Consider the following 60,948-nt stretch of genomic DNA (forward strand, 5'->3'; position numbering starts at 1 on the left):
TGTCCAGGAGTGCAGCAGAGCGTGCGTTCCTGGGCATGCCTGCCAGGGATCCAGGGATACCCTACACGGCAGTCAAGCAAGCTGTGGGGGAGCCTATGTCAGATTTTGTAGATCGGGAAGGAATGATCCTAGAAGTGGTGCACATGAATGCCAACGCAATGTGCAAAAGAGTCATCATGTCAATGCCAGCCTCACCACCGCCAACCCTCAGCCAGATCATCGAGGAATGCACGCTGAAGGCGCACCTGATGGATGAGGAAGAGGCCCCAAAGAAAAAAGACAAGCAAGTCGCCTCGGCTGCTGCTCCTTCGAGGAACCCAGCACTGAAACTACTTCCATCCACACGCCGGTGTTACCATTGCCATCAGGAGAGACACTTCCAGGCTCAATGCCCAATTCTAGGAACTGCACCGCCCAGGGCTGCGGGAGTGGGGAGGGGGGATGGGGGATGGGAACCCCACGGTCCAAAAAAACTGACCCATGAACACACACTTGCTGCGCGTTCAGACAAAAATGAGGCAAGTCACGGTGCTGCAAGAGGAGCTGCAATGCACCATCTAGTACCATCAGTAAGCGGTTGCCTCTTGACTAGTGACAACCGGGAGCCTTATTAACTCTGACTCACTAACTCTGTTCATTTCTGTTCCCAGGACTGGCAGTTTTTCATAGCAGATGCAGAGCTTCTATCGCACATCTGCCGCTGTGAGACCAGGAAAAAGGAAGATCTCTTAAACTGTAGGTACCTCGTTGCTGGGGACACAAAGAGCACTCCACTGGAGATAGAAGTCCCTCTGGTAATATCCACCCTCAATCCAAGGCTCTTCTATCTCGCAGCACGCTGTGTCCACCCCCCCTCTTCCTGCCTAAGGGCCAGGTAATTGCACAGGCAATTCCCATTCCTCGTGCTCTGTGCAATGACCTGGAACTCTCAGTGTTTTATGCTGGGAAGTTGGGAGAGGAAAAACCCCTCGTATGGTGCAAACTCAAATATGAGGGGCAATCTGTACACCTACAGGGGATGTTGGACACAGGGGCAGACGTGACGGTCATCCCACCACACAAGTGGCCGTCACACTGGGAGCTGCAAAGCGTGGCCACACCAGTCTTAGGACTAGGCAGGCCACAGCCGGCAAGACAATCTAAAAACATTGTCCAAATTAAGGGTCCGAATGGGCTGCTGGCCTCAGTGCGTCTGTTCGTGATCAACTGCAAATTTACATTATGGGGGAGGGATACCATGTCGCAGTGGGGAACCAAATTGGAATTTCCAGTCCCCCAGCATTTTTAGGTGCAGCCACTGAAGAGTGCCCCACACAGAAAGTAACATGGTTCACAGATAAATCCATCTGGGTGGAGCAGTGGCCGCTGAGTAAGCAAAAGCTGCAGGCGCTCACAAAATTGGTTAATGAGGAGTTAGCAAAAGGACACCTTGTAGAAACAAACAGCCCCTGGAACTCTCCTGTGTTTGTAATAAAAAAACTGGGGAGAGACAAGTGGCGACTCCTCCACGATTTGAGAAAAATTAACAAGGCAGTGCAAGATATGGGCTCCCTCCAACCGGGTATGCCATCTCCATCTATGCTACCCCAGAATTACAATTTGGCTGTAATTGACATTAAAGATTGTTTCTTCCAAATCCCACTCCATCCAGATGATGCTCCCCGTTTCGCATTCTCTGTGCCTTCCATCAGCAGAGAAGCCCCAATGAAGCACTACCACTGGATGGTACTACCACAGGGTTTCAAATGTTCCCCTACTATATGCCAGTGGTATGTTGCTAGGGTTCCATCCCCAATGTGTGCCAAGTGGACATCCTGTATTTTCTGTCATTACACGGATGATGTGCTGATTTGTGCCCCTGACAGCGAGATCCTGCAAGTAGCGCTGGAGGACGCTGTTAGGGCCTTGTCGGTGGCTGGATTTGAGTTACAGAAAGAAAAGGTACAGTTGCTGCCACCCTGGAAGTATCTTGGCCTGGAAATTAACAACCGGTTGATCATGCCCCAACAGATACAGATAAATGATAACCCCAAGACGCTGAATGATCTCCAGCGCCTGTGCGGGTCATTAAATTGGATCAGGCCATGGCTGGGACTCACTACAGGGGAACTATCCCCCCTCTTTGATTTGTTAGCAGAAAGGGAGGGGGATGAGGGTTTAGGTTCCCCGAGAGTCCTGACCCGAGAGGCCAGAGCAGCACTCGAGAAGGTCCAGAAAGTCATCACAAGCAGGCAGGCCCACCGTTGCCAACCAGGGCTGCCTTTCCGGTTCATCATCTTGGTGAGTTGCCCCATTTTTATGGTGTGATATTTCAGTGGGACAAGGGTCAATGGGACCCCCTCTTAATAATAGAGTGGGTGTTCCTTGGCCACAGGCAGTCCAAGAGTATCACCAGGCCACAGGAGCTGATGGCGCAGCTCATAATACGGGCCAGGGCTTGTCTGCAAGTACTAGCTGGCTGTGACTTTACATGTATCCATCTCCCCATCAAAACATCCATGGGGAGGATGACCAAGGAGGCTTTTGAACACCTGCTAAGGCAGAATGAGAATTTACAGTTCGCTCTAGACAGATTCTCAGGCCAAATTAAGATCGGACATCCTGGCCATTATTTGTTCAATACTGAATTCAAATACCTAAAGAATTCAAATACCTAAAGAATTACAGAGCAGAAAACCCCTCCGAGCACTAACAGTATTCACGGACGGGTCAGGGAAGTCCCACAAGTCAGTGGTGACTTGGAGGGACCCAGAGACTCAGGTGTGGGAATCAGATATTAAGGTAGTAGAAGGCTCCCCACAGGTGGCTGAGTTAGATGCTGTAGTGAGAGCTTTTGAGACGTTTGAACAACTGTTTAATTTAGTAACAGATTCAGCATATGTAGCTGGAGCGGTGTCTAGAGCTGAACATGCAGTTGTAAAAGAGGTGCCAAATCAGGTCATCTTCGGGTTGCTCTCAAAATTAGTACACCTGGTTTCTAACTGTGAGCATCCCTTTTATGTGGTACATGTGAGATCACACACAGATCTCCCAGGCTTTATTGCCGAGGGAAACCGCAGAACAGACGCCTTGGCAGCTCCTGTACAACTAGGAGGCCAGGCAAGCATAGTCGAGCAGGCCAGGCTGAGCTATGACCAGTTCCATCAGAACGCCCCTGGGCTGGTACGCCAGTTTAATCTGCGGCATGACCAAGCCAGGGAAATTGTGGCCTCATGCCCCAGCTGTTAGAAGGCAGCTTTACCAACGCTGGGAGCAGGTGTAAATCCCAGAGGTCTCCGCAGTTGTGAGGTGTGGCAAATGGATGTCACCAAGGTCCCTGAGTTCAGTAAGCTCAAGAATGTCCATGTAACTGTGGACACCTTCTCGGGGGCAGTTTTTGCTTCAGCACACATAGGGGAAAGTGCCACAGACGTCAGGAAACATCTTGTCCAGGCCTTTGCCACCTTAGGGGTCCCAGCCACGATTAAAACAGACAATGGTCCAGCCTATACTTCCAAGGTGTTCCGCAGCTTCCTGCAAGACTGGGGGGTTCAACATAAGACTGGGATTCCCCACTCCCCCACCGGCCAGGCCATAATAGAGAGAACCCACCAGACGCTAAAGCAAGTCCACCAAAAACAGCAAAAGGATGTGCAAGTGCTGTCACCGCACGAGAGGCTCTGCAAGGCATTGTTTACCATCAATTTCCTGAACTGTTCTTTTGACAGACTGGAACCGCCAACCCTGAGACATTTCAAACAACATCAGGAGCTCCAGCCAGAGGAGCAGCCTCCAGTGTTAGTGAGGGATCTGGACTCTAAAGAAACCAGGGTCCATTTCCACTTTTGACTTGGGGACGGGGATATGCCTGTGTGTCCACGCCTTCAGGAGTCAGGTGGATCCCCAGGAGGCATGTTAAACCCTACACAGCAGAGCAGTCAGTGAGTCAGAGTGATACGGTGCCAGTGGATGCAACCTGTGATCCCACCAACCTAGGGGTTGCATCCAATCGCAGATGCCGCAAGGAAGGAAAAGATTCTACCTCTCCCTAACCAATACTTCCCTTACAACTACCTCAGCCCAATTATACCCCCAGTTCCTGTGTTTATAATAAAGTTGTTTCCCTAGTTTCCCTATCCCTGAACACCCTGAGAAGAACCAGCCCCAGTACCATCTCCAGGCCCTCTCCACCTGCATAGCAGTCACCACAGTTGCAGCAGCAGAAGAAGCTGGTAGAAGAGGCCAACGCTCGAGAGACTGAATCAACATCACTGCTTTCTTTTTATATTTTATTAAGCGGGGAGATGTTGCATCCTGGAGTTCAGGTTTAGATTAGGGTTTTTAATTTATGTTAAAATAAATCAAGTTCTGTAATCCTGCGCACCCCCTGTGTCTTTCCCCCCCCCCCCCCCCCGCGGTTTCTGGCCCCATGCTGCCTGCTGCCAGATCTTCCCCCTCTGCCGCTCCTGTAACCACGCCCCCGTCCGGCCCCGGGAAGCCCCGTGCCTGCCAACCCAATCCACACAATCCCACTCAGCCCGAGGCTCGGTGCCCGCCCCTGTGGGATTCTCTGGTTGGTCGCTGTTGCTGGCGTCACCGCCACGGCAGCTGCCCCCATTGGACGGCAGGCTGTGGATCCTCTCGCCCCACCCCTCCATAAAATCCTACCCAGCCGGCACCCAGGCGCCATTTTCTCCCATGTGAGTGCCGGAAGCGGTTGCGTCTTTCCATCAAACTGCGCCATGTGATCAATAAACCGTTCCTGCTAAGCACGGAGTAAATGGACAAATTCCTTACCTCTTTTCCGGATCCCTAGCACACGGTAGCAGAGGCTGGCCAGTCCACGCGCCCGAGACATGGAGCCATGTCCAGGAACCCGTGGCAGAAAACCCCGGCAGCACGTGGAAGCTACGCCACAGACGGGCTCCCAAGAGCTGCATGCAGCATGGGAGAGTGAAAGCTAACGCCGCAGGTTCCCTTGGGACTGTCAGGGCAGCACAGGTTTGAGGTGGGGGCAGCTTGGCTCTGCGACACATTCTCGATTGTGTGGATTTTTTTGAGGCGGCCGGCCACTCAGGGCCACAGGCTGCTAGAGACAAACACCGGCTTTTTTCCTGGGAAAGAAAAGTAGCCAGCCCAGGTTCCTGATGTCTGTTTGTAGGGTTCCCTTGGGACTGTCAGGGCAGCACAGGTTTGAGGTGGGTGACGCTTGGATCTGGGAAATATCCTTCATTGTTAGAATGTTTTGGAGGCAGGCGGCCACTCAGGGCCACAGGCCCCTGGAGTCAAATACCGGCCCTTTTCCCTGGGAAAGAGAAGTGGCCAGCCCAGGTTCCTGATGTCAGTTTGTAGGGTTCCCTTGGGACTGTCAGGGCAGCACAGGTTTGTGGTGGGGGCATCTTGGGTCTGGGAAATATCCTTCGTTGCTTCGATTTTTTGGAGGCGGGCAGCCTCTCAGGGCCAACAGGCCCCTGGAGACAAAGACTGGCCCTTTTCCCTGGGAAAGAAAAGTGGCTAGCCCAGGTTCCTGATGTCAGTTTGCTGCGGGTTTTTTTGCATTTCCCCACAACCGAAATTTTATTGTACTTCAGCTTTTGCCTGGGAGGTATGGGGTGCCCCCTCCTACCCTCATCTCCTCTCATCAGCCCTTTTCTGCTGTTTCCCCATCTCCACCCCTCACCCCTACTTCCAGCCCACACCTGGCCCACCCTCTTTCCACCCTTTTAACCTCCCCATCCTGCCCCTGCCCCATCCCTCACTCCTCCCACTGCCCAGGTGTTACTCCCTGCAGCAGCACATGGGCTCCTGAACTCGGGGGGACAGTGCAGCCCTTGCAGCAGGACAGCACCCAAATAAAACAGGCAGGGACAACGTCTGTGGGCTGCACGGTATCACAAAGGGACCCGGGGCTGAGGGGAGGGGGCTGGAGGATGACACAGAATGTGGGGGCATCTGAGAGGCAGAAGGTGTCTTTAGGAGTAAAAAGGGGGGCTCCAGGGATGCACAGAGACGCTGAGAGGCTGCAGTGGGAACTTGAGGGTGACACAAGGAGACTGAGAGGCAGGGGCTGCCTTGAGGGACAAAGTGGGGGTGCCTGAGGGTGACAGGTGAACCAGCCCTCACACCACCCTTAACTTCACCCTTAAAACCACCCCTACCCAGGTGGAGAGTGCACGGTGGAGGTCAGGGGGCCAAGGGACAGTGTCGGGGGGCTTGGGGTGACACACAGACATTGCGGGCTGAGGGGCAAAGAGAGGGGGACTTGACAGGTGGAGAGCTGACACTGAGGGTTAGGGGTACAAAGGACAGGACACAGGGTACCAGGAAGGGTTAGGGTGGTGCAGCAGCCCTCACCCCAACCCTAAGCTCACCCTAAACAGCACCCTTAGAACACCAGGTTTCCCCAAGAGCAGCTGCAGGCAGCAACCCTAATGCTGGGACAGCCCCAGAACCCTGCCAGCAGCTGCAGGCAGTGACCCTAATTAAAAAGAAGGGATGATGTTTCCTGGCTAGAGAGTGACTGCTAGAGGTTGGGGACTGAGCACTTTTTTAGGTTTTTTTTTGGTTTTTTTTTTTTTTTTTTTTTAAGGATTTTAAAGGGTATTTTAGGTTTTTGTTTTTTTTTTTTTTTTCCACAGGAGCTTTTTAGGAATTTTCTGGGAATATTTAGGATACTTTTAGGGCTTTTTCAGGGCTTTTAAAAGATTTTTTTTAGGGTATTTTAAGGGCTTTCTTAGTACTAATTAGAATTTTAGGGATGTTTTTCGGGTGTTCCTGGGGCTTTTTTAGGACTAAAAATTTTTAGGGCTGTTTTAGGACTATTGAGGGTATGTGGAGGACTCTTAGGACTAGGGTATTCTTAGATTTTCTGAGGGAACTTTTAGGGTTTTTTAGGGTCTTATTAGGGAATTTAAAGTATTTTTGGGGTATTTTTAGAGCTCTTTTAGGAATATTTTGGGATTTTTTAAAGGTTCTTCAGGGATATTTAGGGGTGTTTTAGGGTTTTTTAAAAAGTAGGGTGTTTTTAAGGGTATTCTGAGGCTATTTTTATGTTTTTGTGGGGCTTTTAGGACATTTTGAAGATGAGGGTTTTTTAGGGAATTTTTATGGGTTTTTAGGGTCTTCTCATGGCACGGCACATAGAGGCTGAGGGGCAGCTTGAGGGGCACTGTGGGGGCTTGAGGGTGACGGAGGCTGGGAGCTGAGGGAGGCACAGGGAGAGGGGACAGTGTGTGACACCGAGAGATGCTGAGGGGGGCACGGGCAGCTGGAGGGTGCCTCAGAGAAGCTGGGGGCTGAGGGGCAAAGGAGAGGGATTAAGGGTGACACACAGGAGCTGAGGGGCAGCTGAGAGGGAGCTTGAGGGGCAAAAGTGGGGCTCGAGGGTGACACACAGAGCCTGAGGGCTGGGGGGCAGAGGGAGGGGTTGGGGGTAAAGGGCAAGGGCTTGAGGGCTGGACAGTGCAGTGGAGATCAGGGCTACAGGGTACAGCTTAGGAGGCAAGTTAGGGTACAGGTGCACCACCTCTCCCCCAGCTCTACCCTCAGCCTAAGCAGCCCCCCTAACAACAGCCTTTTCCCTTTTCACCCTGACAGCAGCAGCACCACACGGCAACCCTAACAGCGAGACCACACCGGAACCCTCCAGCTGGGACAAGGCAGCAACTCTCACACCAGGACAACAACAGAACCCTCAGAGGACAACAGGACCCACTGGAAAAAGGTAGGGATGGCATCTGTGGGCTAGAGAGCAACAGGAGGGGTTTGGAGGCTGAGCAGGTTTCCTTGAGTTTTTTTGCAGGACTATTAGGAATATTTAGGGGATTTTTAAGACTTTTCTGGTGTCTTTTAGGGTATTGTTACACCTTCCTAAGGGCTATTTTAGAATTCCTTAGTGCATTTTTAGGGTCAGGATGAGGGTCAGACAGGCTGCCTGCCGGAAATGCGGAGTATTACTGGAATGTAGTGGAATGCTTTGGAAAGGTGCCAGTGGAGGGGCAGTGGGCAGGGTCCCACGCTGCTGGTCTGAAGGTTGTGATTTCTGGGCCCAGCGAAGTGGTTGTGGTTAAGGTTAGGGTTACATGCTGGCAGCTTTCTCAAGGAGAAATCCAGAACAGAGAAAATCAAGCCCCAAGCTTCGTACTATCAGTTTGCAAGAGGCATTCGGCACCAAAAAAAAACCCCTGAGTTCTTGGGGGTGGCAGATTTGGTCTTGGAGAAATCCTGCGCTGTTTGGAAATTGAGGAGGCAAAAGGACACTCAGGACCTGATGCCCAAAGGGGAGTGCCAGGCCCGGGTCACAAATGAGAGATGTCTACCTTGTGAAACCAAACTCAGCCCAGGTTCCTGATGTCAGTTTACAGGATGTCCTTGGGACTGTCAGGGCAGCACAAATTTGAGGTGGGGGCATGTTGGGTCTGGAACACATCCTTGGTTGTTCGGGTTTTTTGGAGGCGGCCGCCCACTCAGGACCACAGGCCCCTGAACACCAACGCTGTTCCTTTTCCCCGTGAAACAAAACTCACCAGCCCAGGTTCCTGATGTCAGTTTGCAGGATGTGCTAGGGAGTGTCAAGGCAGCCCAAGTTCCAGATGGTGGCACGTTGGGTCTGGGTTACAACCTGTGCCATTTGGAATTTCAGGTGGTGGCTGCCCACTCAGGGCCACTGGCCCCTGAACACGGACACCAGAATGGTTCAAATTGCAGAGTCATCCTGATTCTTGTACATTTTTCTCCTAATTAGTGAGACAGCTGGTAGCTGAATCATCTGAAGCTCGGAGGACGAAGAGGGTACCCACTATCAGATACATTACCAGGCCATGCTGGCACTGAGTAAAAAAACTTCTTGTTATGAGAAGGAAGAGATGCAAACAACTTGTTTCCATGATCCAGCAGGGATGAGACAGAAGGAAATAAGGCAGCAAGAAGAGATTGATGTGTGTAAACAGGAAGGGCACAGGCAAGAGGATGTGTTGCATAGATAGTTGAAGTCGCAAATGTCTTATAAGGATGACAAACTGTACAGATGCTAGAACTGTGGGAGGAGGCAGAGGTCAGTCAAGACACTTGTGGAACTGGCAGAGGCAGGAAAAAACCAGCATAAATGCTGAAATGGCAGAGACATGTCAGGATAGTAGGTAAGGAGTAACAGCAGTGGATCAGGGTGAAATGCTACTGGGAATTGGCACTAAGACACTACTCAGCCATTTCTGTTCTTCATTGTTCGCTTTTTCTGGATCTCTTGGGCTGGCCAGAGGTAGAAGCTGTGGGACTTGAGCAGGCCATGACTTCTGAGATATTTTCTTGGATATTTTTTAGAAAGAAAAAACAGCAAGCCAAAGCCATTAAAAATACCACAGAGTTAAAATATGCCCAAGGTATCACATCCTTAACAAACAAGTTAGCCCCTCCTCCTATTTTGAAGTCAAAGGGACAAGATACACTGAAGGACTAAGGGAAGAAATTTTAATTACCATTCTTTCTCCTTCTCCACATTTAAATCTTGTGGATCTAGTTGAGAAAGAACACAAGGAAATGCTTTCATGCCTAATAAGCTTGTGACCTAAGGAACTGCCACACCATGTGGGCAAGAACAGTAGGTAAGCATTGTTCAAATACCTCCTAGAGAAAGCAATAGTATCGCATGCTATAAGCACAAAAGATCTGTGGCCTCTGGAACACAATTTCTTTCTAATCCAGAATCAGTGATCCTAAACAGATCTTCTTGACTGTCACAGGGAGTACTCGCTCACAAGGAACATGATGCCAATTACAGTGATCTCCTAGATATAGCCCCTATGTTACATATCAAAATCAAAATTAGTTTCTCTCAAAACCAGAGCATATTCAGCAGTTGTTTTTTCTGCCCTGACCTAGAATCACATTAACAGCCGCTTTGCTTGACCACTGACAGAGGTGAGACAAAGCCCCAGGATGTGTCCAGCAGGGGAGGGTTCTGCATAAGGGTTAGATGAGTGAGGTGTCCTCAAAGATTGCTTCAGTCTCCAAATCTGGAAAAAGGTTCAGAATATTGATTGTCCTGACTTTGCCTTTCCTTGTTTGTTGCTTCTTGGATGACTTCCTCGTCTTCCTCCAGTTCTCACTCTAGCTCTTGGTTCCCTGCAGAGCTTCTTCTTTCTTCTCTTCAAGATCTTCAAATCTTTCCTCTGCATTCTGAGCACGGATCTCTGTTTCTTTGAAACAGAGGCAAAGTAATTGCAAAAAACTGAAACCTAAGGAGCTGCTGTCAGGAGACCCAACAGAAAGATCTGGAGAGCTGAAGAGTCCAGTGGGATTGGCTGACTCTATAAAACATGCTTATGGTTTCAGAGAAGGGCACTGTTAAAAGATCTACAAAGGATTTTATGGCAGATCTATGTAAACCTTGCAAATTTAATTAATTATAAAATTCAGTGTTTGCTAGCAGAGGGTGAGATGCTGATCTTCACTGTGAGAGGATAAAAAAAGAGCAGAGTCAGTTCTATTAGCAGGGCTAATGAGATGGGGTTTCCCTGGTTAATGTAAGCTCTCAGACAAAACAAGCACCTGCCTGAAATGAAACCCTGCCCTGCTCAGGCCTCCAGCACAGGACCAGTACTCAGAACAGCTACACTTGAAGACATTCCAGTGCTGCCAGGACTTCAAAGTCTTCCTGAGAAAAGGAAGTGGAGGACTTGTTGGCAGTCACCTCCCTCTGGCTGGAAAGGAAAAAACCTTTTTATAAGTGAACATGAAACCAACAATGCCACATTTAATCAAACCAGAGTGTGCCTGGTTTGATGCTGGTGTCTCAGTTCACAGTATCAACCCAGGCAAGAGCTCTGTGTCAGCAAAACATGGAAGACCAGAGGCCAGGTCAGGCACTGAATGTATCTTGGCATTAAAAACAGACAAAGATCCTTTTCTGATGCAGATAGGAAACTCTCACTGGCTCATAGTCTTGGATTGCTGGTGCAATCACTGGGTTACAGAGGTTGGAGATGGCTGTAGCTCGACCAGGAGCAAAAGAAACCCCAAAACACAGACCAAAATGTTTGGAGAACAGAAAGGAGCAGTTCCTTACAGGGTCCAATAGGCACAAGTCAGCTTTCAACTATGCTTTTTTCAATAAAAATAACTGTTGGGAGGCTCCTGCTCTAAGCCTTGGGAGAAAATGGTGATTTCCAGGAATTTATTTATGTAAAACAAATCAAAGTTCCATAAAGAAATGCTCCTGCATCTTCCACTGGCATGCAGAACTGCTGCCCTTGGTCAGATAATTCATACCAGCACCTGGCTGCTGCTGAGACAGAAAAGGAAATAAGAGAAAACGAAAAAAGAAAACAAACAAGTAGGAGATACCACTGGCCTAGTGGCATTGAGGGCAGTTGTAGGGCCACATGTCACATCACACACTGTGAGTAATAAATAAAAATGTCCTGCTGGAAAGTAGCAGTACTACAAGTTGCAACTACTACAGTCACCTGCATAATAGCAGCTTGCTCTTTTACTTCTAATCTTTCTTTCTCTGTTACAGATTTCCTATTGGTGTTGGCATCTTCACCTTCAAACTCTTTTTGAGTTGAAGAAATGATAGTCCTTAAAGTCCCTAAACTTCAGCTTTAGTTGCAATTCCTGTAAGGCACTGTCAGGATCAGGTTAGTAATGTGCTCCATTTGGCCATCCAAATAACCTAGGCAAAGCCAGCTGGTCTCTGACTTTCTCTTGCACCTATCTAGACTTAAACTGCAGCCACCTAGAGAGTCCTGGGTATAGATATTGCTAAACACAAATTAATATGCTAATTACTTAACATTACATCAGCAACCAGAAAAAAAGAGGCAGCATGAGAGCTTCAGCATTGGCTGTACACTGGAGTCATGAACATCACTCTGCCTTGGGATTGAGTTCAGAACCAGTGGGAACAAATTGCCCAAGACAATAAATCTAAGTCCGCTTCCTTGTCATCTGAATGTAACCTGCTTTTTCATGAAAGGAGACTAATGCCAGGTCAGCCATCTATACAATGCAGCTCATTGTCACAGGCAGTCTCAAACATCCTTCCACATAAGGAATTAAATCAGAAGCTCAACCTGATCTCCTGGGCAAGGCAAGCACGAGGATTGCAGGAAAAGTCCACCTCAATGGGTGAAGCAAAAGCCATCATGCACCATGGGGACCTGATCTACCAGGGTGATAAAACTGAGACACTCACAGGACAGGCAATCTGCTGTCACATCACAGCAAATCCACCAGCCACAGGACCAGTTTTCTGTGCAGTTCAGTAACCTGCACGAAGCATCAGAGAAAATCTAAAACCGCTAATGAATGACTGGTCTTGCCAAGTAATCTGGAGTTGCTGTATTTCACATAAGTCAGTGTCCTACTTCATTCAATTTGCAAACTGATCCAATGACAGAAACATTTATTTTTACCTTTTTTTTTCTTCCATATTCATTACAAAGACATATTTTTCTACTACAGATCTACCCTTCTCCCAATTATTGTTTAGGATCATATGCTGCTTATTAGCCATGTGGTGCGTTCTCATGTCCAGAATTCAGCAGCAAACCAAAAATAACATACTACACTGCAACCCTAGGAGAAACACTCCCTAGGAATCTACAGCCTTAAGAGAAGGAATTAAAACCACAGTGAGCCAGCAGGCCCTGCTGCTCTCTGAACGGGAAATGTCAGTGTTATTCCAGAGGAAATGCTTACTAAGGGTGAAACAATAAATTTGTGCTTGTGCACTGTGCAGGAGACCTTGCAGCTATTTTTAGAGGAGCTCTCCTCTGCTCCTTTGGCTGGCAGACAAAAACCAACTCAAACAGGAAAGAAAGTGTCAAAAGAGAAACAAGTGCTCTTCACAACTGTGCTCTGGCCAGAGGGAGATGAAAGTAAAGACTGGATAGTAGATAGAAAACTCTTATCCCTAGCAACTGCAGTCTTGTGCTTCCTTTTTCAGGAAGAACACCATTAATTCAATAATGGAACCTATTGCTGAATCATCTGACAAAAAAATCCCTAGGTACCACCAAAGAAAGCCCCAAATCCAGAAGCAAAGTGATCTCCAGACCTGAAGGATCTCCTGTCTCAAAGATATCTTTTGCTTCCCAGCTCAAAACCCCCCAGTATATTTAAGCACACCATATGCTGGAAACCTGACACTGGCTTTTTTGTTAATTCTCTAGTTGTGGGCAAACCTGGCATTCACAAGGGATCTTGCACAAACACATGGATGTGTTCTGCAAATTATTTATTTCTTGATATTTACTAAAGACAATGGAGCATTGTGGAGAAGAATATGCCCCCACATACCTGACTCTATATGAATCACTCATTTTGGTGGTTTTTTTTTTTCAAATGTCAAGATTTACAAAGCAGGTGGAAGTTCTGAGGAAGATGGAGGTGTTGCAGGAAGGATATTGAAATCTCCAACTGTTTCCATAGGTGTTGCCAAACCAAAGTGTTATAAATTGAGGCGAATAATTTGTTCAGCCTTTCAAGAGTCAATCAGAAATTTATTGACTACAGCAAGCGATGGCAAGCAAACAGCGCTGGGTGCAGCTGGGGAGCCCCTGCTCCGCAAACGGCTCACACTGTTTCCCCCTTCCCACAGTCTTTTTATACTCTCTTTCTTCCGTGTCCGCGGTATCTCTGGGTGTACTCTGCGCTTGCGCCCTCCGTTGCTAGGGGGTCTTCTTCTACTCTCTGGTGGTCGTTTGAGGATGGCTCCTCTCTTCTTCCTTGGTGAAAGTCCACAGCCCTGTAATGGTCTTTTCTATATGCACCTAAGTTCTAATTACACAACCAGCTTAAGTGATCAACATACTAACTAGTTTCTGTCTGGTGGTTTTCTGTTATCTACACAAGGCTTCTCCTTTGATTTTCTGTTATCTACACAAGGCTTCTCCTTTCTGTCTTGATGAACAAAGAGTCTTTTCTAACTTATCACAAAAGCAAATGAAAGGCAGCCACCAATCACTTTAACATTTCAGCCGATCACTTTATCCCAATCCACCAGGGGCCCCACACAAGGACATTTTTCAAGAGTAGTTTTCTGCACGAGGCCAGCCCCAGATCCAATTCCTGTCTTACAGGAAGTGTGGTTTATCATCTCTCTCGGCTTCCTGCAATGGGCTGGAGTCTGTACAGCTCCTCACTGCATCCACCTGGGCCAGTCAGGCAGGAATCTTGTGATAAAATGCTGGGAGCTTGGCTTCATGCATGCTAGGACCTCACTTCAACTTTCACACCTTCAATACTTCTACCTAGTGCTGTCAAAAATCTAGCTGTGTCTGCAGGGGAAGAAAATATAACCTTATAATTCCTTCAGCCAACAAAAACAAAACTGGATTCTGTGAGGGAGGCCAAGAGGGACGTACAGCCTGTGTGGGAACTGGCTACACTCAGGATTAAGAATGAGCTGTTTCATAAATACTGGATACAAAAGAAAATAGGTTTGATGTAAAACCCTGTCTTCTTGTCTTGGCAGATTTGGCTCCCTCATTGCACAAAGGCTTAATATAATTCTTTTTAAAAGAGCCTTGCAGTTACAATCACATTCTTCAAAGATGCAGGTGATGCAGATGTGCAAAATGCTTGGATAAGGCAGTAAATTACTTGTTCATTTACTTACCTAGCCATGCTGATGGATATTCCCTGTTTTTTAGAGAATATGCTGGAGATGTAACAATGCCTGCTCTTGATAGCCAATGTTTAACCTCAGTTAAAATCCTGGTGAGGTCTTGGTCTCCATGACATCTTGTAGCAAAGTTGGCACATAAAGCACACGGTGGGAAGGACAAGTCTTTTATATTTCAGTGATTTTGATGAACCGTGCATGATTTTGATACATGGCTTGGTCTCCCCTCTGCACAGCTGTGGAGTAGGACTGGTTAACTTCTCTGGTTTGGGAGAACGGCAGTGAAGGAGAGTTACAGTCTGGGATGTCCAGACTGGTTAGAAATGGAGTAATTTACCCTCTGTAGGATGGAGCTTTTTAGAATGCACAATGGGGGCTCCACAACCAGGCCTTAGTTTTGAATTATCAGGAGGCCAAAGAGAAGCAGTAGGAATGATTATTGTTTCAGTTTTCATGCTGTGCAGCATCAGCTTAAGGGGAAAGATAAGGTAGGTCCCATGAGGGCATGGGATGAGGGAGAACAGTCACTTGGGACCACTTCCATGGGGTTTGGCCATATTAGCCCTTACCAAGTATTTTGTTATCCTTACTAAATAGCAACTAGCTTTGGGAAGGCTGTTTGGTGGCATTGATCTTAGCACTTAATTAAAGCTCAACAAAAGAGACACCTAAATGAAGCTCACTGGAGAGGTCACTCTAGTCCCACGTGCAAATTCCAGAGTAAAACCACACCTTTTTCTCACAATGAAGGTACTCTGTGAAGACTTTAAGAAGTGATCAAGGAAGACTGAATAAAAGCTCAGACCTCAAGTCAAACCTTATAAATTCCCTGAAAGTACTTTCTTACATGTCCTTTCTAAAACAATCTCATCTGTCATTGTTCTCTCTCCCTCTCTCATCCTTGTCATCAAAACATTTGTATTTCTGTCACATGCTGTTTGAGATCAGGTAATTGGGTCATAGAAGATAATCAATACTTCAGTTAACTGAGGGCCCTTGCCTTACAGGACAAAACTACCATGTACTCAGTATTGTCTCTGAACTATTCTTTATAATCTCTCTCATTTTCACTGTTTCTTACCAAAGAGCCATTGTAAAGAGAAAGGATACCTTGTGTTTTCTGCTGAAAGGCCATTCATTACATGACAATGCAAAAATGAACCCAGGCCATTCAAAACTTGTTGCCTTGTATGGATCAAGAGAATACCTTGCCTGTGGCCCAGTTCTCAAAGTCTGTGAAAATGAGCTAAGATTTCTTTTTCTGGGCTCTACTGGCTGAAGCAATTTTGGATCAGATATCTGAAATGAACAGGGCTAATGCCTTTATTAATGTTCAGCTCTTTATTAAAAAGATCAGCTGGGCAGGGGGCTTGACGACGCAGAGCTCGCCCCCGCGGTCGTAGCTTTCCCAGGCAGCCGAAAGGAAGGCGGCGTGCAGAGTCGGTCACTGGAGTCCTGAGCAGCAGCTGTCCTTTCTCCTTTCCTTGTGGCACACCGGTGGCCCGAGGATGAGGAGGTGTGGTGTGCAGAGTCTGTTGCTGAAGTCCAGAACAACAGCTGTCCCCGCTCCTTCCATGGTGGCAGCACCAGGGCTCTCTGTCTCTATCGCCCTGCTTCTCAGAGCCTAATATAGTCTGTTCTTTCTTAGGTGATGGCAATGGTTAAAAGCCAGTCAGGGGATGTGTTTCCCTCTTCCTCAGCTAGGGCATTTATCTAGACTCCTCTATTGTGTTCAGTTTTTGATTTATATTCATTTTTATCTCCTAAAAATACTCCCATGATCCTAAGGGGTTTTTATTTGCATGTTAGTCCCAGAATGGCAGCGTGGAGGGGTGGGAGGCCAGGTAGTTTAGAGAAAACAAACAGAGCAATTAGCTAATTAGCATTTCAATATCGGTACTTAGCTAGAGTTAGTAGTTTTCTTTTAGTGTTGCCATGGGAACTAGGAAAGCCTTGCCCGCGTCTCTGGGGAACACCTGGAAACTGTTCATAACAATATCCACCTGTGCCTGTGCTCAGACAATGGCTAACTATGACAATCTGCTGTTAACCTTTTGCCATGCTGGTGTCTGGCCAATTCTGGCCCCATTCCTTCATCTTGCTCTCCCTTTCTTAGGACAACAACTTATTTCTTTCCTTTAGCTATCTCATCTCCTTTTGTAGGCTGAAACATGGCATATAATAATAAGTTAATGCATAATAAATAAGCTAATGCAGAGAAAAGGACAGGATAACCCTGAGTGAAGGAAGAAGATGACAATATAAGAAGCAGCTCAGTAAACCTGAGTAACACAGGTGGAGTTTAGTTTTAGTCTGAATAAAGGAAATAAGATGATTAAAAAAACAGCAGAGATGAAACACTTTGGAAATCAGGAACGAGTCAAGGACTTGCAGAGGCAAAGGTCGAGAAGGTTAATTGCAAATTACTCAACAATTGTTTGTTATCTTACACAATAGATAATAAATTTGTATCAACAAAGAAAACATTTACTTACATACTTTATTATCAGGATAATTCAATTTCTAAATGAAGATAACTTTGCATTACTGATAAGGTAAAAAAAAGTATTACCCTCAGAGAGTGCTGTCTGGTTAATGATCTTCGAAGTGATGGTTTACTCTATATTTTAAATATCCCTCCTTTCCTTTTATTTTCTTTTCCATAAATCATCCACATAATCACAAACCACCCACTCTCCCACTCAGCATAGGATTTTCCTGTGTCATATCTTCACTGCATGTTCTTTGCACTGTATCACATTTAAAATTACAGGAATTCTTTTTACCTGTGGCTGCAAATCAAGTTTCTTGGAGTTTATCCCTGGAATGCTTTTGATTCTCAGCACATATCTGGGGGTCGTATTTTAGCTTTGGAAAAGGCCAGTACACATTATGTCAAGTGGTCCTTTATTACCTGCTACTTCCCTTACTTCCCCAATTAAAGACTGAACTGCAAAATTGGTTATGCCTTACCATTCCCCCCACTTTTCCTTCTATTGGAATCCCAGTAGTTTACATGCCCTTTGGTTTGTTTCTTCCAGGGCAGGCTGACATGGAGACAATGCCTCCCTACTGCTCTAGGTCTGCTTTTAGCAGAAGAGCACAAGCCTGCTGTGCCTCCAAAAGCTGGACAAGCCTTTGGCTGTGACAGAAAGGTGATGGAAATCAGGTAAGAGAAGTATGAGGAATCCACGAGCATAAAGGTGCCACAGTGAGTAGGTAGCACAATAAATTGAAAATCTGCTGGTGACAGTTCTGAGCATTTCTACAGATTAATGTAATTTATCAGTTACCAGAGCTCTTGATCAGATAGTGCTCAAATGGGACTGAGCTTCATGCACTGCCTGAACTATTGCATTATTCAATCATAACTTCTCATGTGGAGACTCTTGAGCTTGCCTTTTCATCATCAGAGAGGGAAAGGAGAGGGAAAGAAAGGATGAGAGCTGAGGAAAAACTTAGTCAAGGACTCTTCCAAGGATGGGGCAGCCACAACTTCTCTGGGCAGCCTGTACCAGTGCCTCACCACCCTCACAGCAAAGAACTTCTTTCTAATATCTAACCTGAACCTACTGTCTTTCAGTTTGAAGCCATTCCTCCTTGGAAAAACATGAAAGATGTGCACATACTCCTGGTTCCCTCCAAAGAGAACACAGGTTTGGCACCTGGGAGAGGGAAGTGTTTTTTTACTCTGCTTTTACCTTTCCCATTACATGATTCAGAACCTGACAGAAACAATCTACATCTGATAGCAGATGGAAACAGACAACTCTGAACTGTGCCAGGGAAGCTGATGCATTTTAGGATCAGGGTAACACCAAGACAAATGTACGAGGCTGGTCCTTCTCCCAGCTAGTGATAGACCGCAGAGAAACAGCTGAATGACAGCACTGATGGGAGTAAGTGAGACCCTGCAGCAGCCCAGCACTCCCTTACTGCAACCTAAACCATGCACCAGTCTGCACTCAGCCTGGGCCTTACAGCCAAGGCTCCCTCCCTTGGGTCAAGAAAGATGGATGAGATCATGTTTTTTAGGCAGATTAAGCTAGCACTGCCTGTGATTGGCCAAAGACCATTTTTCAGTCTGCTGCCAATACCCTATTGCCTACAAACCAAAACATTCCTCCCTTCCTAGCACTGTTAAGCATCACTTATGTACAAAGAAGTGTAAAGCTAGTCTCTGCTAAGTCAATTAAAGCCAGGAGAGCTTCTTTTCTTAATCATGGATCACAGAGCATCCCTACCAGCCTGGCATCCTTTGGAAGGATAGTTCTAAGAAGTTCTCATTTAGCAACTCTTTTGTTTATTAATCCCAAGACATCTTTCCCTCAGATCTCTTGGCCTGCACTCTGACAGGACAGCTGGTCTGTTCATCCAGCCACATCAGGCAGCACAGCCACCTATCAGGAGAGACCTTGCTATGTGTTCCCACCTCTGTCTTTCCACTGCCCTGGGCTCCTTATTCCTTCTTTGCCTACTTTCCAGTGCCCATCAAACTGACAGGGTGGTCTGTCAGGTGTCTGAATTTGCTCCAGCAATTAGGATAATGCCAAACCTGATCTCGCATTTGCAGGCAGCTCTGCAGACAAGGCACACGTGGCTGTCACTATTGAGCAAGACATGTGTCAGGGAGTGGGAGAGGTCAGGGTGACCATCTAAACAAGCTCTGTGTTGTTATTTCTTGAGGCTAAAGAAACCAGCGTGGACAAAACCTCAGCAAGGGATTGACACCAGCACAGGGCATTTCTGAGCATGTTTGCAGGGCCTGGAAGTTAGCACTTCAAATCTGAGTTAAATGATGTGGGCAGCAAAGTAATGCAATATAGGATAAATTTGTCTTAGGATGACGGCAAAGTTTTTGCCCAGGGAACAAACAAATGCCCTAGAGAAGACTGCTCTACACAGAAAAAAGACAGGAGATGGAAACATTCACTCCAAACCCCCCTGGGGCTGTGGTGGTTTGTGGGGACTGTAAGTACCCTGGGCTGTGGACAGAAGCACTGGCACACGTCAGGCTTTGGAAGCCTCCTCTGGAACAAAACAACTCTCCAGGGAGAAAAAAAAAGCCTGATGTGGTTAAGCACCATGGATGGACATATCCCTCATCTTGGGTATCTCTGGAGAATAATATGTCAGAACAACAGCATTTATTCTAGTGGTGAAAGATAAATCAAAACTCAGGGCTGAGGAAATCTGTGGCAAAATTCCTGGTCCCTTACCCCAAAGCAGGATCTTAAACCAGGCAGCTAATCCCATGTTTAGTGGTTTTTAGATATTTGGTGAAGCCTAGGACAAGTTACCTGCTACCTGTAGGAGATAAAGCTCCAGGTGCATGGATACCAAGGGATGCTCTAAATCAGCTTTAGTCTGTGTGTCTGTAAAGCCATTTTCCTTCTGGTGGACTGCTAGCAGTCAGCTTTCTACAGAGTTGGGAGTGCCCTAAAACACCAGCAATTGCATAAAGGCAGAATGTAATGCAGGGAAAGATCTGTTACTAAAGGGAAGCTGGAAGGATGGAGTCAGATGTAGAACCCCACAACCTCCAGCCCAGAGCTACCTGACAAGTCCTCACCATACGGCTCCTCTCAGCTTCCTTCCATTGGCTTTTGGTCCAGGAACAGGCACTCCACTTGTAGGCATGGTGAATGGGGTTTTTTTTAATGCTTAGCCAAGAAAATTTGCAGTAATAAATGGCCCACTAGCAGAATTAAACCCACCTTTGTACTTCATAGGGTTAGGGGATTTTTTGGCTATTATTTATTATGGAAACCCCCCTTACCCCTGACACTCTGCTTCTGTTCAGGAGCCCCCAGTGCTTTGCTGTACCCTCCAAACTGCCTAAAGGACAACTGCTTCTTTCATAGATCTTACTGGGTCTGAGATTTAATGGTATTTGTCACCAATTATTAATCTTACCACTTTTTCTTCTTGGAGGTGTATCTTACAAATGAAAAAGAAATATATTTCCATTAGTCTCATAATCCCCATGAATTCTCTTCTAAAGCCTTTATGCCTTACCAACCTTGCTAAACGAGTAAGTTTTTATAAATGCTTCTGCTATAAAGCATTCTCCTTATCAGCTCTATCCCTGTACTGTGGGTTTTAATTGTGTTAATTACATTTCTTTGCTTTCAGATACATGTTTGTGGGTGTAGGTATAATCTAGGAGTAACCCTGACAGGTAGTTTCTTGTCTTGCTGTGCAAATGGTTCCTTGGAAAGAAAATACAAAAAAATTGCAAAAAAAAAATCTTGACCGAAGTTTTATTTTCCATCTTGTGCCTCTATGGCAGTACTTGATATTCCCACCAGAAAGAATGGGAAGATTAATAGACTTGTTCTGTAGCTGTTATAGTTTAAGAACACAGACAGGACTTTGGAGCATGTGGTACAAAGCTGGAAAAAGATCACATTAAGTTCTTGGCCCATAAACCCTTTTCCAGCCCAAAGTAAAGGCAGAAGTCACCAACATGATCCACATTTGGCAGTTGCTCCAATCTGATGTATGTTATATCAGGAAAGGTGAGAAATCTTGGTCTGTTCCTGGACCTATTGACTCCTTCCCTGTACTACTGTCCTGCACCTCAGGGATATCCTTTTCCCTCTCAGTGATGATACAAAGTTTAGAAATCCCCAACTTCCCTTCTTACCTGGTGTTTCACCTTGGACATTTCATACTAGTTTCCAGGACCTCAAGAAGGGCTTGTGTAAGTTTCTCCCCACACACCCAGCCAAGATCTCTCCTCTACCATCCCATGATCATGCCTGGTGCCTCTAAGCCTGGGTCTGCTATGGCATGAATGTCTCCATTCCTCTCCCCTCCTTGGAAAATAAGATACTTACAGCCCCACTGAACACAGCTGTGGGTGCAGGCAGCTTCAGGCTTCCCTTCCTCCCTTCAAAAGGCTCTTCCCAACATCTCCCCACAGTAGCCACCTTTCTCAGGAGAGAAACCCCACATATCTTACTCTGCTCCCAATCCCTGTGCCCTCTTGTAACTCCCCCCAAAACAGGTGCCTCAGAGAAAAAAACAGGCCAAAGCCATTTCTTTTCCTCCCCTAATAGCAAAATATTTTTTAACTGCTGTAATACAGTAGATTATAAGCAGCTCTTGTAAGTGACAGAATATGTACAGGTTACATCATGGAACAGCTGGTGCCAGTGCCAGGGCTAATGCTGGGGTATCCCCTGCCACAGCGAGGGACAGGCCACCATGGGGCACTTGGAGAGGGGATGAGGCGAGGCTGGCTGGGGTCTGTGGGGAGCTGGTTCTGATGCTGCAGAGCACATGAATTCCTGGAATCTGCTGTCCCTCTGGCACGTCTGCATTCGGAAGCAGGAGCTCAACCAGTTCAGTCTGCCTTCAGCAGGTAGGCCAGATGCAATCCATGCAATACCATACTGAACAAATCCAGCAGGAATTCCCCCAGCTCCCACCACAGCACACACTGTGCTCGGACACAAGAGAGCACAGAGCTTACAGCTCAGACCCAGGACTGCTTCACCTCCAACAGCTGGCAGCCACACATCCCAAGAGAAAGGGCAGACTAGGCATGAGGACTCCACAGAGCTTTGGTCTTCCCAGGAACAAAGTTTTCTGCATGAAAACCCCAGGACACACATTTTGATGGAGTAACACTGATTTTTGTGAGGTTATTGAGCAAGAAGCTGCAGCTGTACTGACTGCCATTCCAAAGCTGGAGGCTTCCCACCTCACAACTCAGGGAGTTACCATGGAAGCAAGCTGCACAGTTTTTGTGTTGGAAAGAACCACAAAAAACAGCATATGTTATATTACATTATATTAAGAGCTTGTAATGGGCAGGTTGGGAACCTTCACATCCTCACCACTGACCAGAACATTGCACCGCTCTGGTCAAGTGCTCTGGCACTTGCAGTCTAAGAAACTCAAATGTAGTATAATTGAATTTAATTAAATAAGCAACGTGCAAAAGACTTAGTATTTCCCCTCCAGCACTCTTGAGAAAAATGAAAATAAGCCCACATTCAAAAGCAATTTTAAAACCCCACAAAATTGAAAGTAATCCAAATTGTTAATGCCCTGACAGCATGGTTGCAAGATGCTTGATCTACAAGGCTGAAAACCTCAACTTGTCAAAAACTAAGACTAGTTCCAACAGCTGAGCATCCCTTTCTGGTTGCCTTTTGCTTGCCAGATGCTCAAGCCCTCAGTGATGATGCTGACACAGTAAATGCTGATATTCCTTCTGGGCACAGGACAGTGCCAGGTGTGAGGGAAACACCAAAAACAGGGCACAAAGTGCCATCCTTTGATCTCTTTTCAAAAACACTGAAACTGTATCAAGACCTGCCACAGGTATCAAGATGGCAAACCAAGTCCCTAATCCATCCCACCCTCTTTGAGGGCAGTTACCTCTCTAAGTGTTTTGAGCACCAAACAAAAAATAATTGGACTGAATTTCATCCTATACTAAGGTGGTGACAAAGCTGTTTGGCCAAAGGGTGTTTTTTTGTATTTTTGACTGTTTTTTTACTAAGGAAGCTTAGTTGTTCCAGAACTTATGTTCTCTCCGCCCACAAAAGGTATGGTAAAAGATTTCAGATTACTCAATCCAAATGATGATTAAGTAATCCATTTAATTCTCAGGATTTTACATACAAATACTGCCAAATTTGAGCATATATTTCCTCTGAAATTACTTCAATGGTTTCATCAAACAATTTTTAGCAGGAGGTGTTTTCAGAGGAGAACCTCACACAGAAACACTATTTGGCAAATCTGACTTGGTACAATGTCCTTTCTCAAGAGCATGATTCCTTCTTACTGAAGACTTGGAGAAGTTGAAGTATTCCCCAACTTTCATGAAATTACTTCTGATGGAGGTTAGTGAAAGTAGAAAGGAGACTCTCCCAAAGGAGAGTCTGAAGTGGCTTGGGAGACAAGTCCACCAATGGTTCTAATACTGCTGGTATGAAATACCCAGGGCTGTGGGTAGTAAGGAAATGCTGTTTCCCATTGGCAGTTTCTGATAACATTTGAGTAATTCTAAAATATTTGTCACCAAAGTTCTGGTATCTCTATCAGGTGGGCCCTTTTCACCACAGTTAAGGTATGTCCATCAGGTCACCCTGTCTCCCATAATGGGAGCTACAGTTCCAGTAAAACTGGAATGATCTGTACTCAGACACTCTGCAAGTTCCCTGTTCTGTTTAGCACCTGACAGAACAAGGGAGCTGAAGGAACTCTGACTGATTCATTGCTATGGGAACACCAAACTCACACAGGGCCCCTGCCTTTACTGGAGTGTGTGGGAGGACATCCTACCTCTTCACCAAGAGGACAGTACCGAGGAGGCTGAGCTCCACCTGAAGCCCCCTCTGATGTCAGGGCAGACGCAGGCAGGTGACAAAGCAGCTCTGGGCCAATCCTCATTCCCCAGCAGCATTAGAAACTTCTCCAATACACATGGGCAAGGAGTGCTAGCACACTGAACTGCACTTGGCCGTTCCAAAGAAGATCATGCTCTGTACCTGTAAAGTTGATCCCATTTTCTTACAGTTTGGTCATATTATTTCAAGTTTTTCTTAGTAAAGAAACCCTTAAGAACTTGTGTTCCTTAAAGCACCTGTCAACTTAAAGCAAAAGCTCTTTTACATGTTAATCATGTTAACTGATTACCTAGAACAGAAGAAAGGAAGAACAAGAAGAAAAAGTACTCAAGTCACAAGGGCCTTCAGAGAACAAAAATGCTGTAAGGCAGTTGGGAACTAAATGAATACAGAGAAACAAATTTTTGACGTAAAAAGTCATAGAAAGACTGCGCACACCATGCCCTGCGCTTCTGAACCTGACTCAGCATGGTGACAATCCCTCTTCCTCTGCCCATTTTATATCTGTTGGCATACACAGGATGCAGTTTGAAGCCAGCCAAGAAAACTTTGGCCATCTTCAGAGCAAGGAGGGAAACACCCTGTTGCTCTGCCACTTGTCTGTGTCATAGTGGCAGGCAGGATCATGAAGAACAGAAGTTTTGTAGACATCCCATTACCGAAAAGGAGAAAAAAAAATTGCAAATGATGGCTAAGAAAGATGGACGGATACCAACAATGAGCTACCAGCAAATCTGACTAGCTTGCCTCTTGTCCAGAAAAGCAGCAACCTGGGGGGACCCCTGGATGAGTAGGATTCCAGTAGACTCCACCTTCAGCTCAATGTTTTACTGGCATGGAAATGGCTCAAAGTGGGACAGCATGTTATAGATGCTGCCTTTGAAGTCTGTTGCAATCCAGGTCAACTGGTTTGCTCCAGCAATGTTTAAAAAAATTACAGTTTCTCCCCAATAATGAGGAGGCCCAACTTCCCTTAGAAAAAGTCTGTAGTAAGTCAGATCATTGGTCCAAATACTTGGAGGACCAAAACCTTTGTTTTTCTGTGATGACATGGCCAGAGCACCCCATTTTCACATCTTCATATGACATGACCACGAGCGTGGCTTTAAATAATCCAGGAATGTGGGCTGCAAAACATGGAGAGGCAGTAAATTAGTCACAAGCCAACAGCACCAGCTGTGGTACAAGCTGCTGAAATCAAACTTCTCTAACAGGAAAGATCAAACCACATTTCTGCACCCTACAACCCTGCTCACCCCCTTCACTAAGCAGTGCCTGGAAGTCTAAGTACAGCCACAAGTTTTGCTACATCAGGTAAACACTGGGCCTAGTAGCCTGTTGTATGAAGAAGCCAAGTAATTTATGATGGCAAACTTTTAATTGAGGAGAATCAAACTTAAAATAGAGGCTGATAAAGAATCCTTTGGTTAAAGCTGAAATCAGCTGGGACAGAAGGAAGTTTTATCTATAACAGAATCTGGTACCAAAAAATGAGTTAGAGAAAACACCACCAGAACCCCGAACTATCTACAGGTAACCACTTTTCACCACCACCCACTCTAGCCTGGGAGAGGCACAACAGGCACGGTTTTTGTGGGCCTTCTCCAAAAGTTTCTCCTGACTTCATTGGCCAAGTAATGCAGTTCCATTGCCACAGCCTAAATGAGGTCTAGTATATCCTCAGAAATGGGGTAACACCACTCTCAGTTTCAAGTAGTGAAATTCTACCAGCACAGAAGGAGCATTACTGAACACACTTCTGTTAGCCAGCCTCTAGGCTAAATAACTCCTAAGGAATGGATGTAGCACACTGCCAGAAAGGTTCATGACATTTAACTTCCACTCTTCCTGCACAGCAAGAAAGGCCAGCCACTCCCACAGCTGGTTATCCCAGGGGAATAAGCAGGCACTCACATTTTCTGTGGGGCAGTACTGGCGGGCGTACCACTCTTGGCTGTAGAGGCAGATGATGACACCTTGACCCAGGAAGAGGGAAGTCCACATGATCACATTCCAGAACGGCCCTTTCCGACGGTCATTCAGAGTGAAGTTGAAGACCACTGAAAAGGGGAGGAATGAGAAGAATTTTTCAGAAACAAACTCAAGATTCAAGAATCAAAGATGAACTGATTTTACTGGATCTTCCCCTCCTTTCACTTCATCTCTGGAGCAACAAGGCTACTGCATGAAAAGCTGATTATGCTTAGCAATAGAGCAAATACTCTGAGCTGATTCTCACATTTCCTTCCAGTAAGTTTGCCAACAAGCTGTGTGCCTCTGGGGATCAACGTTATTTGTGCTACACTGGTCACCAAGGCATAGCAGGGGTGGCTTAGAGTTTATTAGAACCCTCTAACTCAAAACACAAAAAGAAATGCAATAGCTCTAACTTCTAAATGGGCTCTTCTGTTGGATTATATTCTTTTCTGACCCAGAGATGGGGTAACTGAGAGGTGTTTTAAAAACTTTTATTCTATTTTCAGTCTCATGAGAAGGGTGAGACAATACACATGTTATAATTCATGCCATCGTAAATCCATTTCCCATACTCTTCCTCACTGCAGTAGAGTGCTAATAGTTTCCTTATACTGTGAGTAGAGGAAGACTGACAAGCTGCTGACACACAGCAATTCAACTACAGCTTGGCAAAGAGGAAGCAGTGCTGTTAAACTCTGTGCAGTGTCACAGGAACAGCAGTTTATCACATAGATCTCTCTTCCTTGCCACCAAGACCTTTGGAAGCCCCAGGCTTTCAAATCCTCTGTGTGTATATAGATGTGTATCTCCTGAGCTGCAAAAATCCATTCACAAAGCTTGGACTCACAATTGCAACCCTTGGGCAACAATACTGTGTGTTAGTGCTGAGGGAACAGCTGGCATAATTGTCAAAAGCACAAAGCATGCTTCTCTAAAAAAGCCACAAACCCCACAGCCACTCCCACACTCTCTTCCTTGGAGCTTACCTCCAAAGCATGTAAACAGGCAGAAGAGAACTGGATAGAAGAAGCCAAAGCAGATGCTGAGGACATACTCGTGCACAGCAGCTGACACGGTGAAGACAGACAGCATGGCTGCTGCTCTGAACTTCTTCCCAAAAAACTGGGAGAGAGAAGAATGCCAAGTATTAGGAGCTATTCTGCCGTGGTTTTAGTTTGGTTGTTGCAACACACTAAATTTTCTTCCCTGAGCTAAGAAGGCATTCTTCCAGCCAAGAGGCACATGTGAAATGCTAAGTGCCTTACAGAACACCTTGGGGTTTAGGTGTTTCTCTTCAGGTATATTTCAGGTTCCCTGCATTAGAACTTGTGCTGAGCCCACTCATTAAATACCTACCACAGCTCATGGAAACAGTGCAACATGAGTTCTGACTGCTGAGGTAGTCTCTGCGTTCCTACATCCCAGCCCCACGTTTTGCACACATTAAGGACTTGGAAATGAGCAGTGGATCTCTCTAAAAGTACAGTGGCTCCCCACAACAGCTGACATGAAACATTTTTATGCTTCTAAAAAGACAAGGATGCCGCATCTTGACAAATGTACTGTTTTGCCCAGTAGTTGACTGTTTAATTGACAAAAGAATACATCTGCTTGTTACTCACCCAAAGGAAGTCCCTGTAGGCATAGTAATAGAGCCAGTCATGTACCACCACGTTCCAGGTTCTGTAATAGTTTGCATAGGATGTGGAATTCCACCAGTCCTGAAAGCACAATTGAAAGACTATAAATCTAATTAACTATAAAAACATTCTAGAGGACTTTTCTAGGATATCAAATTGAAAAGTATTAAACAAAATAATACCAAGCTAACGTAACAATTTGACCAAGCTTTCCATCACATTTCCAACATTTTACTTGGAGTATCAAGGTCTGGTTTTATCCCAAACTGCAGTGGCTGACATGATAAAAGAACAAAAAGACAGCTAATGGAGCTATTGGGTAGGTCTGGTGGCTGCTTCTGTTTGTGCACAGGGTGTTTCACCTTAAAGCAACTCAGATTGCCAAGCAGAAACCAAATCTGTTCTACAGCAGAGCAACAAATTTAAGCCTTAACAACATAAACCAAGCAAATTCCCATGGCTGCTTTGTTTGGTAGAACAATCTTCAGTTTCCTTTTCTTTTTTGTTTCCTTATGACAGTGACTTTCAGAAGCTTTATAAACTACAGCTCCTGCTTCTCACCTTGTAGAACATCCTGTCTGCAAAGCGCAGCATCTCAGCAAATGCGTTAAGCCAACAGTGAAGGAATGCAAAGAACACCAGGAAGAGAATCAGTACACCTGGAAACAAGGGACAGCCACATTAGTTTTGAAGTGTTTTCTCTCACACAAGCAAGATTTTGTAGTGTTTGTAGCGTTTTCTCTCAGCCACAAGCAAGAGAACCTAACAGTCAAAAACTGTTCTTACAGGCACTGACACAGATGAGCTCTACTCTTTTTTACAGGTAGCACAACAGTATTTCAGTTTCTCACCACACCAGACCCTGCTCACCCCAGAGGGCAACAGCAAGGCTGCCTCAGAGCCTGCAGCTTGATTTGAAGACAGTTAAAGTCAAACCCAACTTTTATTTTGTATTGCTGATTTTTAAGTTTTACCCCTTAATGCTGCAGTCTGCCCACAAGATCTCCTTTGTTGATCTCTGCCTGTCATGAATGCATCTCAAATGAAGCACTTCTCCCTTCCACAAAGATGAAAGTCACTCATGGATCTGGGCCTTACCTGGCAGGATGGAGTTGAAGATACAGAGGACCAGCCCTCGAAGGTTGAAGGTTTCCTGACTACTGTTGCGAAATTGAGGAATGCAGAGTCTCACAAAGATGTAGTAGGCATAGAAAAGTGAGCCAAGCACCTGGAAGAAAAATACCCCCAAACTTGACTTCATAACAGGAACGCACAATTAACACATCACCACTTGCCAGCTCTAGGAGAGAACAGCAGCTGCCAACACAAGCCAAAATAATTTATTTTACATTGCTGCCAATAAACCTCCCCAAGGATCCAGGCAAAAAGAAAGCCATAGCAATCCCTGGAGCATGCTGACAGCCAGCAGCAAAATCAACTTCTCTTTTCTCCTACAGCAGCTGTCAAGTTTTTCCCAGTCCTATCAACTCACATGTTTTGACACAAAAAATCCATGTCACTGCCAAAGTGGGGAAAAGACCCTTGATCTGCATCCAAGATAAGGGCAGAAATAATTGAAAAATACTTACTGTAGTTAAATCTAACATTAAAGCTTATTTTTATTTTAGTCCAAAGGAGACAGTTATAGGCCAAAGCACTTCAAACTTTCTCTGCCTCACGAACTGACATTGTGGATGTTGAGGCCAAAATGCCAGTCACTGCTGAAATACTCTGATGTAAGGCAGGTGTGTGCTCTGTCATCCTCTTTGTCTAACAGCAAACAGCCAAAGGCCTGTTCATGCTTCCCTTTTTTAAATTGTTTTGCTCTTTAAACCATAAATGCATTGTGTGACAGCAAAGGTTTCAGTCACACAAATCCATTACTTGCAAACACAGCCACAAGAAGCTACTGAAGCTCATGGCCACAAATGTGAACAACCAGTCAACCTTGAACTCAAATAAGTACTGAGGATTTGGACTCCAGGCCTCATTATTTCAAAATTGCTCTGAATATTTGCAGAGAAGAAGCTGTGTCTGCATCACAATCAGGGCGAAGAAAGAGGGCATGGGTGTTGCTCTATACACACAAACAAGTTTTTTTTATCTGGAGGTTTGTTTAAGCAAAGATTTTATTTTTTTTTCTTTCTTTGGCACAACCATTAGGGCAGCAAGATTACAGTTTATTTGTTAGTTGCTGGAAAGTATTCTTTATTGGTAAGGCCATGCCAAGTAGAATGATTTAATGCCAAAGAGAGCTGTTGAGCAACACATCTTAGATGGTCTCCTAGAGTGTATACTGCAGAAAGCTGCACCACTCACCTGTGCAAACTTGGTAGCTACATATCCCCATCTTATTGTGGGATTCCTAGGAAAAAGAACAGGATATCATAGCAGCAAACCCCTCCCTTCAATTACTTGAAGGATTTTACAATTTTACTGATGTATTCTCTGAAAAAAAAGCTTCTGAATTACAGAATTCTTAATCTCCTGACATCCAAGGGATGTCTGCCCAAGTTGCTTGTTCCTCACTTTCAACTACAGCAGAACTCCAGCAATTCCATAAATGGGAAGGTATCTGGAGGGGCAGCACTATACAGTTCTGTAGGAGGTGGGGATCTGCAGACAGCTATGTGAAGGACTGCTGACTTCACACAGCCAAAGTGCAACCCAGCAATGTACAGAAGAGTTTGGGAGTTCCCACTTATAAAGGCTTCAGCCTCAAACTCAGTGACAGGGCTGCTTATTAGCACCACATAAAACACATAGGTTCCTATTGCAGGAACTGTCTATCACTACAGTGATATATAATCTCTAGCAAGTTGTTAATTAGTTTAACTTCAAGTGAGTTTCCCAAAGAAATAAAAGCAGAACTCCATGAGCAAGTCCTGCCCTTGCCAGCTTAACCACATCTTTATGAAAGCTCTAACTCACAAATTGATCACACCCAGGGGTGCTTAATATTGGCTTCAGTTTTCAGCCTGCTTTAGTGTTCTGTTGTTGCCCACATTACCTGGGATAGTTGTCTCTGTAGATGAGGGTGGGAGCAAAGAGGAAGTACAGGTACTGAGAAATTCTGGGAATATGTACTATGCCTGGGAAGAGGTGGAAATAAAAAACAAAAGCAATCTTTTTAGTGACAGTTCAGTTTCCCCCAGTACCCTTTCAAAAAACAGAACTCTTCTCACCTCAGAAACCTCAGTGTGGTAAAGGTATGGGATTTGCAGAGAATAAAACAAACTCGACCTTTCAGATGGTATGCATGAAGGACAGTTAGCAAGTGAGAGTAACCAACTATCTACTAACACCTTGGTATCACATTTCCTTTCCTATCAACACGTGGGTTCAGGCCAGTCAGCTCTAGCATGCCTTGCTTAAAAGACCTTTTGTTTTATGATTGCTGTCACTTCAACTAGAGCACTGAGCTGAAGGACTGTAGGCAACATCTAGACACCTTTTACTTCTAAAAGCAGATATATCGAATCCTGGAGAGCAAAGACTTAAGATCCAGAGAGGACTTAGACCAGAACAACAGTCTAGCCTGTTGTCTAATACAACTGAATACAAATGAAACGGTTCAGGCTGAAATTATGATGCAAAACCTTTGACCTCCCAATCCAAAGTCACCTATTCAAATCCTGCCTCACCAGCTCATGAGCCCAAAGCAATGGAAGGAAGGCTGGAGCTGGCTGTGTAAAATGAAGCAGGGCAAGTTACTCACCAGACTTGTCCTTCACTGAGGACAGGACTCTGGGTACATTCTCCCGGATGAAGGAATGAGCCTTCATAACCAGACGAACCTGCAAGAGAAGAGCAGCTTAGTGCTCTCATTTTCACAACCTTCCAGTGACAACTGGATCAAGCATTTTACAGCAACACCTTCAGCATCTTGGTTTCTTTCCCATTTAACCCTTTTACAAGGAAAGGGCTGCTTCCTCTGCCTACAAGCCTGTTTAACTGATATGAATTCCAAGTGCAAGGGGAAACATGCAGCAGCAACTATGGCTCAGGAGAGTCAAAACATCTCATCTACACTTGCAGGACCACCACATACACAAAGACTCTGAATAACACCAGCAAGTCATTAATCAGCTAACATTAACTTAAAATTGAAGGGAAACCCCTCTCCATTTCAGCAGGCCACGATGTTTCTGAGTGTAGGTGTCTCCTTGAAGTTACCTGTATTGCACAGCAATTATCACTACCTGGGTGTGAGGTGGTGCCCCACATAAACAATCCACAGCTGTCAAGCAGGTTATTCTTTTAATTTTGTTTTAATACTGAAGAACCAAAAGTTGGGCCAGTCGAAAGTTAATTCTTAAAACTCATCCTTGTTTTAACCTGATGGACTGACCAGAACTCCACTCTTGCACTCCTCTCCTGCTCCCTGCCACAAAAAAAATTCCACTTCCAAACAAGTCCTGATTACAGAGCCAAGACACTTGCTTCTTGAGAACAGAAATGCCAACAGGAACCACTTCTTGACTATGTACTTGCTTTTTTTGGGTTTTGTTTTTTAAAGAGGAACTTTACAGCTTCCTTGTGGACCATGGCACAATATGTTCTTAAAATTGGTTTTAAGCACTTAGTGTCCACAAGACAACCAGAAACAAATGGAATTTCAGTAAAACCCAGAGTAAAATCTTAAATACTAGGTAAAAACACACAAGTGGTTACCAGGTCAAAATGAAGTTTATTCTCTACTCTTTCTTTTTAGATTTGGTGCATGTAACTGTCATCAAGTCTCAGATGCAGCACCCACAGCCTTGGCTTAATTTAATGAATAAAAACAATATTTGACTTCTTTAGGAAAAAGGACCCTTTCCACTTGGAAAATAAAATTCAATTCAATGTGTCCTAGGATACATTGAAGATGCAGGGTAGGGACTTACCTGTTCCAGTATTACAATGAAGCGGGAAGCTGGAGGCAGGGCATAGGCTACAGCAACATAGGTTGGTCCAAATCCAAGCCCAGCTATTTGGAAGAGTGTGAATAGCATCCCATAGAAGAAAGAGTGGATTACACGATGGGAGGAACTGGAATAGCCTTGGGCCCACCAGACAAAAAGGTTGTATGGAACAAATACTGTGGCACTGAACATGCACAACCAAGTACAGAAGACAACTGGGAACTTTCCAAAAACAAAGACCAGGAGATCAAATCCAAGGACCAGCCTAGAAGGAACAAGGAAAGAGAATTTTTGAGCATCCATTCTTTGATTAGAAATACTTCTACTCCACTAAGTGGCTACAAAACACAAAGCTTCCAGATCATAATTGTTTGACAGTCTGGATAGAAGTGACTGTGACAATTTCAGCTCAGGGCTGTCTGTGGCAGCTTCAAGAGGCCACCCTCAAGTATCCCAGAAACTAAGAGAAGGACTCATGCCATCAGTGCTGTCAGGCACAGCTTCCCTTCAAATCCCACAGGGCTTAAGCACATCTCTAAGATCAGCATGTGCTTTAAGAGGAGGCTCAAGCTCATCCCTCCTAAGAACAAGCACATGACTGAACAATCCACTGCTGGACCAGGGTCCACAAGAGCTTTTGGGGAACACTCCCAGGACATCATCACTACTGCACTGAAACTCGGGTCTTCCCAGGGGTTTAAGCCTAAAGAGGCTTCTTCCCTGCCCCTACAGGTATGGGGTATTTTAACACCCAGCACTCAAACCTAGTTTAATCCTTTTCTGTGGGCATTCCACCTGGATTCAGTTTAGAAGTTACCCGAAAGGCTCAGGGTCATTAGAAGGTCAGTCCAAGTAAGACCAACTGGTGTCCACCAGGTGCTTTAGTCCATTAATCAAGCTTAAAACATAAGGACATAAACAAAAGGCTGATCAACTTTACTGCCTCTCACACTCATCAGAGCTTACTCCTACAATAAGCAGCTCTTCTAAACTAAGACCAAAGAAGATGACAGTACAGAATACACCAACAAAAGTTATTCTTTCTCAGGAAAGAATGAGATGGAGGCTCAATTGCAAACTGGATCCAAATTATCAGGTCTAGCTAAGATCACAGATATTATTTTTAAAGTAGTAAGGGTATCCAGCCCTAGGTGATTTTAAGGTAAATACCCATTGTCCACCAGTGTCCATACACTAGTAAGTTAGGATCAGCTAAACAACACTCAACAGCACACAAGCCTGTTCTTAGACTAAAGGGACAATGATTATAATCAAGATACAGCTCTGGTTTTGTACACCGAAGAGCAGATAATCAGCAAGATAAACATGTAATCCTACTTGTGTACATGAGATACAGCTTGCCAAAATATTGTTTAAGCAACAAGTGAGGAAAGCAGTCTTTCACAATCTTATTTATAACCGGCTACCTGCAAAGCACTATCTTAGCAGAGGCTCTGCCAACATCCTTGAGATTTTTCCCCAGGAAAAACAAAGTTCTATTTTTATTTAAGTACAAGTACAGTGTTCCAGAACTGTCTTTTTTAAACAGAGGAAAGACTGCTCAAGTATTTAAAGTTTTTCTAAGCAGACTCCTTTAAGCAACACAAGCAGCTGAAAGCTGCTGTCTCATTAAAGACACTCAACCAAAGTATTCCACATTCCCTTTTGCCAGCCTCAGGATGAACTAAGCACGTTAGGCTGAACCGTGTGGCCACAATTCTCATGTAACAAACACATCAGTTAGCAGTGTTTTCCTAATATCCAGCTTTCCAATTTGAAATGATCACACCCTCTCAACAGGAATTCCAGCACATATTTTAAGTATGCCAAGTTGAAATCCACACTTCCAACAACACCCTAAGAAGGATTCCCCTGTCTTTCTGCACCATTCTGCAGTTTCATGTGCATCTGGCACTCTGGAAGAGCTATTCCCAGCCCCCATCCCTGTCTTTCCAAGGCATTCTTACCTTCCTTCATCAATGAAGTCTACTAAAAGTGTACTGAGGATGAAGACGATGAGAAGAGCGATGAACATGTGGTAGATTGTCCTGATGTGACTCACTTCAAACAGCTCACTAAGGGAGAGACCAGAGTTAAGGCACAGCTGGGGTGCCACAGAAACAGACATTTCCTCAGCTTATCCTCAGACAAAGGATAATTAGCGAGGATCCCAGTGGTACTGAGAGGGCTGTAATTAAGGTTTATATTTGCAAGATGTAGTACAGATATTTTAGAAAGAGAAAAGCTTGAACAGATTAATCCCTATGGATTTGAACATAAGACTGGGAGTGGTGGCAGGGAAAGTACCTCAAAGCAAAGGCTCATTAGTTTGCTATCAAGGGTATTTTCAGTGAAATTGATGAAATTACTTCGATGAAGTTAAGTTACTCACTCCAAGAGGGACCTCCTAGCAGTAAAGATTTTCCCGTGTTCTGGAGGGGCCCTTGAATTCCTGCAAACAAAGAAGAATTGACATTTGAGACAAAAAAGGAAATGAAGCTTCCAGGAAACAATCTTGTTATAGCAACAGCTTAAAAGGAACTTACTTGGCTTTGTGCAGTTCCTTCTCTGCACAGGAAGCTGGGAAAAGGGAAGCTGGAGATGAAGAATCCAGGAGTGCCGATTTTGCCACCAAACTGTTCACAAACTCTGTGAAGTGACTGTCCACCTCCTTCATGAAAGCTGGCTTCAGTTGCTGACAGAGTGAAAACATAGCAGTAAACTGTTTAACTTGCTGGATATATTTTCACACACCTCAAGCCAGAGGACTTTGAATAACATTTATCTTCTCCATCAGATTCAACACAGAATTGGTCTGGCCTTTTAGAAGACTTATCAGAGTTCTGAGAATTGAGTTTCTTAATGTTTAGTCCTCAAACACTAAATGTGATGGTGACAAGTGATGAACCACAGCTGAGAGCCAACCTCTGATCTCCTGAACACTCTGCCAGTCAGTCACCACCTTCAGCACAGGCAAAAGGCAAGTTTCAAAAAATGATTTAAAACCTAATCGCGCCTTATGTTTTGTTTTCTTAATGCAAGTGTTTACTAGCCATCTTTGTCTGACCATCCTTTGCCTGGGATTTTTCCAGTTTGCCTCCAGATTCAAGGTGCAAGTGCTCCTACATGATAATTACATATCATCATTTCATCTGCTTTTCCTACTGATCAGCTGCTCAAGAAACACAGACGTTTCCCAGATCAGAATTCCCAACTCCTATCTACTTTCTTATCTTGAAGGTTGAAAAGAAAAAACAAACAAACAAACAAACCTGTTTTCAAGGAGGTTTCTGGGGAAGAGAGGGTTGTGTGGAGACCTCACAGCACCTGCCAGGTCTGAAGGGGACCTTGAAGTACCTCTTCCCTTTGGCTGGCACTCTGCTGAGATTGCCTTCTCCTAACACAACCCTCCAGGGCTGATACCAACACGTGCATGTTTGGACTGGGAGAGCAGGGCATGAGTTCTTAATAGATTAAATCAAATACAAACCATTACAATACCTGCAGTAATTGTAACTAACTGTAATTACAAACCAAAACCCCTTGAAAGAATGCTCTGCCATCAAAAGCAGAAGCTGGCGAATAATAAAAAATTGATGGCAAGTCAGAGAAAGTTAGGGAAGTAACCCTTACTTATAAAGTTGCAACAGTTCCCCAGAACTTTACTCATTCTAACAAATTGAGTAATTTTTGCCACCGACACCTGACAACAGCCAGCCCAGACCTAATGACAGAACACACCATTCTCAACTCCCTTTAGAATTAATAAAGGACTGGAATTTTAGACTGCAGATGCTTGAAGATCTCCTATGCATATGAGCAACACCCAGCTCCTACAAATCCCATTTACACCTTGACCAGGCTTTTCACAAGTCAAGCATCTGCCTAGAATTTAGATACCTATCACAGAAAAGGTAAATGCAGTCCAAGCCTCTGTTCACTGTTTCCCACAACAAAAGGGCCCAGCACTCCAGGAATTCTCAGGTATTTTGCAGTAGGGTGTGTTTTTTTCCCCTCAAGCTTGAGGCATCTGAAAGTTGCATAACTCAAAGCTAAAAATCTGATCTCCCTATTTTTGGGAGAAATTTCAGCAATTAAAACACCACTAGTTTTCTACTATTTTCTTTGTGGGTAAGAAAACTTTTTCTATGAATTATGTCTCAAAGCTGGGGACCAGAAAAAAAAATGGAACAAGTGACACTCCTGAAGAAAGAAATCCAAGGTCAAGTTGTCCCCTTGCAACCACCTAGTGCTCCCTGGAACTTCCAAAGCTACTTGTGCTTTACAGTGAAAGCCTTCTCCTGCAAACACCCACTGCCAACACAGTGATTAACAACGACTGTTCTGTCTGCAGAGAAGTTACCAAGCTTGATCTCCTGTTCTCAGTAAAGATAAACAGGATAAGACAACAGCCAAAATAAAAATCTGAGCTGACTACCCCTCTAAAGGGCTGAATTTAAGGAGTTCAGCAAAAAAGAAGCAGCACCTTTTGCAGAAGACTATTTAAATACACCTTAGTTATACCTGTTATAAATGACACACCACCTATAGAGGTAGGGAGAAAAAGGAAAAAAAAAAAAAAAAAGTGAAACAAGAAAATATCTCAAAGGTGCAAGGTATTTTTCTCTTCTAAGAGAAGTCTTCTAAGTATCCACTCCCTACTATTCATGTCAAGCTGGCACAATTAGATTACTTCAGATTTTCCACGGAATTTTCTGCAATAAAATTATGCAAGAGTGCAGGGCAATTTGCCCTGAAGAACACAGGTGCCACAAAACAATGGTTAACAAGGAGGGTGCAGTTCATTGTTAGCTAATTTCATTTAATTTGGGCATAAATCACCTAAATATAATCTAAGACAAAGGCAGCCCACACAGATGCAGATGGTACCAGAAACACCCAGTGCTATTTTCTAGAGGATATTGTTCACTGACAAAAAGAATGAGACCAAAGCTTTGGAAGGTCATCTCCACAGCCAGGGCAGCAAAAGCTGTGGGGTGCAAGCTCCATGCTGCCCTTTATTCAATGGATAGCAGGACACAGAGCATTTTAAAGGCTCAATATGCAAGCAGGCTGGCTAATCATCACACTGCCAAAAGTTAGTGGTAAGGCAATTTCCATTTTATTTACAGGTTTCAAAGTTCATTCTTATCTTTGGACTTCAAGCTATTTGGGTCAAGTAAGACAGAACCTCATTACATAAGACTACCCCTCTTGTGCTAAGTGGAAGAGAGAAAGAGGGCTGTGGAAAAGTCACTGCACTCAATCTAGGACTGAATAGGGCTATTTGTGTTCCAGGGCTAGTGACTCTCCAAAAGACTTCCAGGGTCAATTGTCCTGCTCCCCACCACAAGCAAGTATTATGTTTACCTCAGCTTCTGCTATGAGCTGCATTTTCCTCGTTATCACGTGGTCCACATCAACCCAGCCTAAGGAAGGAAAGCAAATATTGAGTATTTTTTGTTGCATGTCTGAAAACAGAAAAAGCACAGCATACAGTAGCTCAGACACCAATTCTTCAATAGCCTTTCTGACTTCTAATAGGGTCCCACTAAACTCAAATCAAAGCTGCAGGAACTTCATAAACTATGCCCATATATTTTAGGATCACAGCACTGTAAGGCAGTCAAAAGCTGAGAACATGCTGGATTTTATTTTTCATCAGCAACTCTGCAAATTTATCCAAGGTCCCTAAACATATTCAGCCTTGAAGCAGCAATCAGAATGACCCTTAGAAGGTCATTTCCAAGTGTGCTGATTTTTTTATCAGGGTTTTATCTTAATCAGACGTAAGCTTAGTTTGTCTGGAGGCCTCTACATTGTCAATAGACAAGGCAGTCAGCCACAGCTATTAGCAAAATACCACTATCAGCTCTAAGACAGGCTGAATGGCAAGTTGGACAGTTATCCTGTGTTCAAACCTGGCTATTCCCATCCTTTTATTCCCCAAGAGAAGTGCTAGATATCAATGTGACTGTATTCCTTAATATGTTTGACTGTTTAAGTACACAGTCGGGTCTAACATGCCATCAATATAATATGACTTTTGTCATTACTAACACCATTGGCCAATAGGTAAAGACTCAAATGCCACCTTTGTTTCACATTAAAAACTACACATCTGAGATGCCTCTGTAACATCAAGAGGAACAACAGCCACAGGTCAGACATTTCAGACTAGCTTTAGGACAAGCACCAGCTGGTGTTTCACTTCTGCAATAACAACAACACAGAAGATAAAGTTACTTAAAACAGAGTCTTGCACATGAAGGAAAATCAAGACTGAAGCAGCATCCATCCCCCTAAAATACCAGTCAGAGTGAAAAGATAGCAGCAAACTTTGCCTTGTTCTCATCCTTTGGCATGTTTAGCTATAGCACCACCTTACACACCGACACACAGCCAGCATTACAACTTGCATGTTTGGTTTCTAAGACAACATTGCCACTTTTAGAAAAAGAAAGTACTGAAGTGATTCCCTAATAAGATTCCAGAGAAGCATGAGCTAACAGATTTGCTGTAGAGGTCCCAAAGTTGTGCTGCTGTGACACAAGAAAACAGACTGAGAGCACTATCACGGTGCATAATGTGGCCTCCTTGTATGAGCACAGCCTCCACACACAAAACAGTTTCATTTTCAGAGCAGGAAGTGCTTCTGTGCTGCTCAGGAGCCTCAGTCAGCCTGTTTGAACAACTGGTTTTAAGTATTTTAGGTAGGCCTGCTTCAGAGGTGATTCCAATTCCAGTACTGGAAAAGAGTACAACAACAAGAAGTAAAACAAGAAACTTGATCTTCAGTGCAGCTATGATCAGTTGTTAGCATTAATTCCCCTTCCCACTGACCAACCAGGAATTTTTATTCGTGTCAATGTGCAAGAATTTTGGTTTTTTCCTATCTGCTACACAAGCTATAGATTTAAGGACAGACCAGCAACAACTGCCTATAACTTAGCAGACTACTAATGTAAGAACAAACAAGGAAACCGCTTAACAGCATTGATTTTGCCTCCATCCAAGATCCATTTTTACAAAAATAGAACTCCTGGTTGCTAAGCATCTCACCTCCAAGACAAGACAAAAAAAAAAAACAAAAAAACAAAAAAACAAAAAACCAAAAAAAACAAAAAACAAAAACAAAAAAAAACCAAACAAAAAACCACCAAACAAAACCACCAAAAAATCAAACAAAAAAAACCCAAACCAAACACCTCAGCATTTAAGCTCATTGTGCTGTTACATTTGCAGAACAACAGCAGTTTGGAAAACAATTTAAGAATGTAAGATACCCTTGACCCATTCAGTTCATGTACTTTGCTGGTCTCAAATAGGTTCTCCCCCAACATATTAAAAAAAAAAAGAAATTGTTTCACAAGCAACAGAACAGTATCCCCTTCAGATGTTCGCAGGGGCTCTACTCCCTCAGTGTGCCACTCCAAATTGTATTCCTGGCCCACTCCTTCTATTACTACTATAGGGAGAACCACCTTCAGCTGACTTGATGGAAAGCAAAACAGAGCTGCTGAGCTCAAAGAACAACTAACCTTACCCTTAAAAGATCTAGGAATTTGTGTCCCTTACGCAGCTGCCAATCTTCAAGATATCACATTTGCTTGAAGCCACCCAACAACAGCCAAAGAGAACAGGACACATGGGACTTAAGGAATTGAATTATCTCCTTTAAGCTAAAAATAAAATAGACAGTTATTTGGCCATATATTTCCTGTCAGATCTTGCCTTCAAAGCCTCAGTCATGAAAAACTCACATTAAAAACTACCCAGGCATGGCTCACTTTGGAAATAAAACACCCTTTTAGACTGCAAGACCTTAAAACTGGGTATAGCTTTACATATACCAAATGTTCAGCTTTAATGGTTGTACAAGAAATGAGGACAGTCTCTGACCTGCTGATGCTGTAATTGCTAAATTGGAATTTAAAGTGTCCTCCTGTCACTTTAATTGCCCTCATACTAGTGTGCATGCACAGAAAATATTAGAAACACAGCATCTTTTAATAGGTTTTAAAATCAAGATCTCCATGGCTTCAGTCTAAGCAACTCATATGACAAAGTAAACTCACCCGTGAGCTTGACTTTCTCAACACAAAATTTTCTGTAGAATAAAACTCACTCCAAACCAACCCATTCTTCTGTATTGCATCACCCCATAAACCCAGCTGTGTCACAAGACAGATACCAGAGAAAAAGCACATCATCTTGAATCACTCAACTTCCCTTGCACAAGACACCACTTATGTTCTGTCAGGTCACTGTAGAAGAGATTCATCATATGATTTTGGGTCTAAAAGGAAATGTGCACTGGTGAGAAGTCCAAATCTTCACTTTCCGTCGACCCTGCAAATGAAGCCTGGATTCCTCTGTATCACTTTGGGATTGCAACAGCATTATAGAAAAATGGACTCAAGGCTGTACTATACAAGGCTCACACATTTTTGCATTTAAAAGAAGTTGAGACATGCCTTAAGAAGACAGAAAATATATTTAAAGTCATGAGAAAGTTGTCTTGAAGACTAGTATGGCAAATTTCAGAGGAGGCTTAAGCATGACTTGCTTTGGAAGAGCTTTGTTCATAGGGAGAAGTTTTTTATTTAATGGCCTTGGGTTCCCTTCCCATCAGCAAGGATATTAACAAGATCTTTAGAGGCCCAGTGGTCTTGAGCTTGATCTTTCTAGAATGTGACTCCTCTGTAAAGACCGAATTCCAAGCAGGTTCAAAAGCCAAGAAGAAAAAAATATTGAACAATTGTAAGCTTTGTTTCTCTTTGAAAACCAAGCCAATAAAAAAATCACCTGAAGATTGAGAAAGCTTCTTAATTGTTGAGAAGTTGAGCAACTAAAATTTCACAAGATTGACAAAGTACCTCTTCTAAAGAATCTTGTTGTCCCTTTTTCAACCCACTGTTGTACATTTTACAGATTAGTGACATTTGAAATGGGTAGAGCAGAGAATCACTCACATGATGTTGGGCTGCAGCTTGGGATCCAAAAAAAACCCAGCTTTGTCATTTCTTAATAAGACAACTTCCCATCCAAGAGGTTAAAGCAACACAGGGAGAAGGATTTCATTACTGTCAGTCACCTGGATTTAAAGGCTCCCTCTCCAAAAACACTGAAGATGTTATCAAAAGTAAAGCAATATTAAAGCCAATCTAGTGAAGGACTACTGTAAAGAGGGGAGGAGTTCCATATTGCTACAATACAACACATATTAATAATTTGATGCTAATGAGCCCTTATTGTTACTTATGGTAATTTGTGTGGCCACTCAGCAATTTGAGGCAAGTTATGACTAGACTCAGATGATCTGTTTAAAGAATTCACAGGCCATAGGTCACTGCACTGTTGGGCAAGCATTTAGCTTAAAAAGTCAGTTCTGCAGGGACATGGAACCCAAACAGCCTCTTCACTAGCAGGAAGGAACACCAGCATTCTCTACATTATGCTAGCACATCCACAGGCTCTTCACAAGAAACTGCTGAGCCTTCACCCAAACCACAGGTTCCAAAACATGACAGCCCCTAGAATTACCAGAATCCACCTAGACAAAACAGCTTTTTGATCTATCTCTCAGAAACACATCCCAGATACTCAATTCAAGCAGCTTAATCCACAAGAAGAATCCTGTTGAAACACTGAACACTCATTGCTGTGAGTCATACAGCAAAGGCTAAATCTTTCCAAATTGCTCCCCCTTGGAGAGTTCTCTCCTCCTCTATCCCCCTGTAGGAACACAATTTGTTCATCACCATGAACTTCTGCACCAGGGATGATCAATAGTAACCTCTCACTGGAAGATAACAGCCCCCTTCTAAGAACAGCATTACCAGTCAGGCTTACTCATACCAAACAGATATGCCACATAGCTTGTTTGCAGATCAGCCTCCAGAGACACTTCCAGTCCTTGCCTGATATCTGGGCAAACAAGAACAGACTCCAAACCCACATTTTTACTGCTCTGAACACACTATCTGAGCATTTTAGAGGCATTCATGTGCACACTTATGATCCATGTCCTCTCTAGCCTTTTAAGATCTGTCCATGCAGTTTCTGTTAAGCTCATTCCAAGTGACTGGTACAGTCTGATACCGATATCCCATTAGGCAGAGCAGTTTTATATTTCTCTATGTATCTCCTGCTGGAAACATATAAGACTAATCTTATTAAGGAAGCCTGGCTTTGACAGGGGATTATTGCCACATAGATCATCTGCTGACTCTAAGCCACGACCAAATTAGTTGTTTAATTACAACTCTGGAGCTAATTCAAGGAAGAGAAATTATATATAAGATTGAAGTTCAGCTACTCTGTCAAAGTGAAATTGCAGGTTGAATAATTATTAGATAGAAACAAATCAAGGCACAGAAGAAATCTTCTGGCAATCTCCAAGTTACAAGTATTTCCACACTTCTATAAAATTGGGTGTACCTGAGTAAAAACTATTTGAATCTTAGAACTCAAACAATGAAACAATCTTCAGAAATCTTCAGAAGCACTGCAGAACCCAGAAAAAAAAATAACCTCAACTGTACAAAGGAAGAGTCAGACCTACTGTAGCTCTAAAGCCAATACATGTATTCAAATTATTCCTCTAAGCAATTTCAGATCAGCCAATGGAGTTGAGTTGTAATAAAGAAAGGATTAAGGACCCAAAAATTTCTGTAGAAAGTTCACACACTTCTGGAAACAAGTCAGCTGGCCCTTGACACCTCAACTCTTTCTGTAGAAAGCAGATTGCGTTTGCTATAATCAGAGAGGATCAAGGGTGGGTAATCACATTAAAGGTTTAGTTTTTCTATGGCAATAACTGTCACAAACATGCAACAATATCTACTTCTGTATATTCTTGGCCTGGCTAGAATCCCTTGACTACAACAAACACGCATTTTGTCTAAAATTCTTCACAACACCCAGCATTAAGTTGTTACAATACAAAAAAGCTGTTGCCAGACAGCAGATCATTAGCCTCACACTGCCTTTGTGCACATCAGCACTAATGCCTTAGAAACAGCTATTCAGGAGAGAATGGTCAGGACAAAAGAAAGAAAAAACATCTGTGCTTGCATCTTCTGAGAAATTCTCCCACTTCAGTCATGAAAGTCCTACCTAGTTACACAGGCAGCCTGGACTACATGAAGAGGCCACTCTCTGCAACTCGGGAATATTTCAGCTTCATAAATCTTCAACCTTTGGGTCACAGAGCTGCTGATTTAACTCCCCTGTACGGAGGAATTCCTGACCAGAGGGATGCATCTTTCTTCCATGCCTAAAGGCATTAGATTCAAGCCTCCTACCTCCCTGTGTTATTCCTGTCGTCACCAACACTGAGCTAAGAAACACTTTGTGACACCTCTGCTCAACTGGCAGCAACGTTGGCAGGTAAGATACGCTCAAGTCTTGACTAACCAGGATTCGCCCCTGCTGTCCTTCACTGCAGTTTGTGTGGGATTTAAACCGCACTGCACTGTTCTAAGCCAACCCACCAGGCACATGAACATTTTCATACACTCCAGGATGTTTGTTTGCTACACACAGCATCTCACCTGCAGTGAGGTTTTGCCACATCTCAGAGGTGCTAAAATGAATGGCCTGTAAAGACAGACACACCCACCCATCAAGTCCTAATTATCACTGCTCTATTTATTACTTACTCTTCATTCATTACAATTAAGGAGTTTCCACACATGAAAAGGTTAGTGATAGAACTCTACTCCCCAGCCCAGCATCAATGGATTCCAGTAGACACCCGACTCCCTGCGATTTTCTAATACAGTCCCATTTAATCCAATTAAAATTATGTGCCACCAAAATCTTAAAATCCCAGTTCTCCAAGCAGTTTATGCAATGGCTTTCTCTCCAATGCATTTTATTTTCAATAAGAAATCTGACTTGTCCTAAACTTAAACATGCTCCAACTTCCATTTCAGTTGAAAGAAGTACTATTGAAATAGTGATGATATCCAGAAGCATATCAGTGAGAATTACCTCCTTGAGTCACTGGCACCAGGATTTTGGATCTTGTACACATGGCACATTGTGATAACCTTCTTCATCTTTTTCCTTAATCTATCTCACAAAGAGAAAGGAAACAAGCTGCAGTTTCATCTCTAACCTCCTTATCACAGGCTGGAATGTGGTACAGCATAAGCCAGGAATTAGAGGGTCACAGAGTCCACAGGCAAAACCACTCAGTGCCCCACAACTGTCCCTGTAACCCAAGGGACAGGGCACAGCAGCATTGATCCTTCCACAAAGCCAACTTTAAGCCACATAACTTCTAAGATGACCACAAAACGAATGAATGGACAAATGTTTATTGTTCAGTTTTCTGGTAGCCAAGATTTAGTCTGAATACAAGGGAGCTGTCCTGACATGAACAGAATCCCAGAGCATCATTCTCTGTACATCCTACCTCCACGTGTCTGTCAGGTGGACACAGCACCTTCACCTGTTGTGTTAAAGGCCATTTTCTTCCATCTTGAAAAGTCACACACTTAAAGGTCGTAAAAGAAGTGAGATGAAGTCCCAGAAAAACCATTTACCAGGATTACTCAAAAGTGTTGCCAGGAGGCATTTGCACCATTTACATTTACATTACCATTTACAGCACTAATGAATCTCTTCCTCCTGTGACAAACACTGTTTAGATCACTGCAAGCACTGCAGTGCACAGCTCTGAGGGAAAGCTCTGCAGGACAGCACCCCGAACGACCCACACCTGCTGAAGGGGTGAAGCTAGGACACAGGGAGCTCCACCTTCAGCCCTTCCAGAGACAGAAAAACAGAAATGAAGGCACAAAGAGGCACATCCATGAGTAGAAAGGGCACCTTAAAGGAAATCACATGCCAGAGATGCAACCATTGCTGAGCCACTGAGTCTCACCATTGCTTGAGTTTTGAAAGGACCTCTCACTCTCAGGTCTCCTCTGTGTTTCTTCATTCTCAGGGGTCTTGGAGGTTGCAGTGCAGCCAGACTGGCGTTTCCTTACACAATCATCACCTGCCATGGTTATTTAGCTAGATAAGAAAAGGAGACAAATAATTAGAAACAAAAATCTCATTTATTGTTCAAGAATGTATTTACATAAAGTTAGACTTTTTTCCCTTCATTATGAATTCAGAGTGAGGATAGAGGAAATTCAGCACACACTTGAATTAGTCATGTTTATCACACTTCCTTTCCCTTACTACAATTAGAACAGGAACAAAGTAACCAAGAAAGTTCCCCTACCAGAGTTGTTCCTACAACCATCTCAAAACATCTCCCCACAACACGCTCTTTTCTCTATGAACTTTATAACTACTTAAAATAACTTAAGCTTTTGCAAAATCTTTAAAATAACAAACAGCCCTTGCAATTTCCCTTGCAATTTTTATGACAGCCAGGTGGACATCAAGACTTGTCTTCCGTGAGCTGTGGCAGGTTTACTTTGTGGAATCTCCAACAATATTTGACCTGAGCCAAGCCCCTTCCTTGTCAAGTTCTCAGCTGTTGCTGCAGGAGCAGCTTCCTCAAAGGATCCTTGCGTTCTGCTTGGCCAGACAATGGTTGCATTGCAAACCAAGGAAAAACAGGAAGAGAATCAGGTTTGAGCTACACCAGTTCCAATGACAAAGGGACAGAGCTGCCAGCAGGGAAGACCTGCCCAGGGAAGCACCACATGTAGGATGAAAACAAAATTCTCAGCTAATGAGAAGTGGACAAGGAGACTCTAATTTGGTCACAATGTGCTATCCCAGAACACTCTCCATAAAATTAATCTCAAGAATCTCTTGGCAATGTAGCTACAACTAGGGACAATTTGCAGATTTTTTCCAGAAAACCTCACAGGCATGTATGTAACAACATTTTCAAGCTTGATATATTTTTTCATCTTGGCACAAACTCTGCAGCAGATGTGTTTAGTTGCTAGTGAACAGCATACGTGCACCAGCACAGATGAGCTGTTACAGACAGGCCAGGAAAACCCAGGAACTGGCGAGAAAACAAATTAAGGATGGATTACCTCAGAATAAGGAGACTGGCACATCTGCAAAAGGGAAATAAAACTATGACCAGAGATTTTCAGAACTCAACTTCACGTGTTTGTCCCTCTAGCAGGGGAGTCTCCTACTCTCCTTTCAGGCTACACAGCATACAGGGGAGAAACACCAGCCACCATCAAACAACAAATCAATAATTGGGTGAGTTTTCCAGCTCAAAGAGAAGACCAAAAGTTTAATTCTTGTCTCGGGATACTTTTCACCTTCTTCAAGAGTTAGGAAGGCATTCCTTCCTCACCGGTGCAGAGCAGTTACAGTATCTAACTGAAAGCTTAACAGAAGGAGTTAAAAATAACCATGCTTGGGGTGGGGGGAAGAAAAGTCATGTGTGGCATGAAATAAAATTTAAAGTAATTAACTTAAAGAGTTAGTAATTCAGATAGGCTAAGTTATCTCAGCACAGCTTTTTCCACAGCGAAGCACAAAGTCTGCTAGGGGAAATCTATGAAAACAAACATTTTCCTAGTCTAGTTCCCATATGAACAGAAGTGCAGCATTACAGTACCCAAGCAATTACCAGCACATCAGAGCCTAAAGAAGGCATTAACCCTTCCCTCCCATCTCTACTAGAACTGAAACATTCATGACACAATGCCAGGATAACCCCAAAATGTTCACCACCCCTCCTCACAAGAGGAAATCGCCCCTCACAATTAGTAAACAGTCACTCCTCTCACACCACTCTGATGACATCCACAACTGCAGATGAAGTTTCTAGAGCTACAAACCCATTAACAGATTTCCTAGCAGAAACTCCTTGATTTCACTGGTACCTGATTTACGGTACTCGCAAAGGGCTCAGAGACCTTGAGCTTCTCCCTCTTCCCTTTCGACAAACTGATAATTAATCAGAAGATACCTTGGAAGAAAAGCAGCACTTTACAGAAGTCCATCTTTGCGGTTCAGAAGGCTCGGTGAGGAACAGCTAAGAATCACGGAATGGTTTAGGCTGGAAGGGACCTTAAAGATCACCTAACTCCAAACCCCTGCCTCCAATACTAATCACACTAAATAACCTTATCCCAAAGACTTTCAGCTCTCTAAAGTTTTCCTTCGAAAACTCCTGGCCCTCGGGCATAGCCCCAACTCGCAGACCCGGACCCTCGGTACCTGCAGAGCGAACCAGACAAGGACCAAAACAAAGTTAAGGTCATTCCACAGCTCATCCGCAACGCGCACAACACCCGGCAGGAAAAGGTTTTTTATGCGAAACCTGAGGACATCGCTGGGAGCTGCCTAAAGCTCCAAGCCAGCCCCTGCCCCGCTACCTCCGCGCACCTCCGCCGTCCGCCGAGCCCCAGCGGGAGCCGCTTTCCCCGGGGGCGGGGCGGGACGGCGCGGACACGTTCCCGTGGCCGATGCCGCGGTCGGGGCGGCTGCCAGCCCGTGGAGCGTCACCTCAGGGGCGCCGGAGCCGGAGCCGCTGCCTCCGCCGCGCGCCGCCGCGCCGCTCTTCCCCGCTCTTCCCCGCTCCTGCCCGCTCCTCCCGCCGCGCGCGCCGTCGCTACCGCCTCTTCCCGGGGCTCGCGCACGTCATGGCGCAGGGGGCGGGGGGAGCGGCGGCACCGCCCATTGGCCGAGGGGGCCGCGCCGCGGGGCGGGGCGCGACGCGAGCCCCGGTGGGGGGGGTGGATTGGGGGAGCGGCACGTGAGGCGCACGTGGGGCGCGCACCCACCCCCCCCTTCCTCTCAGTTTCCCGCCTTCCCCCCCCCCCTCCCCCCCCACATCCCCTCAGGTATCGCCGCCTGATCCCGGCGCTCCTGAGGCGGGAAGTCAAGTGTGAGAGAAGAGAGGCGCCAAAAATGTGGTGACCCTGCGTTAAGGGTGAGGGAACACCCAAGGTTGGCAAAAGCTCGGAAGTCAGAGGGGCCGCCAGCAATCAAAGTTTTATCAGTAAGCTACACACTTGGCATAGAAATTGGTATGCTGTTACCTGACCTACTATAGGAACAGTAGCTTCTGGATAAAGCAGTAGGCAGTGGATTTTGGATAAAGGGGTAAGGGAAAAGGGGAGAGAGAAAGAGATTAATTAGAGAGGGAGAGAGAGGGAGAGAGAGAGGGAGAGAGAGAGGGAGAGAGAGGGAGAGAGAGGGAGAGAGAGGGAGAGAGAGGGAGAGAGAGGGAGAGAGAGGGAGAGAGGAAGGAAGGAAGGAAGGAAGGAAGGAAGGAAGGAAGGAAGGAAGGAAGGAAGGAAGGAAGGAAGGAAGGAAGGAAGGAAAAGAAAAAGAAAAAGAAAAAGAAAAAGAAAAAGAAAAAGAAAAAGAAAAAGAAAAAGAAAAAGAAAAAGAAAAAGAAAAAGAGATCTCTGGTTCTGGCCTTAATCCAGCTGAGGGAATGTCAGTCCTGGTTCCAGGGTGTCGATCCCAGCTGTGACCACCCAGTCCAAGGTCCAGGTGGACTCAGTCACCCCCATGGGCAAGGCCTGTCCTCACCCTGAGGGCCCCCCCCTCTACTCCGCCCACCCCAGGCACAAGGAAAACTTATTTAAAGGAACCAGGAGGACACCGAAGTCAAGGCTGGGAGGGCCCTGTGATGTTATCTGTCCTCGTCCTTCAGTGGGAACACACGGGTTGCTCAACGAGTGCTTCCCCCAGCACCCAGGCTCAGCACAAATGTGTGTCCTACCCCCTGAGGTCCTTCCAAACGGTAGCCAGGTAGGTATTTTTAAAGGGAAATGAAAATGGAGTGCCCCCCAATTTGAGTCATCCCCCAGGAAGTGGTGTTTTCTGTCAAGGGGGCGTTCTTCATAAATGTTGCCCTGGGGAGTGGGAGCTCAGCTGTCCAGTTTAGGGGAGCTGAGAACAGGCTTGGGTAGAGACCTCTCCTTTTAATCCCAGCTGTGCCCCACAGGGACAAAAACTGGGACAAAGGCTGCTCCAGAGGGCTGGAAATGGGACAAAGGCTGGGGTTTGTACCTTGCTTTCTCTCTTTCCCCAGACAGATACAGGCTCGTGATGGAGGGTGAGTCACAAAACATGTCACCAGCAAACAAACTCTAGTAACCTCCTGTGTGCTGCATTTCACACTGCAAATGGGAAAGTTTTCCCAAAGCCAGAACTTATCCACTAATCTCTCACTGGCACGTACAAGTCTCTCCTCCTCCTCCTCACGACATCAGGGCTGTACTATGTACAATATGCCCCCAGGTGCACCTTGAAAGGTCACCTCAAAACAAGGTACAAAGTTACAATGGGGTAATAAAACATTACTGTCACTTTTGACAGGTGTGTCAGACCTGCTACTAAAATTTATTTTGACTAACACACACCTCAGACAAACATTTAAATTGTTGCTGCTGAAACTTTCAGAAGTTGTTTTAAATATCTGTGTTTTAAATATCTTGAGCAGAGCCACTGAGTGAAAAAGTCCTAAACTGATTTATTTTGCAATGTGTGTTCACACTATTATCCCATCACTCATTTTTCATGCTGCTTAATAAGAAAACTTGAAAAAATGAAAAGAAAAAAACTAAAAGCCTTATCATTGCTGAAATGCAATGGGTGAGAACAGCAGGAATTTTCACATAAACTCGTCCCTGTTCTTAAGAAGTTGACTTCAACACAGTGCTGCTTAGAGATATTTTCAGGTCAGGCTGTATGTGATCTGTGCTGCCCTCATGCCAAAAATAGTGTGCCAGCTATTTACAATGAAGTAGTGGGGGCAGCATTGGCTGGACAAGCAAGTGTAAACAAAATAAAAATCAAAACACAACAAAATAGTCAATGCAACATACAAAAATATCCTAAGGTTCAACAACTTCATCTTGAAACTGTTTCATTGAACTAGTAACAGCTGACTCTGGGTGGTAGAAAAATGAGATTCCTTTAATAGAAAGAAAAGTGCCGCTAACCTTCAGAATAAATTTACTTTGCCCCGAAGAGGTTGTACAGAGGTGCCACCAGATTTTAGTGGCCGCTCTTGACAAATCTCCCAGGCCAAAGCAGCACAGTGTGACAAGCACTGAGCTCCCTCCCTGGTCTCTGGATTTTTCCCTGGCAGAGCTTTTTCACAGCCTTCCTTCCCTTCTCTTTAGAGGCTGTTTACTCGTAGCTCACAGAAAAATAAAGTGGCTGCTCTCATTACCTTCCTTCTCACAATTTACAAGCAACTGGGAGAAGGCACTGCCTCCTCTGCTTCCTGCCACTCACGCCCATCATCTGCTATTGTCTTTCCCACTCTAGATTGCTGCACTGTTTCATCAGCAGCATCATTTACCCCTGCTTGTCACCACGGTGCTTGTAATCCTGATTTTCTGGAGTGTTGTACATTAATCCTCGGGTTGCATTGCTCAATGATTGCCCAACCACAGCTGTTCCTGAGCACTCCTGCCTGAATCACCACATGGTTGTTCCCACTGTTGACGTGGGAACATTGGCCCGGATACCCCAATTTCTTGCCTCAGCTCCACTGGCTTTCACCTTCCCAGCTCCAGGCACCAATTTGACTTTAGCAGCACTGCTTGTTTCCCTCCTTTTTCTTTCTTTCTTTGGACAATGCTCTCAGGCACAAGGTGTGATTTTTGGGGATCTCCTGTGCAGGGCCAGGAGTTGGACTCGATGTTTGAGGGTCCCTTCTAACTCAGGACATTCTCTTTCCTTCTTCTCTTTTTTTCTGTCCTGGGTCCTCCTGTCATTTTTGGCACTACTGTAAAATATATGTGATTAATACTGCCTACTTTTAATTCTGAGCCAATCTAACTTATATTCTATTTTAAGAATTTTGGTATCAGTCAGCCTAGGGAGTGAGCCGCTGTGGCTCTTTCTGATGCCCACCTTTATTGACCAGGATGATTAATTCCTTTAAAACTTCTATCTTAGCTTTAAAGTCAGTCACTTGAGATGTTCAATGGCTTTCACATATCTCAGCAGATCCTACAAATAACTGTTTAAAAATGTGGTTTAGAATTTCCCAGTGTGCAGAGGCAATGGGAACATCCTGACAGATAAATGAAGGAGCTCTGTCAAGTGGTGAAAAACATTGTTACCTGTTCCACTTAAACGTTTTCCTTTTAAAAACTTTAAGGGAAGGACAGCAACGTCAGATTTAGAATGCAAAGGCAGTCATAAATGTAGCATTGAATGAGCTTCCATTTTTACATAACAAGAAATAATGGTGTGCATGTAAGACTGAGGCCAGAACTCAGTCAGGCAAGTACTACAGTTAAAAAGGAAATAAATTAAGAACCTGTGAAGGACTTCAGCCTGATCTGATAATGCATGACTGTATTTTGGCAGGAAAGCCAAAAACTAGCTCCAGCAGATATCACATTTTTGAGGATGCCTGAAGTGTTTATAAATCATAAAGTTTTCTTTTAAAGAACTCCAGCTCAAGCTTTCACAGTTTCTGTTATCATCATGTCAAGATTTTGTGCATAAATACCCTTGCTCCTTTTTACTCTGTGTGAAGCATAGAGTTTTCAAAATATTTGGTGTGAGAGATTCAGATCAGCAAACTTTGGAGAAAAGGCAGAAGCAGCAGCAGTTTCACTCACTTTCCAAGCCACAAAGCCGCTGGTTTTGCTGGCAGGTGAGTTAGAAAGAAATGCCCCCATCCCTCTCGGCAGAGGGCAGTGGTAACCTTACTCAGAATCACATTGCTTTTTGCTACTGAACTGAAATCATCCTTGGGGAAAAAAAAAAAAAAAAAAAAAATGAAGCCCTACTGCAAACCAGTGAGCTCCCAGCTTCCTCTTCCAGCTCAAAATTCAAGTGATGAACTTGCCATGACCAAGCAGGAGGAGGTGCAACAGCCAATTTAATTGATGTGATTCCATTGCTGAAAGGGAAACCTGCATTGTTTTGGTTTTTTTTTTTTGAGGAGTAATTAATTTTGCCTTTCGCTACCATTTTAGGTTATAGAATGAATCTTGCCAGCTGGGATGGTGTAATAGCTGAGGTTATATTTGTTTAAGTTGAGGAGGTTATTTCTTCTGTATGTTTAAAAAGGAGGTGATCCTTCTAGTCTGGCTAAACGTCAAACTGTGAGAGGTATTGAACCTATATAAATACTGTCTCACCCCTCTAAGCTGAACTGTGTTCTCTGAAGCTGTTCTTTACCCTCTCTGACACACCAGCTTTCTCTTTCTGTTGGGCTCGGAAACAACTTCACCTGGGTCCCAACCACATTGTATAATATCATTGCTCTCCTTGTGACAGCAGCTCAAACCAACCTCAGATTTATTCTGCAGCATACTCTGCTGCTTATTAAAAATGCATGAAAATATTGAACTGCCTCAATGAGTCTCTGAAGTTGTTTCAGCAGGAATACATGGAATACGTGGAATTAGATGTCCAGTCAAGCCTGGAAGGGTGACTTCAAAGAGATGCATTCCAGAGCAAAAGATCTAGTTACCAGTATTGACTCTCCTGCATATAATGACTTTCTAAATATTTTTGTGGATACAGAGCACTGAACTTGGCCAGCATCTTCTTCCCACTCCTACAGCAGCAACTGTACGTGTTCCTTGTGACTGCACAGACTGCCAGCTATGTTACACACTTGGGACCCTTCCTTGTGAAGGTCAGACATTTTATACCTAATTTAATGATGGCTTAGTACTCTTGTGGTAATCTCTGCCTCTCCATTTTTCATAAGCATGTGCATCCTTTCTCTTTTTCCTAAATACAAACCAGTTTGCTATTGCTCTCCCCACAGCTGCTGAGAAAACAGAGTATGCCAGTATTTTGTATCAATTCCTTGTCACCCGTTTATCTGCTACAGTACAAATGTGCTGACTGCTCATGGACATGGAAGAGAATCAGTGCTTATGGAATGACAGATCCAGGGTGATTCCCAAGACAGCTGTTTGCAAGTAATCATGCAGTTCTACCTGTTCTGTACTTTGCAAAATGCAGGTTCTGGGGACGAATAACTTTTTGTTTGCAGTAATCAAGTGGGAAAGATGTGAGACAAAAAACACTGAGGTGCTATGGCAACCCTGGATCAGCCTTTTTGGGTATGAGATCCTCAGGGTCATCAAGGAGAAACCTTGCAGAGAAATGTCAAGTAGGGAATGTCACATGGGGAACACCATGGAGAAGTCCAAGAGCAGCTAGAATCCTCATGCCAAAAGTGATTGATGAAAAAAGTATAAAGACAGGGGGATAAATAATCCCCATCAAAACCAGGATATGTTTCTCAGAGGAGAACAACTATCTCCATTAAGCCACAAAAGATTGACTCTCTGCTGTAAACTAGGAAAGAAGAGAGGTTTTTACTCTCAGTCTCAGACATTTCCTCTTTTCCACCTTGTTTTAATCTCTGCAAAAATAGATGACATGTACCAAAAGTTGTCCCAAGCAGGACACATTTCTAAATCTGCCCAGCCAGCTCTTTGGTTGTCTCATGGCAATGAGGCAGCACATCCTGCTGCTCTCCCTTCTGTGAGTGCCTTTCCCAAGTTTGACACAGACTGACAACACTGTGCCTTTGTAGCTCCCCTGCCAAAAAGCTCCCTTTTCTCTGCTCAAGGCCAGTCCCATCTGCTCTTTCCTGCTTCTCCCCAATTTTAGAAACACCTGACTAGAGGGGGAATCCATCCATTACTTCTCTGCTGCAATGATTCAAGCCAAGGAGGGACTGCTGCTGGGTGTACAAGTGGAGGGACTGGAGAGGGCAGTGCTTTCCTGTTTGGGAAGACATTTTGGATGATGGTAAGGGAGAACAGTGCATGGGCCAGGAGCATAAACAAAGCAGAAAGAAGGAAAATCCAGAATAATGTCCCAAAAGAATCTCACTGAAACTTGGCACCACAGGCCATAGCAACAAATAGAGCAGTAAAGAATGTACAGACTTGGTACAAGGCAGTGCTTATTGAAGGAGATGACAAGCGTGAAGGAACACTTCCAAACCTCTGAATTCAGATAGATTTGTGTCACAGCTGAGTCTCTGGCAACTCTCAACAGCATTTTGCTGAAAGTGGAGAAAATAGGAGTTACAAAGCTGAAAGAGGCATTTTTGCTATCAGCTGAGGACTGGCATAAATGGGAGGTTCTAACGGAACTACACCAGGAGGTGAAGCAATCTGCAGGGTTTGCTGCAGTTGATCTGCCTTGGGCTGAGTTGATGTGGTTACAAAAACATCTTTGTGCTCAGCACTATTCTGTTTTTGGCCTAGTGCCTTGAGGCTTACAAGCTTTGGAAATATGGATGAGGAGATGAAAACTTGAGCTTGTTTAAAGTATTTAAATCTGAAGATGGCAGGCCCAGGAGAGGGATTCTGAGTTCAGGCATGTAGGTCATGCAAGAGAGGTCTTGTCTTCACCAGCAAGTTAATGTGAAATATAGTAAAAGTGTTCCTGTTAGTTCAACCCTTGCCCACACAAAAAAATCCCTCATTGCAAAAAGTGGCTGGAGAAACATAAATTGACAAAGCAACCAGAGAACAAGGTAAACCTTGAGTGAATTCACTTCGTCCTTTACCACTGCTGTTTCTCTTACAGTAGGGACCCACACTAAGGACCACCATCAAAACATCCAGCAGTGCTCCCTCCCCACAGTTTTTCCACTTGCGCTTTCCTTAGTGACTGACTCTGCTTTCTATTTGTGAGCTTATTCCCCCAGGTGCAAAAGGCTTCCAGTGTCCCCAGTACAAATCACCCATCTTCAGCACAGAAATCTTGGGTTTATTATTCTGCAGCTGTGTCTAGCAAGACCTCAGTTTCCTGTTGCCTGCTGATCAGACACCAAGTTATAGAAGAATCTCTGGCATGATGCTACTGTAGTCTATGATTTTCAGAGCAAGGATCCAGGCTGAAAACTTTCTGGTGACATTCCAAGTAAGCTGTCATGAGAAGGGAATCCAACACGCAAGACCTCAGTGCTTAGGGAAAATCAGAGGGTTTCATCTACTCCGAAGAAAAGATAAGAACTATAAATGCTAACTCAGTAACTCCCCAGGAATGGCCATGTGCCATGCTGAGACTGAATGCATCATTAGCAATTCCCTGGGGCTGGATGTCTATTTCAGACTGCACAGTATAACAGCTCCAGGGAACGTACAACCAGAGGATGCTGATAATTTCACAGTTTCTGCTTCCCTGTGAGGCAGAAAATAGAAGTGCTCTGAAGCTCTTTCCCAGGAACACAGAAGTAATGTTTTCCAAAGCCATCAAAAGCAGAGGAAGATAGGTGTGTTCTCTGCAATGTGGGAGAAAAGGAAACAGAATAATCTGCTGCTGTGGCTGCTAAAGGAGGCTCTTGGCTGATTAGCAAGCTATGTGCACTGAAGCTATGGAACCTGTCCCTTGCAGCAAATATTTTGGGAAGGCACGTAATGTTGGCTCAGGTAGGTGGATATCTCAGAAGCACATAGGGTCAACAGTGGATTCACACCACACCAGTGCCTCCCCTCACGGCACAGATTAAAATGCTTCTAGTACGTTCATGTCAGGACATGATGGAGGCACAACCAGCACCAAAGAAGGCTTCAAGCATCTGCAGCTCTTCATTGTTCTACAGTACAACCTTTTATATTCTTCATCTTACATGCATTACACCTGTGTGCCCTTTGGTGATTGGTCAGTGCACCTGGGCACTCCTGTCTCATTGCTTTCAATGTTGTTCACCTGTCCAGCACAGCTGTAGCCCATTAGGGATGAGGCTCAGCCGCAGCCCCACAAACTGTGTACTTACAACACATTTACGCTTTATCACAAGCAACCCATGGGAAAAACTTCCAGGACAGATGACTCAAGGTAATTTGGTAGTGTGACTGCATCCTCAGAAAGAGCAGACGAAAAGGGAAAGGCAGACAGCCAGGTGGTCTCTAATACTCTGAGGTCAAATTCCTCTTTCTGTCACTCTCGGTTATGTGAAAGTTGAGGATGACGGAGAGGTACCAGAAACACTCCCGTGTCTGCTGGCAGAGATGGGCAAGGCCCCAGGCAGACTGAAACACACACTCCTGTGAGCACAACCGTGCAATCTCTGCCATCAGAAAGATGATACCTGGGTTTTAGGGATGCTCCTGAATGTCTCAACTTCTCTGCATAGTTTGGATTGCACAGTAAATGCCTTGGCTTCATGAGATGTGCTGTTGGCTCTGGGGAGGCATTATTTCAGGTTGGCTGCAGCTGGGAGTATGTAGCATGACTTCAGACCTCATTAGATGCACACTTGACAAGTTTTCTGCACTAACATAAAAGGAAGAAAGGTTTTCTTAACAAAACAAGGCTTGTACAGTTGTCCTATGTGTATGAGGAAGGGTGTGTCTGTCTCTCTGCCCCAGCTTTTTTCTCCCAGTAAGTTTTGAACTTCTTGGCTAGTTTTATGCAAATCGGATGGGAGACAAAGGTTCAAGAAATATTCAGTTCCAATGGCTTTTGTAAAAAATTTAGCCTAGGTAGAGGACAGAATCTTAATTAATGCCCCAAGTGGAGGAAACTTTTTTTGGACTAAGAATTTTAAGTTGGCAGCAATCACTAGTCCAGTCTCCTGCTGAAATCACAGCCAGCTTCAAAGTCAGATGAGGCTGCTCAGGACCTCATTTTGTAAACCTCCAAGGTGTCAGGAATCTACTCTGAACCTCATCTTCACAAAACAAATATACTGAGAGCAACACCTTTGGCTTTGCCAATAAGAGAATTAATTTCCTCCTCTTTTAAAGGAGGTATAGAAGTGGCAGCCCATGGTAAAGCCTGTGACAATCCCCACACCAGGCAGTCCATAAGGCTCTGCTTATGTTAAATATATTTAACCAGAAGCTACTTACTTTATTTTGGCATTCTGTGGTAGTTAATGATTCCAAGTACAAAGGTCAGACTCAGAGACACAAGGCTTTATGTATCCCATTGTTTGATTTGCCCGAAGCTACAAGGGAAGGAGTGCTGCTCTGTATGACTGGGAACTACAAGCTACACATCCAGCCTGACAAGCTAATGAGAACAAGTCATTCATTAACAGGAGACTTGCTGCTAGGCAAACACACACAGCTGGTATGGGAGAAGAATTTGGATGTGAAATGAGATAGTGTAGTTGGTTTTTTTATAAGACATTTCCTATTTCATCAAGTTTACAGTCTAAATAAAGACCACACAGAACACATTAAGAGCCTGATCAGAGGAAAATTTGGGCTTATATCTTTTCTGAAAGGTTTGGTAATGAGCAGAGAGGCAGAATTTGCAAGGAGAATGGAAATATTTGCATGTTTAAAAGAAGGAACAAGTTTTAGATTTAAGTGAGATTTGATTATAAATGTAAATCCTGCTCTCTTGAGTACCAGTCTATTCTGTACACACACACACACACACACAAATGCATTCACAGAAACATCTTACAAAACTCTGGTGCTTTCTCCTGCTTCAGTGGCTACTATTTTTTTTTTTTTTTTTTGAGAGTTTCACACTAGTAAGCATTTTTTACAGGATTAGCATTAAAATTGGAAGCTGCAAAGTATAGCTATTTAATAACTGTTTGAGGAAGGAACACAGTGTCATTTGAAAGATAAAGTAAGCACTTGCAATTCTTGCATAATCAAATAAAAAAGACTGTCAAGGAAGAATCTCTCCAGAATTTGTGGAATGAAACAATTACAACATTTTAGAACAAACTCTGACTTTCAAAGTGATTTAACTATTTAGGAGCATTGCATAGAGTATGACACCATCCATGGCCAGGGCACAAGCGGTCCAGAGCAAGGCTGGACCCTAGCATCCTAAACATGTAAGACAGAGCAGCAATCCTGCAAGAAGCTGTATCCTCAGGCTTCCTTATGAGATCAAAGGTTATATTCAGAAGTGTGTACATCTGAAAACAATACTAGGAGTGCAGTCATTACTGGGATTCATTATTGTAACGAAGGCATTTTCTGAAGACGTGGTTTTCAGCATAACTTAGAAAAGGGAAGTGAGGGTGCTGGGGAAAATGGAGGGGAAGGAGATATTAGGGGAGAAACAAGAAGCAAAGAACATGGAGAGGAAGCACTGCTGACTCCAGAGTTTAATGATCTTTTCCAGTCTAAGTGGCTCTATGATTCTAATTCTGTCTTATTTTAGCTTCACATCTTGTTTTTAATGTATCTTTATTTTGTTTTGGACTGTCACAGAGGTTATGCTAATCCAAACCCAGCACAGCAGTCATCAGAGGAATCTACGCTGGGACAAGGCTGCTCTCCAAGGCACTGGTGGAGGAACTGCAGTACAGCATTGTGTTCTGAAGCATTTGCTATCACTTAACTAAATGTCAGCTCTCTGGATACAAACCTCTCAGCAGAAGAAACAGAAAACACAGGAAGAAAAGCTTCGATCTGCAAATCGAGAGAACCCCCTCATTGTTCAATGAGCGACTAAGATTTTAAATTAGGAATCATAAAAATTAGTCTCCTAAACATAAATTAAGGCAACACTAGAACTCTGGTGGCAAAACATTCCTATTGACCCACCTGCAGCTGAATACCTAAAAGCCTGAATCATCACCAGCACAGTTGAGGGACCTCATATTACCTCAGCAAATGTACTTTATCAGTGATCATTGTGCAAGCTTAGTATTAATTTGCAATTCTCAGCAGATGCAGAGACTTGTCATCATTTTTGTTTGGTAGAGGCAACATGTTCCACAGAAAAAGGCAAACAAACAACATTCTTAATGTTCTTATTAGCATACTCTTCTACAGCCTTTGGTGCCTGGAACAGATGCTTGGGAAGGGTGGTGCAGCTGTAGTACTTAGAAAAATATATTGGACAGGAAAGAAATTCCTGAAGAAGTCCTATAATCTCCTTAATTCCATCTCTCCCCACCTCTGGCTCCACCCTGCTGGAGGCTGTGCGAGGTTATGTGTTATATCCAGATGGGTACAGCTCCTGCAAAACTTCAGCACGGGTAATGTGCTGCTGTTGACAGTTGACAGATACATGCACAAGCTACACAGTTCTGATCCGTGAGGGTGCTTAGTTACCCAGCATACCTAACCCCAAAACACAGGGCCAAATAAATGAAGAATAGGGATGCCTGAGATGCTGTAGTGAGCTGGCTGTCTCTACACACTCATCTTTTCCACTACAACACCATGTGCCCAGTCCCTTTCCCCCCTATGCATGGGGCTCTTCCTTTTCTGGGTCTCCTGGCTGGTGTCAATGTTTAGACGTGTGGCAGTGTCAGAAGAGTAGTTTGAATGAAGACAATGCTGAAGTAGCAGAAAAGACAGAACAAAAGGCTGCTTCCACAGAGGAGGAGGATGATTTGGGTGGTGGGATACACATTTGTGGGAGTGTGTGTGTAGGTTTTTTTATCTAGGGTGGAAGAGAGTTTTTGACAGAGGAAATTTCATCTGCCAAGGGCTGCATGTGAACCCTTCTGTACTGTTGGGCAAAAACTGTTACTTCCCCAGAAAGCTTTTATCTTCATAGACTCTCACTGAACAGGCATGAGAGTACCCCAAGCTATCCTGCATGCACTGTACCTAAATGCTAATTTAAATCATAGTAGTGATTCAAAATAACTTTAAGACAACACTGAAATTATTGTGCCAGGACAGATCTGTGCAGACATTTTAAGAGCTGTCAGTCAGAGATGAAAGGGTGAGTGTTTGAACAGGTTACACCAAGAAACAACATCCTCCTTTGATACGGCTCAGCACTTACAAGCTTTCAACATTTATTGCAGAGTAACTAACCTTGTGTCACAGAGCCTTTATCAGATTCTTAAATATTTCTTTGTTTTGAAGCCTTTCCCCAGAACCCCATGGTGGCTGAACCCCAGAAACCAGGTGGGTGCAGCCTGGAGTGGTAGAGGGACATAGAGCAGCACTGCCCTGGGTCATGTGGTGGGCAGTACCCATTGCCTTGCAGACACCCAAGGGGAGCTGTAGCTGTCCTGAGCTCCACAACTTGTTCTGGAACTAAATAAAGGCACAAAAATCATGACATGCTGTACACAGGTATCCCTCAATCAGGCCTCTGCTGTTCTACACACTTAGCAAATACCTTAACTAATACATCTGTGTTCTAAATACCAGTCAAATATTTCACACACATCTGTTTCTCTGTACAGCTTTGGTATATAGAAGGTTTATGATCTGGAAGAACAAGGATTATTGCTAGAATTAATTTTTAAGCTGCCACCAGCATCCTTCTAGCTAATTTTTTTCTAAGTTACAAATAGAAACTGCCCAGTTAACTCAACAGTCACGCTCAGGAGTTTCCAATTTGTCCACAGGCTCTGTCTGGCACAGAACTCATACTTCAGGCAGATGACAGTTTGTCATGCACGGTATGATGTAAGACTACTCAGCCAGCAATTTTTTGAGTGTGTGATTTTTGGAGCATGCTGTGGATGAGGAGCAAATGCATTGTCAGTGCTTATAAGAAGCTTCAAGAAATGGATATACCATTAATATTTAAAGTCAGAAGTGTTTCTAGAAATACCGCATTTCTTGTCAGGCACATGACTGTAA

General features: G+C 44.2%; 1 protein-coding gene and 1 long non-coding RNA gene across 7 annotated transcripts; one reads left to right on the plus strand and one right to left on the minus strand.

Moving 5' to 3' along the window:
• Window positions 1-20,851: 20,851 nt before the first annotated feature.
• On the minus strand, window positions 20,852-48,017 carry SOAT1 (sterol O-acyltransferase 1). Of its 5 annotated transcripts, none has more exons than XM_053984697.1 (16): window positions 47,957-48,017; window positions 45,399-45,532; window positions 37,871-37,929; window positions 35,047-35,195; window positions 34,893-34,952; window positions 34,468-34,575; window positions 32,483-32,765; window positions 31,312-31,390; window positions 30,604-30,685; window positions 29,913-29,958; window positions 28,692-28,821; window positions 28,155-28,252; window positions 27,576-27,674; window positions 26,940-27,075; window positions 25,891-26,036; window positions 20,852-25,103 (listed from the first exon to the last, which is right to left on the minus strand). In XM_053984697.1, exons 2-16 carry the CDS (start codon window positions 45,520-45,522, stop codon window positions 25,047-25,049), a joined length of 1,656 nt encoding a protein of 551 aa, XP_053840672.1. In that variant the 5' UTR covers window positions 45,523-45,532; window positions 47,957-48,017; the 3' UTR covers window positions 20,852-25,046. The 5 variants fall into 5 exon arrangements, with proteins under 5 accessions (XP_053840672.1, XP_053840670.1, XP_053840673.1 ...); XM_053984695.1 differs by lacking the exon at window positions 47,957-48,017 and adding an exon at window positions 47,837-47,943; XM_053984698.1 differs by lacking the exon at window positions 47,957-48,017 and adding an exon at window positions 47,669-47,697.
• A 289-nt stretch (window positions 48,018-48,306) lies between these two features.
• LOC128811250 (uncharacterized) lies at window positions 48,307-59,063 on the plus strand. Of its 2 annotated transcripts, none has more exons than XR_008438275.1 (2): window positions 48,307-48,383; window positions 58,603-59,063. It is a non-coding gene; the product is annotated as an uncharacterized LOC128811250 (long non-coding RNA). The 2 variants fall into 2 exon arrangements; XR_008438274.1 differs by lacking the exon at window positions 48,307-48,383 and adding an exon at window positions 55,142-55,845.
• The last annotated feature ends 1,885 nt before the right edge of the window (window positions 59,064-60,948 follow it).

This window comes from Vidua macroura, chromosome 9, assembly GCF_024509145.1.
Source record: "Vidua macroura isolate BioBank_ID:100142 chromosome 9, ASM2450914v1, whole genome shotgun sequence".
Lineage (NCBI taxonomy): Eukaryota > Metazoa > Chordata > Aves > Passeriformes > Viduidae > Vidua > Vidua macroura.

Coding starts and splice junctions, on each gene's coding strand:
- SOAT1 (XM_053984697.1), bottom strand. CDS start 45,522: ATGGCAGGTGATGATTGTGTAAGGAAACGCCAGTCTGGCTGCACTGCA. Junction 34,576..34,892: donor GCTAGGAGGTCCCTCTTGGA/GTGAGTAACTTA, acceptor TCTCTCCCTTAG/TGAGCTGTTTGAAGTGAGTC. Junction 32,766..34,467: donor GACTTCATTGATGAAGGAAG/GTAAGAATGCCT, acceptor TGTTCCTTCTAG/GCTGGTCCTTGGATTTGATC.